This window comes from Drosophila eugracilis, unplaced genomic scaffold (assembly GCF_018153835.1).
Source record: "Drosophila eugracilis isolate 14026-0451.02 unplaced genomic scaffold, ASM1815383v1 contig_106, whole genome shotgun sequence".
NCBI lineage: Eukaryota > Metazoa > Arthropoda > Insecta > Diptera > Drosophilidae > Drosophila > Drosophila eugracilis.
Genome location: NW_024571831.1, coordinates 70,907 through 142,995, shown reverse-complemented (window position 1 = coordinate 142,995; position 72,089 = coordinate 70,907). Strand labels below are relative to the sequence as shown.

Below are 72,089 nucleotides of genomic sequence, written 5' to 3'. Positions count from 1 at the left end.
ATAACTAAATGATATATGAAAAAAAAGTCCTACAACTGATAATGTTGCAAATTTTTTAAAATGAATTGTATGGCTTACTTCTTGGATGAAATCAACTAGGAAAAAAATTTATGCGAAATTGATAGAAATCGATTTTTCGGTATGACAACTACTCTTAAAAATTGCTTATCACTTGATGACTTTTCTACTGTCCCATTAAAAAAATTATTGGGGTTTGCTGAAGACTATAAAAAGGTTTTATTGAATTGTAAACATGAACTTGTGCTTAGGATAACTAAGTAAGTGCTTATGATAACTAAATGATATTTGAAAAAAAAAGATTAGAACAATTATTAGAAAAGATACAACAGTCGGTCCTACAACTGATAATGTTGAAAATTTTTTAAAATGAATTGTATGACTTATTTCTTGGATGAAATCAAGTAGGAAAAAAATTGATGCAAAATTGATAGAAATCGATTTTTCGGTATGGCAATTACTCTTAAAAATTTGTTATCACTTGATGACTTTTCTACTGTCCCATTAAAAAAATTATTGGGGTTTGCTGAAGACTATAAAAAGGTTTTATTGAATTGTAAACATGAACTTGTGCTTATGATAACTAAGTAAGTGCTTATGATAACTAAATGATATTTAAAAAAAAGATTGGAACAATTATTAGAAAAGATACAACAGTCGGTCCTACAACTGATAATGTTGCAAATTTTTTAAAATGAATTGTATGGCTTACTTCTTGGATGAAATCAAGTAGGAAAAAAATTGATGCGAAATTGATAGAAATCGATTTTTCGGTATGACAACTACTCTTAAAAATTTCTTATCACTTGATGACTTTTCTACTGTCCCATTAAAAAAATTATTGCGGTTTGCTGAAGACTATAAAAAGGTTTTATTGAATTGTAAACATGAACTTATGCTTATGATAACTAAGTAAGTGCTTATGATAACTAAATGATATTTGAAAAAAAAAGATTGGAACAATTATTAGAAAAGATATAACAGTCGGTCCTACAACTGATAATGTTACAAATTTTTTAAAATGAATTGTATGGCTTACTTCTTGGATGAAATCAAGTAGAAAAAAAATTGATGCGAAATTGATAGAAATCGATTTTTCGGTATGACCTAGATGAAGTCGTTGAAAAAAAAGATTGGAACAAACATTTAAATTAGAAATGGCTAATATAAGTTGGAAAAATTCAACATGCGACACCCTCACTAGGTTGCAAAAATTAAGAGGTGTAAACCTACCTATTGCATTTCGTAGTTGGGCCACGTACGTTAACCCAAAATTAGTTAGCCCAAAATTAGGACAAGGAACCCACCACTGTTGAATGTTAAACTTTCAGCAAATCAGGAGAGACCAAGGTCTGAAATAATCGGATTTACTCTGAACGGAAGACTGTTACAAATAATTTATCAAACTTGAAGGTTCTTTTAAATTCTAAGTCATACCCATATGATAATTTAAATGTCGACTTTAATAAGAATCAGATTGCTTACCTATGTGAAATGTATTCAAGATTCAATCTAGTTACTACAATCGTGAGTCACAACCATTTTTAACACCATCGGAATTTAAAATTAAAGCTCCAATTATCGTAATTGATCTATCATATCAAAATGAAACAGTAAAATCTGGTCCTCCTATTGATTTGAGAATTTCAACTGAACTGAAGACAACAAGAAAAGTTTTCTACAGTCATTTTTTGGAAACCACCATTTGATTAATGTCGAGGGCAGAGAACGTCAAGGGTGTCTTTTTTCGGCACCCGAATCACACTCATACATTTCGAGTGTGTGTCGCACTCATGAACAGCAAGAAAAGAGCACACACCCGGAGTGCACAGATCGCTTTGTGCGTTTTGGGTGTTTGCGTTTTTGACACCCGCTCAATTCTATGCACATGATCCTAATGCACAGACACCCGACACACTCATAGCAAATGAAGCGAGTGTCTGAGACACCCATGTTTTTCGGAAAAGTGAGTCGGGTGTCTTAAAAATGAGTCGAGTGTCTTGAAATGAGTCGGGTGTCTTCGACTGATCTGAGGGTTTCAGGTGTCTTCAGCTGTATTGCATGAGCAGGTCATTGAGGGTTGACCGAATAATTTTTACATGAAAGGAAGGAAGGAAATCCCAATAATTTAATATTAGAAAAGTATATTTATAATAATACAAATTATTGCCGTCTTCAGTAACTAATATTAAAAAATAAGAGTTTATAATCATTTCAAGTATTCAATGACAAAGTCTTAAAAAACCCAAAAAAAAAACGTACATTGCATCAATATTTTAGGATTTTCCGTGTTGTTTTCAAACCATCAACCTGCAAATGTATTGTCGTTTCTTGCAGATGCGTATAAGAATACAGATCATAAGTCATTTGCACTGCGAATAGCAGGTAGATGACCTGACACAGAAAATCCTAAAATGTTTGGCCCGTTTTAAGGGACCATTATTGGGATTTCCTTCCCTTCCTTCAATGACCTGCTCATGCAATACAGCTGAAGACACCCGAAACCCTCAGATCAGTCGAAGACACCCGACTCATTTCAAGACACTCGAATCATTTCAAGACACTCGACTCATTTTCAAGACACCCGACTCACTTTTCCCAAAAACATGGGTGTCTCAGACACTCGCTTCACTTGCTATGAGTGTGTCGGGTGTCTGTTGAAAAGAGTACTGGGTGCGCAAGTGCACATTCGAAATGAGCTTGTGCAAGGCACACACCCTTATTTTAGGGTGCCGATCACACTCTGAGTGCCGAAAAGGCACACATGATTCGAGTGCACTCATTGTCTGGGTGTACCCTTGCCGTTCTCTGGTCGAGGGCATACATTGTCTGTCATTAAACCAGTTTAGAGGAAATAGATTTCCTTATTGTAAAAAATCGTGTCAAAGGTGATGTGTGTAGTCTAAACAATACATACAACATTCTAAATTTCTTTAAAAGTAGTTAAAAATAAATAAAAAGTATCTACTACACATCATCTACATTCACATCATTTTTGAAGTTAAGATTACTTGTGGCAAGACCTGTTTCACGAAAACTATTTCAATAAATAATGAAATTTCTTGAAGAATTTGATAATTTTTTCTTCGATTCCATAGGAAGATATTTGATAATCATTTCTAATACCTTCTTAAAACTAGAACTATGTTATTGAATCAAGGTGCACAAGATCTGAAAACAATGAAATATGGTGAACGCCTTACATTCTATAACACTGATTCTATAACGAGATTGGAAACATGCGCATGCCTCTTTTACGTAAATCGAAGGAATGGAGCTAGAAAAATAATTGCATTGTATCAATAATTAATTAATTAACGTTGTGAAATGAAAAAATAATGGCCCAAGCCAAGTATCCAAATGCTGCGAAGGTCATTCAGAAAGATTTTTATGTTGACGGCCCGAGCGCTAACTCCAATTTAAACCCCTTCCGTAAAGCTCAAGGTCTTTACCATATCCAATCCACTCTGTGCTTGAGTGGGGCGAATTTTTTAGCTGGGACCGATGTTCTATTTGATCGGTAAAGTTCTCCCCCCCCTTGCGAGGGCGAGCATAGCAACGGACAAATCCTTAGGCGTGTCTGCATGCTCCAGACACGACCCATCCAAATACCGTGCTCTGGGCGACGGGCAGCCAAACACGAATATTTAGGAACCCGGGCCGGATAACGTCGGGGTATACATCCGAGCCTAACACCAGCGAGGCTGTTGCTGGGCAATGGAACTGCTCATCGGCAAAACGGATGTCATCGAATTGGGTTCACATAGTATCGCTAATCGCGCGGATCGGGGTCCGGATGCGTAGACTTGGGCTGATTTTCAGGAGCACGTCGATTTGCAAATCGCCTGTTCTTGACTGGATGGTCGTCGAACAGACTTCTTCGCCTCTCACTGTCGTGGATAACTTGAACGCAGCTGCCAGGGAGCTGTCGATGTTGCTGACGGAAGTGCACTGGTCGATCAACGCGACCGTCTCGAAGGTGGTGGTTCCAGACTCCAGCAACTTGATGGCCGTCGGGAGAATGTGGAGGCTCTGATGCTGCAGAAGCGCCGCTGATGGGGTTGCTGCTGCAGCTGGTCGTCGTACAAGTGTACCCGCTTGCCATGCCGATGACGAAGGAGACGGGAGACTGCTATTGACAGCCGAGCGGTCGATACGCGATGCTTCGAGGACGACGATTGGCGCCGTTGTGGGGAAGGCGGCTGACGCCGAGGCCGGGAAGGCGGCTGACGACGTCGCTGGATAGGCTGTCGACGAGAAATCTCGGCCATTTCGTGCAGGTGGAGAAGCGTGAGATGGTCCTGCCCGCACTTTTTGCACGTGTCACCTCTGCGACATTTCCCCCCGGAGTGCTGATGAGCCAGGTAATTCGCACAATTATTATTGATGAGAACGGCGCGGAGCCGCTTCTCCGTGGGAAGCCTGAGGAACTGGGTACACTTCCGTAGAGGATGGATTCACCGACAGACTCGGCAGCGGTAGGACCGAGTCCCTCGTGAACGTCTGTCATCAAAAGTTTGGGCGCTACGAGGTCGTGGAGCCATGGTTTTGATGCTTTAATAATACAAAACAAAAAATTATTAACGAAATTAGTATCAATTGTAAACGGATTTTGAAGCATAAGGACAGAAGGCAGTATTTTGGAAAAGTGGATGTTGCTTTGTCCTCCATAGGACGAAGTACTAGAATGAGGACAGAATGCATTATTGTGGAAGTGCGGAGGCTGCCTTGTCCTCCATAGGAAGAAGCACTGGTTTGTGGATGGCACGTGTTATACTCCTTCTAGCAGTAAGGACCTGATTTAGACAGGTTCCCCATTTATTCACGGTGGTCGCCGACCTTGCTGTTACAACTGGTAGCTTAGAACTGACTTAAAGCTTGTAACGGTCCTGCTTTGGGGTGGCTGGGACAGTTCACCGGATACCAGCAGTTCGTTCCAACATTTATTTTGATGTCAGGCGTGGTTGCTGAAAAGAAGATTCCACCTTAAGCTCAGAGTATGACGTGGGTTGTTCTAGTATAGCACAGGTTTGAGTCGTTTATTGCATATCAAGATTTACAAAGTTGACTTACAGGAAGTGACGGGTTTCTGCTGTGGACGATCTTTAGGCCTGGGAGCGATAACTTTTGACGTGGGTTGGGCTCTCGACGCTCTGGAGTGTGCCGTGGGAGCCGCTTGGTGAAAAGGGCGGGCCGGTCGTCTCCGTTATGCGCTAGGTAAGAAAGGGAAAAGAAGAATAGGAACGATGGAGCGTGTGCCGGCTCAGGAGCCTGTCACACGAGCGAGTGCGAATGTGTAGAGAGAGGGTCCGGTATGAGAGAGAATGAATTGGAAACCCATTGGGTATGAGATAGAATTAATTGAAACCCCATTGGGTCTATAGTATGAGAGAGCATGCGTGGCCCGTTGGGTCCGCCGCGAGAGAGATTGCAAAGCCCCTGTGGGTCTTTTGCGAGAGAGAACGCGTGGCCCGTTTTGTCCGCCGCAAGAGAGAGAAGGATGTGCCACTGGCGAGCATCGGCGAACGGCCGATGGCAGTGCTCCCTCGGTATGACCGAGTAAGATGTGTTGGATTCAGAGCTAGGCTAAATCCGACCAATTTGACTATTGCTGGTGACGGTGCCCAACTGCGAGAGAAGGCTTATCTTACCAGATCGAAATCGACCGCAAAAAGTGACATTTCCCAAGGAACCGGTTCTCCTTATATACCCCTTGGCTGGAGTTAGTGTGACCGTTCCCGAACATCCCTTTGTGCGCTGTGCCCGCTTCTCTGGCCCGGCAGTGTTCAAATTCAAAATGAAGTTTTTTTCCTATAACATAAACTAGGAACTTCAGGTATCTCCTTATAACTAAAAAAACGACCTATAACTATGAACTTCATAAATTTCCTTAACGGTATTCCTGACCTATAATATTACTTTTTTTTCCTAATTACTTATTTTTATGCGCCCCCCTGGGCGTCATAAGCTACGGGGGGAAATTGCAAGAGCCCCTCGGAGAGCGGAGTCGTGACCCTTAACAGTGCGAGAGAGCGAAATGTGAGCGAACTGGAAGAACTGCTCTCACGACTGTTAAGGCTCCAGGGCCGGTTGGAAGGGAACTGGAATTGGCCCGCATTGCGCAAAGATAGCATAGCAAAGGACTAATCCATAGGCGGCGGCTGACGCCGAGGCGGGGTAGGTAGCTGACGACGTCGCGTCCCAGCAATTTCGTGCAGGTGGAGCATCGTGTGATGGTCCTGCCCGCACTTTTTGCACGTGAAGCATCTGCGACATTGCCCCCCGGAGTGCTAATGAGCCAGTCAATTCGCACAATATTTATTGGTGAGAACGGCGCGGAGACGCTTCTCCGTAGGAAGCCTGAGGAACCGGGTACACTTCCGTAGAGGATGTATTCACCGACAGACTCGGCAGCGGTAGGACCGAGTCCCTCGTGAACGTTTGTCAAAACAAAAAATTATAAACGAATTTAGTATCAATTGTAAAAGGATTTTGAAGCATAAGGACAGAAGGCAGTATTTTGGAAAAGTCGATGTTGCTTTGTCCATGGGACGAAGTACTAGAATGAGGACAGAATGTACTAGTTTGTGAATGGGACGTGTTATAGTCTTTCGAGCAGTAAGGGCCTCTACGATGCGAATTCTACTATTGGCTCCTGGAAGAACAGATACAACTTCGTTTGATGCCATATTGTCTTCTTTGACGACTACCACATTATCGATTTGGATATCTCTGTAAGGATTCTGCCACTTATTGCGCTTGTGAAGTTCCTTTAAGTATGTTTCTTTCCATCGCGCACTGAACTGCTGATGCAGGGCCTTTAAGTGTTTCCAACGATTTATAATCGACTGAGCTTCGCCCTTAATTTCGGGCTCAGCTGTGGAAAGCAACGGTCCCCCAATCAGAAAGTGGCCTGGCTTCAATGCCAATAAATCAAACGGGTTTTCGGACATGCGAGACAGCGGTCTGAAATTAAGGCATACTTCAACTTTGGCGAGAAGCGTGGCGAACTCTTCGAACGTATACTTCTGACATGTCGTCGACTTGTAGAAGAGTGCCTTGAAACTTTTTACTCCAGCCTCCCACAATGTTCCCATATGCGGAGCTCCTGGTGGAATGAACCGCGATAAAAGTCCCTGATGGCTATAGGTTTCAGTTACAGACTCTTTGATCGTCTGCATGAGATCCCGAGAAAGTAGAGTCGCTGCCCCCACAAAGATTTTGCCATTATCCGAATGGACCCGTTGAGGACAACACCTTATCGCTACGAATCGGGCAAATGCTGTGAATAACTTCTCCATTGTCAGGTCGGACGTAGGCTCTAAATGGATAGCCTTCGTGGAAAAATACACAAACACGCAAACATATCCCTTGGTAATAAGGCATGCTCTGCCAGTAAAATTTTTTATCTCAAACGGGTCTGCATAATCAATGCCCGTATATGTAAATGGCCTGGAAAGGGAAACGCGATCGGTCGGAAGATCGCCCATTAATTGCGGCTGTACTCTCTTCTTGTGCACACCTTACAGGCTGCAAGCACAGCTTTTACCAGATTCTTCAGTTTAGAAATTCAATACTTCGACCGGATGAGGCGCACCACTAGTTGGTTGTGAAAAAAGGACGAGCAGACGAGCCAACCGACAGTTGTATGGCAGTATAATACGATGCCGCTCGTCAATGGAAAATGAAGAAATGGAAACAGGTTGGCTATCTTGCTGGAAACTGGAATCGGACGGTTATTGCTTAGGAATTTGAGCTCTTGGGTATATTCTCCCCGCTGATCATATCGAATAAGGACTCTTTCAGCTTCTCGGACCTCTTCCTTAGCTTCCTTCAGCAGCGTCCATCGGTATCTTGAGACAGCGTTGAATGAACCGTAATACGTACGCAAGGACCAGCAGAGCCTTGTTCAACGTGGATAATCGTTCCAGCACTACAGCCAACCCCTATCCCTAACTACCCATGGGAGGTACTTCATATCGACGTTTTCACATTGTAGAAATAAATGTACCTCAGTTGCATCAACAAATTTTCTAAATTTGCTAAACTTTTCCCCTTACAATCAAAATCAGCAGTCCATCTTCGCGAAACACTATTGGACGCATTCTATTACTTCACGGCGCCTAGAATGATAGTTACTGATTTCACAAGAGGCCTTCTATATCCAACTGTCCTAAGCTACCTTCGAACATTAGAATTTGAGCTCTATCATACTCCAACTCAGAAAAGAGAAGTAAACGGTCAAGTAGAAAGATTCCATTCCATTCCATTTACATTCATGGAAATATATCGATGCTTAAAAGGCGAATATCCCACCTTTAAGCCAAACGAGCTTATCTCAATTGTTGTATACAGATACAATAACACTCGGTGACAAATAAAAACCCGTTGACATTTTTTTCAACCGAACTTCCAGAATAAACTACCTGCGACTATCTAATTTTAAACAGCAAACTCTTGAGGACATTCGAGGCCTCATTGAACACAAACAAATCTTAACCAATAATGGGCGCAATAAAAATATAGTCGACCCAATTTCCTATGAACAAGGTGACACCGTGTATTTCACCAATAAACAGATTAAACCCAAAGAAAAGCCACGATTCAGGGCAGACGAGGTTGAAGATAACCGAAGGGTCACTATCAAAACAAGGTCGGGAAAAATCTTTCATAAGTCCCATCTAAGAAAAATAACACATGTAGTTTTTATTTTTCTGGACAGGGAAGACTGACAACAGAATATCATAACTCCACAAAATATTGAAATTTATCTCAACAAAAGTGCGTACCGAATGTTTCACTGACCTATAACCTGACATAACAAAAATAATTCAACCCAAATATAAGTTAAACATTTAAAAAACAAAAACCGCCCATAACGGGGGAACATTTAATCAGGATAACATTGAACCACACCAAATAAATTTTTTTTGTAATAAGAACATACGAGTAGTAATAACAAAATACAAAGAACACCAACACAAACATTAGGGTTAAGACAAAAAAACTATTTTATTATAAGAATCTACAATTTCATGTGCATGTAATCCCCTGCCGACGTTACAAGTGCGTCTACAATCTAGGTGGCGACAACTTTCATATTTTCAAATATGATGCAGCGCTTGTTACTTAACAACAAGGTACCGTCTGGAGGACCAATGGCGTTTTCAAACTGACACACGTCATCAATCTAGGCCACATGCAGCAACTCATCGACCAGGTGGCAAACGAGGCTATGGTGGTAACCGACCAACATATCAACGCACTGGTTAACCACTATCTGCAACACGCTTCAGAGGGAATATCGCGCATGGTTGGCGCACCAGCACGAAGACAACAATCAATCGACTGGGTAGGATCAGCCTGGAAGGGGATCGCGGGATCACCGGACAAATCGAAATGGAACACCATATTGAAAGAGAAGGAAAGCTTGGCGAGAAACAACAATCAGCAGACTCGCATCAATACTAAAATATTTGATGCAACACACGAGTCGCTCCAGAAGTAGAACGACGTTATCGGGAGAGTCAACGTAATAGATGGGGACTTCAACGTGACAACGGCCGTTATAAAGCAATTATATAAGCGGATCAAGTCAACTGCAGACTGGACTGGAGTGGTCAATACGAATCTCCTGGACCACGACGAGGTTGACACGAAACTGGCGGAGGTGGTCAGCCTCCCTTATCAAAACGTCGTTGAGGTAGTCGAGTTTTCCAAGCCTACAATCCTTACGAAGGGAACTGCTCTTTTGTACATCTTGGCTATGCCCAAGTTAGTGGACAGGAAGTACAGATTGATGAGGATCTACCCAACGATATCCGATGGAAAGCAAGTGGTTTTGAAATACAACACTCTGGCGATGGACCGCCTAGAAACATTCGCCCTCCTCGGAAAGTGTGTATCCATTGGTAACACAACAGTCTGTCGAGGAGAGGATTTGTTGAAATTGAAGGAGGACAGTTACATACCAAGAATGTTGAAAGGAGGCCAAGCCGAATGCGACTTTCTGAGGACCAACCAGGAAACAGTAGATCTAATCGAACACGGCACACTCTTCTTAGCCAACTTTAATGGAATGGTATCCACACCAGCCAAGAAATACCAATTAGAGGGCTCATACGTCATACAATTTCACAGCGTAAACGATCACAATCGGTGACCGGAACTACAGCAGCTACTCATCAACACACCTTATGGCAATGCCAGCCGTGCTAACCCAGCTAAAAATAACGGGTTATGAGCTATCACTGAAGTATGTCCAGGAATTCAGCATGGAGAACCTGAAGAAATTATCTGTCATGTCCGATGAGATTTTGATATCCTTCTCAGTGGAAATAGTCATAGCTCTCTCCATTATGACAACGGTGTACATCGTTTGGAAGAAGATAACGTCAACCAAAGGAATTCCTAAACTTCGGGACCCGCCTACAAGGCCTAATAATCTCCAAGCAACGAAGAAAATACATACAATAGTGAAGTTTTAAAATATTTATTTTTATCATCTGGATCAAGCGGTAAAGGCCAGCGAGTGGAGGGTACCATTCTTCTTCAGGCCCAAACAAATTGACATGCAGATTCATTCTTAGAAATTCTGGAAGACTTGCTGCAGCAGAACAACACTTTGCGAAAAATAATCAAAGACTGTCGTCTGGAGATTTTCGGTTCATCGTATAAAGTTGCGAAACGTAGTTTTTTAAAAGCTCCTCAACCAAGTTGAGAGTGGTATTCGATATCTCAAGACGCAAGTTGAAGCAGGTTGGGTTGAATGACATCTTGATAGTAGGCCCACTATTCAAGAGGAGCTATATTCTACGCTGCTTCGATTCAGAATGCACAAGTTTGCCCTTGCTGCGGACATTAAAAAGATGTACCGCCTAGTGATGGTCGACGGAGCTGAACGAAACTTCCAGCTCATAGTGTGTAGGCGGGATCCTTCTGAGTCTCTAAAGATCTAAATGGTTTGTAAGTCCATTTTCCGAATTGGTTTGATAGAAAGATTTCTTTTTTTTTAACATATTCATTGCTATTCATGCTATATATTATTAAGGTTTGCAAACGTTTGTATAACTTCACTTTAAGGGTCAAGGTAAAAAACTTAAAAAAGCGAAATAGCCTTATTTCTTCCGGTGGTAACGGAATTTGTAAACTGGCGCTCTATCCTTAGTTCCGGGTTTAATTTTCCTCGGCTTGAGAAGACTCGGCTGTTTGAGTACATTCTTCTGCTGAACTATGCCTAGCTCCTTTTCGCGGTTCTCGCTTGCTCAATGCACAATTACTTCACAATAAGAATTTCCCCTTTACCCTAGGAGAGCAAAAGAGACAGAGAGAGAGAGAGAGAGAGAGAGAGAGAGAGAGAGAGCTATCCATAATTTATTAGACCAGACCATCATACACCAAATTTCAATAAGTTATGTGGTTCCTCAGCATCTCAGCTCAACCTGAAACAAAGTTTCTGAATTAGGCAGAATTGCAGATGTTTTGAGGAGGGCATTAAATTATGCCACCGGTTTCTAAATGTTTTGCAACTTAAAATTGCACGAAAAATTGCGGTGCCGTGAACGGTGATAAAGAAAAGGCCGAGAGAGTTATTTTCAATGTTTTTGTTTAGCAGCGCTGCGACAGCGTTTCTACAGCGATAAAGAACGAATGAATGTGGGCAAGCCGAGCGATCGTCGACTCGCGAGCGCTGATCTTGACTTGTCCTAAGTTAAAATGAGATAATTCAGCATACAGTGATGCTGAACCAATAGCAAACCACAAATTTGGTATTTAGCTAGGTGACTAGGGGCAGGACAGCTAATTTCCTTGTTGCCCGCTTGCACAATCCAGAACTAGTGCGGATCACCGCAACTCGATCGACGCCTTCATCTCCGGAGACAGTGCTCTCCACCCTACCGAGGTGCCACCGTAAGGTGCTCCGCTTCTGAAGCAACGAGAGGTTTTTCTCCAGAATATTTGAGGCATTTGGCACACACGCTGACACCGGCTGAGGCGATCGAGGTTGAGATGGGGGACATCCGGTTCGTCCATTGGTATGAATGTGTGCAGGAGTCAGGACATCGATTTCATCTGGGTTTTCTGAAACTCTGCCACTCTGTCGGCCATGAGTTCAATATTGCCGAAATTTCACAAACTAGCGTTCGCAGCTCGTGAAATATGAGAAAGGATTTTCCAACAACGCGAGCAAAGTGGTACTTGGCAGATTCGACAGCAGCTTCCCACAAGCCTCCAAATTGCGGAGAACGAGGAGGGATAAAATTGCACTTGATTTCCATCGACGTAAGGGAACTCCATAACTCGCTGTGCTGAGGATCGCTAAACAGCTGCCGCAGCTCAACGAGCTCGTTCTTAGCTCCCACAAAATTGGTTCCGTTGTCCGACCAAATTGTTTGATGCTTTCCCCTCAGGCTTATGAATCTTTTCAGAGCTGCGACAAACGATTGCGTTGAAAGATCCTCGACGACCTCCAAATGCGTAGCCTTAGTGGAGAAACAAACGAAGATGGCTACGTAGCATTTTATAGGAGGCCTGTTTCTGACCTAGGACTTTGAATAGAATGGTCGTCAAAAGTCCACTCCAGCGATGACAAATGGGCGGTTCGGCTGAACGCCATCCTCTGGGAGTGGTGCCATGATGTGCTCTACTAGTTTGGGCCTTAATTTGAAGCACTGTATGCACTTGCTGATGACAGCAAAGACTGGCGCGTTCTGGCGCGTTGGTACGTGTCACCAGTTCATTTCTTTAGTTCTCTTATCTGTGAAATCCTGTTTGAAACGAAAATGTTAGAGTCAGACGGGGGTTGGCCAAAACTATTGTGGAATCCGACCAACAATGAATGGTACATGCTGAAGGCCTAATTTCCGCTGTTTGAGAGATGAGCTCGGACAATAAAAGAGCAGCAGATAACTTCAGCTTGGGAATGGTGAGGGAGTTCAAGGGTGCGACTCTTGACTTTGAACAAAGAAGTGTTGGTGAAACTACCCCTTCGCACTCCGAGCGAACATAAATGCAAGTACCGTACGCGACCATGCTTGCATCACAAAATCCATGATAAGTGATCCTGTAAAACAAAGCGAGGAAATTTCAAACAAGTAACGGAGGCGATCTGTGACATGTGCTCCAACCAAGACGAGTGCAAAGATTGCGGTAGGGACTCATCCCAGTCAAGCTTATCCTTCCATAGGACCTGCATAAAAATCTTTGGCTTAGTTATGATCGGGGCTATTAATCCAAGTGGATCATAGAATCTAGCTATTGGCGAAAGAATGCTGGGCTTCGTTGCGTTCTGTTCTGTCCACGGGCTTGAGAAGCTGAAAAGTAAACTATCCCATAGAGTGTTCCAAGCTAAACCCAACACTTTTGCAACTTCAGTTCCGTCGTGAAGCTTCAAAGTCTTTTCCTGATCCGACTCATCTTCCTCTTCTAGCTCCGCAGGCTCGTTGGATCACTATTTGCGAATCGGAAAATGTCCCTTATCCAAGAGATTCTTAACTTTTTGACGAGTTTCAACAACCTCTTCGATACTATGTCCTCCGGAAATGAGATCATCCACGTAAAAATTTGTTTGTACGATTTTGGATGCTAAGGGAAAGTTATCTTCTTCATCATAAAATTGCCAAATAAACAGCAGGCTTAGTGCCGTACATGACGGTGTCCAGCGAGTATACTTGAATTTTGTCTTCCGGCCTATCGCGCCATAAAATACATTAAGGGCCCTGCGTACAACAAATCATTCAAAGAATATCCCGAAGTGGATTTCGATGAACCATCGAAAACAATTCGCAGCTTTGTAGTTGTACTATCCAATTTTTGCACGCAATGGTGTGGCAAATAGTATTGATGCGCTGACGCGTTTTTATGTGATAGAGACATGTGGCCAAGGTCGAGGTACCCCTTTATAAAAGCTGTGTACTGCGACTTCAGATCTGAATACCTATTTAATTTGGCCTCAAGTGCTTTAAAACGAAGGAGCGCACGATCATAAGAATTTCCTAAAACATCGAAGCTAGTTTTGGCAGGAAGCAAAACCGAATATTGGCCAGATTTCAGCCGAGTGTATTGCTGTAGAAATAGCTGCTCGTATATATCATCTTCCTTTGACCTGGTTGTTGTAGAATTTGGGCAACTGCCGATTTCCCATAATCTCTTAAGTGCATCAGAAATAGACTCAGCCTCAGCCTGAGTGCTGAGTTCCTGAAGTGAGGAAACTAAGGATAAGCGCGTAGAGGGGCCTACCTTTAGACCCCCTGAGACGATCCAGCCAACTCTGGTTTTCTGCAGGGTGGGCAAGTGGTTTCCTTAACGAATTTGTCCAATACAAAGGAGCTCGAAGAATAAACTTGCTCCAATAAGCAAGTCAATGCGCTGACTTTTGTAGAAGAGAGGGTCGACGAGTTCGAGATTTGACGAAATTTTCCACTCAGATGAGTTGAGGTCGAACTGTGGGTGATACTCGGTGAATGACCGAGTAACACCAGCTACGAGGGACGTGTTGGTCTTGGCATCAGCGGATTGTGCGAAAATGTTGACCGACTCATCTGATGCTAGAGAGTACTCGCCGATCTGATATAGATGTGGTTGAGCGATGGATTTGGAGTTGCAGTTGATTTGTGAAACGAGGGGTGACGAAGTTGATTTAAGATGCCGAGTCCAGTATGGCCCGGCAAGGCACGAAAACGCTAGAGCGTTTTTTGACATATACTATTGTGGTAGCAAGCAACACGTAATCGGCATCATTAGGCGACGAAGCTATAGGTGGTGGTTTGGGCAAGGCTACAGAAACTAAAGATGAGGTAATAGGCGGCATTTCTGGACCAGGCTGAGGAAGGGTTGCTATGGGATTCGATTGCATATCTAGAAGAGTGTGATGCTTCTTGTGGCAGTTCCTACAGCTACCAGATTTGCATTGCTGTAAGCTGTGTCCCTTCCGTAGGCAATTTAAACAAAGGTGCAACCTTTTTGTTTCGTTGTAGCGCTGAGTTGGAGTCAATCCTAGAGGCTCTGGGCATTTCGTCAAATAATGCTCCCTTGACTCACATAGTACACACGATGACAATGTCGAAGACGAAGCAATAAGCGCGGTGTGATGACTTCTACTAGCTTCATTTCGCACCTGTTCGCTAGGTGTACGGTCTACCATAGCGCATTTCAAATTCTCCATCATGGGGCACCGAAGATCCAAAAATGTGGAAAATTTCTCCCAATTCGGCAGCTCCCTTGAAGGCAATCCCTCCTCCCACCTCTCCTGGTTATGATGGTCCAGCTTCGAAGAGATAAGATGGGTCAAAACACTGTCAACAATTTCCTGCGTAACTTCCATAGTACTGAAGGCGCGCAAGTGTGAATATGCCTTCACGCTCAATTGCTTCAAAATACTTACGGATCCCTTCTCCACACCTGGTAGCTTGAATAATGACCGAACGTGAGCCTGGAAATGTAGCAATTTATATTCAAAACGTAAAATCAATAGTTTTAAGGCCCTGTCATAATTTCTCCCAGTGGGTTTCAGGGATCGAATTGTGTCCAACGCTGCGCCCTCCAAGCAGGAAGGAAGATGCTGGAATTTTTCTACGTTTGACAAGTCCTCGTTTGTTCCCACCACCGTGTTGAACATAGCGTAGAAGTCCGGCCAATCGATGTATGATCCTTCAGTCCTCTAAGCCGTTAATATCCACTTATACACTTTGTGGTGTAACCCTAGATAGAATTAAGCTAGTAGACGACTTAGGTGTCCTATTGGATGCCAAACTTACATTTTCCGACCACATATTTTCCATGGTTAACAAAGCCAGAGGTGTGTTAGGTTTTATAAAAAGATGGTCGAAAGAATTTAATGACCCTTACGTAAGCAAAACTTTATTTGTCTCTCTCGTTCGTCCGATCTTAGAGTATGGATCTTGCGCCTGGAACCCCCAGTACGCGATCCACCAAGACCGTATAGAATCAATTCAAAAAAGCTTTCTCTTATTTGCTCTTCGTGACCAAAATTGGGATGCAAACTTACATCTTCACTCCTTTAAAAGCAGACTATTACTAATAAACTTACCGACCCTTGCTAACCGTAGGACAATGCTTGGCGTTGTTTTTATTAACAATCTTATTAGTGGGGATATTGATGGCCAAGCCCAAATAGGTCGCTTAAACATCAATGTGCGTGCTAGGCCCACTAGAAACTATATTCCCCTATCTTTGGGACACTGCAGCTCGAACTTTGCCCTTCATGAACCATTTAGGGTATTATGTTCGAGTTACAATACCCTCTACCACATTACATCCAATACTTTTCCTACTAACGTAAAAATGGTCTTACTAAACCACTTAGCACATATTTAATTTATTTATTTAATTAATTTTCCACCCGGTACTATCCCAGTGCTCCGAGCCGTACGATAGACGGCAGCGCCCCTTGGTCGGTTGGGCGGGAGGTGGGTTGCACGTTAAGCAACGGAAGTCGCGAAAAAAAAAATCGCTGATGATGAAATTCCGGCAGTCTGGTGGTCCTAGAATTGCGCTTGAAGGCGAAACTGATGCCACGCAATTCGGTTGAATTTGCCATGGACTTTCTCCTTTCGTTGTTCAAGTAGCGGCAAATTCTTCCTTTTGTGTCACAGTAGGCGGTCACTAAACGTTCGAGGTTAAGTTGAGAGCAGTCGAAGTCGGAATTCATCCTCCCGACTAACTCTAACCTCACCTGCAATTCACTTTCATCGAACTTGGCCAACTGTTCATCACTCAAAAATGCACTTAGTGCCGCAAGTTGACGCGCCACGGACTTTGCCCGATAATAGTCTTAGTTATCTGGGGCGCCGACATATCCAATTTCACTACGCGAACTTTCCGATGCACTTGACAAACGGCGACGAAAGCGAGAATAGAAGTAGCGGGTAGAAAGGAACCGAAAAACGAAAAAACCTCCGTTTAGAACCGAAATTATGTAACGCTCGGCGTTGCGTATAATTTTTTTTTTTAATGTACAGCAGCCGATGCTGACTGCAGCTTTGGTTTGCAGGTATAGGCGAATACCGTACAAACGATTCGAGCGCTAATATCAGCTTGTCTTAAGATAAAATGAGATTATTCAGCATACAGTGATGCTGAACCAATTGCAAACCATAATTTTGGTATTTAGCTAGCTGACTGCTCCCGACAGCATAGGTCTAACTAGTTCTCCTGAAGCTTTACGGCTAGTACCGGCCCGTCCTTGCCTGGATAGATAGATTATGAGCGCCAAAGTCCAAAAAGAGGGGGTTGTGTTTGTATCCTTGATGATCGCCACGTCCCCAGTAGCAATGTTCTTCCCCTCCGTATTTCACTTAGGGCGCTGTTGGAGTTTAGTAAGGTACCTGAAGCCATCTCTTCCAAAAGCCTCGTAACATTGCCTGAACATTTTACCAGTAATCCAGTTGATTAACTGCTATGTGGCCAAGATCGCCCTCTGGGACTCATGTCTAATCAACAGGTGTCCGGGTGACAAGTAGGAAACCTCGATGTTTGACGTAGCGAAGAAAGAGCGTGAATTGACGACGGACTCAATTTGAGTCAGAAGGGTGTTTTTTTGTTATTGTGGTGGTTTAAAGCCTCGAAAGCCAAGTCGTAGTTTGGTTAGCTTGCCGAAGTCTGGGACCGTAACGCACTAAAAACTCCACCCCATCCCCGCTTCCCCAGCGGTACTGCCTTTAGGTATTAGTTCGCTGGTGGGGGAAGTGGGAATGCCCTTAGGGCTCTCTAGGATTCTATCCCATTGGAATTTCGCGGTCTTTCTGCGATGCGCAGTTTTTTGAGTACTATTGTGGCCATGTTGCTTACAGCGGACCAATTTACTTCTGATTCAAGCATAATTTCAACCAGGTTACAAGCGGCTGGTGTTAAGTAGAAGTCCACATGTCCATGCTTACGTCCCAGCCATCTGTGCAGATCTGAGATGAGCTTATCCGTCGTCCTTTGCTGCTATTTACCCACCTGTCATGCCACTTAGAAATGGTGAATTCTCTGCATCTTTTGCGTAGGGATTTAAAGGTGGCGCACCCTTTGCTACCTGCGCGGATATTAGCAGATTCTACTGCTAACAAGTCAATCGGTATGATTCCTGCTATTACCATTGCCGCGTCATAGGATACCGTGCGGTACGCACAGCATATCCGCAGGGCATAAAATCTCTGTACAGAGTCGCCATCCAGCCTAAAGTTTTCATTTTTTGTGACTCGGGCCCATATGGGAGCAGCGTACATCTGCGTCGATGTGACAACGCTAACCAGTAATCTACGCCAGGATTCGCGAAATAGCGTATGCTAAATGTTCTTTAAAGGAAAGCCGGTGGTCGATCTTGACATCTAGGTATTTTAGACTTGGGCGGGATTTAATTATGGCTTCTCCGATTCGTATGGTAACCGCCTCCACTTTTTGCCTGCTACTTATTAGGACTGCCTCGGTCTTTTGCGCTGCCAGGGCAAGACCCTTATCGTCGAGCCATGCGCTTGCTCGTTTCCCAGCTTCGTTGCAGATTTTCTCCGCGTCTGGGAGTCTTTTGGCCGTTGCTACTATGGCTATCCGCAAAGCCAATCAGTCTTGCCCCTTCCCTAGACCTTGCTTAGGAGGATTAGTAGTTCCCCTTTAGCTGTGCGCCTGATAGCCTGTACTGCTTGTCCAAGTTCCTTCAGTTGAGGCTCTGTCTTAACTGTTTTCAAGATATCTGCATAGTCAATTTCATCGACTATCTCCCCCATTGGGTTTGTGATGGACCGCTTTCCGTCCCTTCGCTTCTTCAACTCCCTGTTCTTCGGTCCCAGGCTAGTCAGCTTTATCAACACATCCCCTTGCTCCTCATCAGCTTTTGGGATGTCTTTTCCTGCTGCTGGGGGGTACTAGGCTGCTTGCCACTGCCCTCCACCCTAAGTTCTGGCGATCTCGCCATTACACTCCTTTTTTCGTGCGAAGGGCCTCGTTGTGTATGCTCAGTGTTATCCTCGATCTCACAAAAGCGTAGAAGAGAGGCGTTTATGTCAATAGTAGCTATGAGCGTGTTGGCGGTTAATGGATGCGGCATTGCGACGGAGGTAATTATTTATCCAAAGATCGAGCTGACGGCAATAATATTTCCATCTGTGTCATATTTTTTATCACTTGACAAACCGGACCAAATGTTCATTTTCCAGAAAAATGTATACAATTGAAGATGTGTTAAACTAAGTTTTGGACATACACTAAAGTTGTGGGCAATGTGCTTCCTGGGAGTCCCAGAGACTGTGTTATTGAAGTGCTTTACTGCGTCTGAGCGACCAATGTTGATATACATCCGAAGATTGCCATGGAATATATGTATTCAGGATGAACCAGAGAATGACGACGGCCATTGCAGTGTTTGCACCAATGTTTCGATTGGCATTGTGAAGATCGGTGGCCAGTTTCATCGGTCACAGGTTCATCGGTGACAGGCTCATCGGTGACAGATTCATTGGTTACAGTGGCAGGATTCTCAGTGGTTGCAGGAGCATCGTTGGCAGGCTTTTGAACATACACCAAAGTTGTGGGCAATGTGCTACCTTGGAGTCCCGGAGACTGTGTTATTGAAGTGCTGTACTGCGCCTGAGCGACCAAAGTTGATAAACAACCGAAGATTGAGGACTGGCCTGTGCAGTGTCCGCAGGAGCAATTGTCATGGAATCCATGTTTTCAGGATGAACCAGAGAACGACGACGGCCATTGCAGCGTTTGCACGAATGTTTCGATTGACATTGTGAAGATCGGTGGCCAGTTTCACCGGTCACAGGTTCATCGGTGACAGGCTCATCGGTGACAGATTCATTGGTTACAGTGGCAGGATTCTCAGTGGTTGCAGGAGCATCGTTGGCAGGCTTCTCCGTTGTTCAAGGAGCATCAGTGGCAGTGTTCTCCGTAGTTGCAGGAGCATCCGTGGCAGGCTTCTCCGTGGTTGGAGAAGCATCAGTGGCAGGTTTCTCCGTGGTTGTAGGAGCATCGGGGGCAGGCTTCTCCGATGTTTCAGGTGCATCAGTGGTAGCATTATCCATGGTTGCAGGAGCGTCGTTGGCAGGCTTCTCTTTGTAGTCGCCACCAAAGGGTTTAATCTGGATTTTCGGCAACGGATTTTCAGTTAAAACATACTGCAGCAGGCGGCGGCGTATCCAAGGTAGGTGCTTCGTTCTTCGAAAGTCGCTGAAAGAAGACACCTTGCTGTTGCAGCAATGTGACCATGTTTTGATCCGCTTGGGGTATGGCGCTTGGCTGACGGTCGGTCTTTAAGGAATATGGTAAGCGCGCGCAGGTGATTCTCCTCATACGCTTGGAAGTCTTCGGTAGGATCCTCGAAACTCTTAACCTTATCGTAAAAGTGCATTTCGGCGGTGGTCTCCTCAAGGCATCTAAAGGCTTGATAAAGCCGTGCCAGCATTGCATCGGCTCCGGAGGAAGTGCTCTTTGGAGATGGATTCTCGCTGTAATTGACCAGGCGAGTTACGGTCGTCTTTAGCCGATCACGTGCTTGGGTAAGACGTTTAAGCGTCTGTTGTTCCATGGCGTGTAGATTTACTTAAACAGTTTGCAGATGTAGAAGTCATCCGGCTCGAAGAACCAGACAATGATGATGAATAGATCACGCTAAACGGTTTGTAAGACCAAACAATGATGGTGAATAGATCACGCTAAATGGTTTGTAAGACCAAACAATGATGGTGAATAGATCACGCTAAATGGTTTGTAGGACGATTTTCCGAATTTGTTTGATAGAAAGATTAATTACTTCACAATAAGAATTTGCGATTTGTTCATGTCGACTGCACGTAGTCAGAAGGAGAGAGAGAGAGACAGTAAGCCAAAATTCGTGAGACCAGACCATCTCAAGAAGAAATATCTTATACGCTCATAAATATACCAACTTATAATTAGTTATGTGGTTCCTCAACAACTCATATTGAAATATTCAATTCGATTTAACGCAACACTAAAAATTTCATACCACTTTTTATTTTAGAAATATTAATATTGAATTTTAAGCCAATTTATGTAAAAACCAAAAAGAAAAACCAAAAACCAGATTGTAAAACCAAAACACAAGCACCCAAACTTTTAAGTAACTGAGAGAAAATGTAATATGTTGGTATTACACATATACAAGCAAGAGCTTGATCAACAGAGTGCAACAACCAAAATATTTTATTTATATCATTTTTAAATGTAAATATAACAAGAAGAAAAGTCGAATGCCGCGACTATAAGATACCCGCTACTTTCTTACAGAATTTAATAATATTCATTTTGCTAGTGAAAATTCCCCAAAGCGCCACCTATTGTCAGAGAAAGCATGTTGAGTAACTGATAGTGACGTCTCCGCCCATGTGAGGCCTTATAACCTAGATTTCTTCATAAATAGCGAAATAATGTTCAAATTTGAAAACTAGTTGGTAAATCGATAGATATTGACAAAAATATGTTATACAAGGACAAACGAAGACATCCACTATAATATTATGGACGCCATAGTTTTCCGCGGGTTGTGGGCGTTAGAGTAGGCGTGGTCGGATGCTGAAATAAACTTGCGTTGCGTAGGGACCTCAAGAATCTGTATGCTTAATCTCAACTTTTTATCTCGTATAGTTCCTGAACTCTCAGCGTTCAATCGGCTCAATCGTCATCGCTATTGATCCTGATCAAGAATATATAGCATCGGAAACGCTTCCTTCCTTTACTCAAAGCATATTAACATAAGTAAATGGAGAGAAATGTAGAGAGTGCCGCGACTATAAAATACTAAATACTAAATAATACTAAAATCAATTAAAATCAATTAATTAAATAAACTCCACAGTTTTCCGCGGTTTGTGTGTGCGTTAGAGTGGGCGTAAGCGTGGGCGTGGCCCAATAATACGTGTTATTAAGCGCCACTTTCTAGCTTTTATAGTCCCCGAGATTTTCGCAGGATGCGGAAATAAACTTTCGCTGCGTATGGACCTCAAGAATCTTCATGCTAAATCTCAACTTCCTATCTCTTATAGTTCCTGAGATCTCAGCGTTCGTACGGAAAGACAAACGGACATGGCCCAATCGTCTTGGCTATTGCTACTGATAAAGAATATATACACTTTATAGGGTCGGAAACGCTTCTGTTGGAGCAGTAGATTAAGTTTTATTGTTAGTTTTAAGGATAGATGAAAAGAAAGAATTAATTGAATACACGCAGTCAAAATGTAAACAAATCACGTTAAACCAATGTACAAAAGCTTATCAGTTGCACTCAAGCTTGAGCATAGCCGAGTTGTTGTGATCTAACTGATAAGCTTTTCTGTTCGTGGCTATGCGAAATGGTATGCTGCTCTCGGGAGAACATTAACCGATCGAACCTCGAAGCAGCTGGCAGCAATAAACTTTAGAATCAACTTCGTTTCGTTTGTTTCGCTTCTTGGAAATTCCCCAGCCGCTAGTCGCAAGTCTTTTTTTTGCTTAAATTTTTTAAAAGTAATTTTTCCGGGAAAACTCTCCCGGATTTTCATGGCGCCCGAACAGGGACTACGGCTAGTTTTGTTATTAATTTTCGCGTCGGAAAAACAATCAAAAAACAGTGCACCTCAGTCGTCTCGGCATCTGTTTAGTTTTTTTTTTAATTAGTTGGCGAAAATTCTAGCTGGTGGAATTCGGCGAAGCAGTGAAGTGTTGGCGAAAGCAGTTGGATACGGAAGGAAAGTGCTTGGAAAATTATGCCTAACAACAACCAGGTATTCAGTGCCAAGAGTTAAAATTTGTGAGCACTCCACTTTATGTGTGTATGCGTGCATTTTACATGGTATTAATTCTTGGCACCTTTATATTAGAAATATTATTACACCCCAAATATACCGAAACTTCCGAATAATAAAATAAAAAAGTGAACTGCCTTTGACAAAACTTACGGTGTTTTAAATTTTGCGAGAATTTGAAAATTTTATGTGCGTTATATACATACGGTGCAACTGCAAAAGTACAGCTATATCTACATACATACGTACAAACATACCAGCGTTTCGCCGCCAATTTCGATTCGCTTTTGTGCATTTGCAGAGCAGTTATTCTATGCTGTGGCTTCTATGCTCTACATATGTATGTACATATGTAAAACAACACATCGGTTAATTTTTAGCGCCAATTGCAGCGGCAGTGGTTTTCAAACTGTATATAGCCAACAGTTCCTACAAAACTCGGCAGTGAATTTAAGCCCTGCTCACAGTCTTATGTTTATATGTACATATTTGCCTGGATATTAATTCGGTGTATATTCAAAGATTCGGCCTGAAGAAAAAGTTTAATACATTTGTTGGTTTTTTTTTGTCGGTGTTTGTGGGCATCTTTAACCCGTATGGGATCCACTTAAATAGTTTGGACAATTTATTTGTTAAATGAAATTCAACATTTATGCATTTTTCGGCTTTGGTTAAACGGCACACACACATACAAACGTATTTTGTGCATTTTTGTGGTGCTTCTGTGCACATTTAACCCTTATCCAACCCAATAAATTTTTTTTTTGGAGAAATTAAATATTTTAATTTTTAAAATTTAAAATTTAGATATTGTTGGAAATTTATTAAGGAAGCATTTTAAGCATTTTAGAAATAAATTTATTTAACCCTTGTGTCCGACTGGTTTTACTTGGAGTATTTTATTTTTTTTATATTAACCTAAAATGTCTGAGAAAGAAAAGGAATCATCGTCAAAGCCTAGTGCTAAACTAATAGTGGCTATGCAAAAACACGGCAGGGTAATGAGTGACATTCAACGTATGAGAACGTCATTCGAGGAAAAAACCATTTCATTCGATAGGTTTCAAATGGAATACCGAATGCAACTTCTCGAAACATATTGCGAGAAATTGATGGATATTCAAGGAGATATCGATGTGCTAAATCCAGTGAATGATTTAAGAGCGTCTGTTGAGGAGATGTGCATAATTACAAAAGCGTTATATCGGTCCGCAAGGAGAGAATGCGAGCCTCAGAGACTTAGTCAAAGTGATATAGGTGGTTATCGTCATTCGTCTCAGTTACCAAAAATGAATCTACCGAAATTTAGTTGAAAAGATTCCGACTACAAAAATTTTATAAGTCTTTTTGAGAGTTTAGTTCACAACGACCCATCTCTAACAAACATAGAGAAATTTCACCATTTGCTAACATGACTAACAGATGATGCATTATGTACTGTGAAAGCTTTTCAAATTTCGGATTTAAATTATGAGAAGGAATTGGCTAGTCTAAAAAACGTGCACGATAATAATTGTTTAATCTTTTTTGATACGATTTCCCAGCTGTTTGACCTCCCGCAAGTATCAAAACCCTCTGCATCAGGCTTGAGGTATCTTATAGATGAAATATCGGCCCTCTACGCATCGTTACAGTCCTTGTTCACATAGCAATGTCCAAAGTAGATCACACAACAAAATCCAGATTTGAGGAACAGCTAGATTATAATACGCTGCCTACATGGTCTGATTGTGCGACTCTGTTGAATCGGCGATATCAACATTTAGCTGCTGAAGAGTCAACCAAAAGTAAAGGGAAGCCTAACCAAGGTTCCAATAGAGGATATTCCAAATCTTCCTTCTCATGCACACAAACAGATCGCAGACCTGAATCAAAATGTCGATATTGCTCAGCGACAAACCAAAGTTTAGGCAGTTGTCAACCTTTCATGGCTTTATCAGTGATCCAACGGTTCGATTTTACGAAACACAATCGGTTGTGTATTAATTGTCTGAATCCAGGTCATCCAGTCAAGAAGTGCATAGCAGTAAAGTGTCGCGGTTGCTCCAAACCTCATAACACACTTCTTTACAGATACGGGGTAGAGCAGCAACCAACTTCTTCGGGATCACTTCCTCAAGCGCAAGTCCAAGCTCCTTCAGTAGCATTTGATCATCCCAATCAAGCCCATTCTTGTCATGTTGCAAGTAGTGACCAAGTTATTCTTGCTACGGCTGTCGTTAAGGTACGGGATAGATTTGGACAGTTTCAATTAGCTCTGTTAGACTCAGGGTCTCAAATAATCTTTACGGCCGAGGACTAGGCACAGCGTTTTCGGTTACGTAGGAAAGAACCCTATTTGAATATACCTACTGTAGGGAAGAACGATTCGGTAGTACGGCACAAAGTCCACTAGTCGATTCATTCTCGCGTCAATGCTCACAGTTTCGCTACTTATTTTTGGGTATTAAGCTCCATTTCATCATATCAACCAGATAACGAAGTCAATTGTGCACAGTGGAAAATTCCAGCAAATATTGAATTAGCAGACCCTCTTTTTCACAAGCCTGCAAAAGTAGACTTACTAATTGGGGCAGAATTCTTTTTCGAACTTCTCAGCGTAGGCCAAATAAAGAAAACTTTATTAGGATGGATTGTTTCGGGAAAGTACACTCAACGCGTATCGAATAATGCTCAAGTATGCAGCGTCACTGGTAGTGAAAATATAAGTTCTCTTGACTCTCTTGTAGAACGTTTTTGGGAATTGGAACACGTCCCGGAGAGATCGAAGGCTGTGTATACAGCTGAACAAGTTGCTTGCGAGCAGCACTTTGAGAAAACAGTACACAGGCTTTCGTCAGGTCGTTTGAGGTAAGGTTGCCATTTAAGACAAATCCAAGTGTTTTAGGCTTATCCTTCGAAACGGCAAGGCGCAGATTTCTTGTGTTGGAGCGCAAGCTTGCAAATAATCGCGAGTTACGTGACATGTATCAAGAGTTTATGATAGAGTATCTTAACCTTGGGCATATGTCGCTGCTTACAACACCTCCTCCAGGACAACACTATTACATTCCACATCAATGTGTCCTGAGACCTGATAGTAGCAGTTGTTTTTGACGCTTCAAGTAAAACGTCAACCTCGATCTCATTAAATGAGACTATAATGGTGGGTGCAACGATTCAGAGGGAGCTTTACGCTATTTTGGCAAGATTTCGATTACACAAATATGGCTTGACTGCTGATATCTCGAAGATGTATAGGCAAGTTAACATTGCCAATGTAGACAGAAATTTCCAACTTATCGTGTGGAGGGAAAAGTCGACGCAAGCTCTCCAAACCTATCGCCTCAACACTGTCACTTATGGAACAGCCTCTGCTCCATTTTTGTCCATTCGTTGCCTCTTTGAACTGGCAAAAATTTACTCTGAGGCACATCCTGTCGCATCAGAGGTAATTTCAAGTGACTTCTATGTAGACGATATGCTCACAGGAGCAAACAGTTTAGAAGAGTTGGAAGTCATTCGCAAAGAAGTGACCAAGATGTTAGACTTCGGGGGTTTCCAGCTGGCCGAATGGGCAACAAATCACCCAAGTTTGATGACTAACCAGGGATCAGAAAAATCGCTTATGTTCAACACTTCCAAGTCTGTGAAAACGCTTGGGATGAGATGGAACCCTCAGAGTGATGCCTTTCATTATAGTTTGGAGGATTCGTTTCAGTCCCTACCACCAACTAAACGCAACATTTTATCCGTCACAGCCCGTTTGTTTGATCCCTTGGGATTGTTGTGCCCGCTGATCACGAGAGCTAAAATCTTGCTTCAGGAACTGTGGCGACAAAAACTGGATTGGGACGAATCGGTTCCCATGAATTTACATACCAGTTGGGATGAATTCAAACAGAATTTACTAGAAATTGACCGGATATCCATTCCTCGATACATTTGTTTGTCTTCCTATGACAGTGTTCAAATCCACGGATTTGCTAATGCATCGAGCCACGCCTATGGCTGTTGCATTTATATTCGTACCGTGGCTGAGACAAATAGTTTGTCAACACTGCTGACCGCCAAGTCAAAAGTGTCCCCCCTCAAAACGAAATCGCATCTGCTTGCCAAATTATGGGCTCAAGTATTTCCCTTGCTTAACAAATTAGAGTTTGAAAGCATCAACTTCTGGTCGGATTCCCAAGTCACTTTATACTGGCTAAAGAGGGATCCGTCCACTCTAGCTACATTTGTTGCGAATATAGTTTCTGAAATTCAAGAGCTCTCAGAAAATGTTGTCTGGCAGCAAGTGCCCAAGGTAGACGTGGAAAAGATATAGAGGGTTTAAAATGTACGCTATGGGAAAATGGACCAGAATTTTTACTCCGACATCCTAACGAGTGGCCTCGTTCTCATCAGATTGAAGTTTCCCCGGAGTTACAGTTGTCCGAGAACAAGAAAAGTGTGGCAGTATGTTCCGTCACAACAAATCAACCGAATGTCTTCATTGAGCTTGTTGGAAGATGTTCGTCATTCAATAAACTCCTGCGGATTATGGCATATGTAAATCGGTTTATTCAAGGGAAGAAAAATAATCGCGATACGAACTTAAGTTATCGTTTCTAAGAACGGTCTAAGTATATCAAAGAGCTGATTTTGGTTTAGAATTTGTCAAGCTAGAGAAATCTGAAACTTTAAGCCCACATCTTCAACGTCTAAATCCCTTCTTACACACTAGCGAACTGGAAGGCGTAACACTTCAATTAATCCGAGTTGGGGGAAGGTTGTTAAATGCACAAATTCCGTATGATGCCAACTTTCCAATATTACTGTCCTCAAATTCAGAATTCGTTTCGCTATTTCTTCGAGGCCTGCATCGTACTCATTACCATGCTGGCGCCAAAGTGATGGTGTCACTTTCGAGACAGCAGATATGGCTAATCAATGCGCGAGAAGCGTGCACGAAAGTTGTCCGTAGCTGTGTCCACTGTTTCAAATACAAACCAGTGCTAATGGGTCAGATAATCCGCAATTTGCCAGCCGATAGGGTAGTAGCACGCCCCTTTTTTTTTTTTTTTTTTTTTTGTTGCTTTGCTTTTATTTATTGAATCTACTCTTAATTTTAAGACTAACAATAAGTTGACGAATCTTAACATTAAAATTTAACTAACAGTATACTAAGACTGCATTCTGGTTCCGCGTCCCTCAGATCGGTCGCTGGGTGGGTAGGTCATTGCGACGAAGGCGTGATTGGTTGCTATACCTTGTTAGACCTCTCGCCAGGTGGTTGGGGTGCACCGATAGCTTGGTGAAGCTAAGAGGTGACCGGGCGTTGATAAGCCAATGAAGGCTGCTGGCTTTAGGTGTGTTCTTTTGGCTTCAATGTGCCGGCGCCATGTGCGTCTTCTGTCGAGATGTACTCCTAGGTAACTTACTTCGTTTGCTTGTGGGAGGAGAGTGTTGTTTAACGTAATCGGCAGGCAGTTTTGCCTGTTCAGTGTGAACGTAACGGGTTTGCTTTTTAGTTCTTTCACTTTAATTCGCCAATCTGATAGCCATTTTTCAACATCGACCATAGCTAGCTGCGCAGTTGCTTGAATCGGGCATTTAGAACGGCTAAGAATAGCTGTGTCATCGGCCAACGTAGATGTTGTTAGACGGGATGTCTGCTGTGTAGAGGACATATAGTGTTGGCCCTAGCACGCTACCTTGAGGAACTCTAGCTCCAACAGTGTAATCATCAGATATAGCAGTGTTGCACCTCACAACAAATTTTCTGTCGTGAAGGTAAGACTCTAAAATCTTGTGGGTGCTGTTGTTTGTTGTTGTTGTCAAGATTGTCTTGATCTTGTACATTATACCTTCTAGCCAGACTCTATCAAATGCTTGAGAGACATCTAAAAATATGGCAGTACAGTACTCTCGTTTTTCGAAAGCGTTTCGAATTTCTGATGTTATCCGGTTGACCTGCTCAATTGTTCCATGCTTTTCACGAAACATAAATGCATAACTCATCTTCGGCTATTGTGAAGCGTGGGGGCAGTATACGGCGGCTAGCATTAATTGCTTGCCAGTATTTAGGTGTATATTTATGGATGTGGCCTGTAGGTAGTTTTTAGCAAATTTCGAATGATAATGGTGCTTAATACGGCTCCTGATTAAAATTCCAGTCCCGCCGTGTGCTTTACCATCTGGATCGTTTGTTCCATGGAATGAATATACTCGTAGTTGAAAATTGTATCTGTTTGTAAGATGTGTTTCTGAAAGCAGCATTACGTCGATTTGATTGTCTAGTAGGAATTGCGCTAACTCGAGCTTATGCTGCGAAACGCCGTTAGCGTTCCACGTAGATATTCGTAGGGAAGTCATTATTTGGATTATTGTGAAACCAGCATTTGTATTAATAGATTTTGGTTTCGCATCAGATCTTGCATTTTTGTACGCATAAACGACATAAACTCCGTAAGGCTTTGTTGTAGACTGCATATCATAGCTTCAAAGTTACTTTTTGGCTGCTCTGGCGGTTGATGCTGCTGAGCCGTGTTCGGTTCTTGGTATGCTGATTGCGGCAATGAGCTTTTTGAGGCTGGAGTAGACAGCCCTAATTTTAAAGCACTTGCGTATGTAACATTTTTGGCTGAGTTTATGGGTCCTAGTGAGGATCTGGCTGCAGTCGAGAAGAAGACTTCAGGGTTTGACCTGGAAGCTAGCAACTGTTTATTTTGGGTGCGGGCAGTAATTCCCCTCTGGTGGATTCGACTTTTCAGCTCCTTATAAACTGGGCAACCTCTATAGTTAGCAGTGTGATTTTCACCGCAGTTGCCGCACTTTTTTGAGTTCTTGTCATCTTTGCTCGCTGGGCAGTGTGCGGAGTCATGAAGCTCACCACAAACTACACACACTGGGCGCAGTTTACAGTAAGACCTTGTATGGCCACATTCTTGGCAGTTCGCACATTGTACCGGGCCATTCCCTTAAGTACGTCTTGCAGGCCCTTGCTGCTTTTTAGCTGATAAGTATAAAAGTTATTTTTTTGTCGGTGAGATATTTTGATAATACTCTGTAATTATCTTTAGACTTCGTTTGAACTTTTGTTTCCTGGATGTTGCCCTTTACGAGTGGTATTATGTGAAAATTGTCCTTGCCAATAAGCTCTATAATTTTGTTGACAAGAACGTTGGACCTTTTTTCTCGTATGTAAATTGACGGGGGCTTAGTCTTCCTTTTTTCGACTTCAGTAGATTCGGCATCATCCTCATAGTCTGCCAAGATTTTAAAAAGGTTTGAGTTAGAGGGCGTTTCTATTGCAGCTATGTTAGCATTGCCACGGGTTATTTTGCGTTGCGAGTTTAGGGGGCTTAACTTCCTTTTGATTTGGATGTTGCGATCCATACCAGTCTGCACAGCCGGCTTAATATTTTTTTTGTTATACCCGTTACTCGTAGAGTAAAAGGGTATACTAGATTCGTTGAAAAGTATGTAACAGAAAGAAGGAAGCTTTTGCGACCCTATAAAGAACTATAGCAGATACAAAGCTGAGATAAGCATGAAGATTCTTGAGGTCCCGGGACAGCGCAAGTTTATTACAGCATCCTGCCACGCCCACTCAAACGCCCACAAATCGCAAACAACTAAAATAGCTGAAATCTCAGGAACTATTGCAGATAGAAAGTTGAAATTCAGAAAGTATAATCTTTAGATGACAGCGCATCTTATAGTGCTACTACTATCCGGCCACACCCACCCATACGCCCACAAGGCTCAAAAGACGGTTTTCGAATTTTCTAGAAAAGCTGATATCTCGGTAACTATAAGAGAAAGAAAGTTCGGATTAAGCATGTATGTTTCTATAATGCTCCCAATGCGAATTGTTTTTTTCGGATCACGCCACGCCCACTCTAACGCCCACAAAACCCGAAAAACCAAAAATGCAAAAATCTCGAAAACTATAAAAGCTACACAATTTTGCTTAGGAACACGTATTTAGGAGATGCCTCTGCAACTTGCCACGAAGTTGCATCCGGCCGCGCCCACTCTAACGCTCACAAACCGCGGAAAACTGTGTAGTCTATAATATTATTATGAATGCCTTCGTTTGACCTTGTGTAACTTATTTCTGTTAATATCTATCGATTTACAAAAGATTTTTCAAATCAGAACATTATTTCGCTATTTATGAAGAAATTAAGGTTATAAGGCTCCACATGGGCAGTGACGTCACTATAAGCATACTCAACATACTTCCTCTGACAATAGGTGGTGCCTTGTGAATTTCCACTAGCAAAATTAATATTTTAAAATTGTGTAAAACAGTAACGGGTATCTTATAGTCGCGGCACTCGACTATAGCGTTTCCTCTTGTTTTTGTTGTCTTTTTCGGGCAGCGCAGGGGCAGAAATATTAATGTTTGCGCTGCTAGCTGATGACGTCGTTAATCGCGCTGTCGTTTCAGTTGCGGTTGTTGTTGTTGTTATGGTTGACGTTGTCAAAGAAATTGCGGTGCTGGTTGCTGCGCTCTTTGGCTGCAGAGACATCGATGGTAGCGAGGGGGAGCAAGAACGCGCTCTCTCGCTTTCTACGTTTAGGAATTCGGTCAAGTTTGGGGTAATTGACCGTCTTTGGGAAGAGCTTGCATTACTTTCGGTTGCTTTGAAAGAGAAGTAAGCGTTGTTTCTTTGTACTGAGAGCCGTCTCTCGTCTTGCTCACGTTGACGTTGGGTGCGAACGTCGTTTAAACTCATTGCAGTCGAGGTTGAGTTTGTTAGAATTAGTGTTTTGTTTTATATTAATAAATTAATTAACCAATATAAACATTTTCGCGTTGTTTTGGTTTACGAAACCAGTCACTGAACTTTTTTGGATATTATTGAATACTTTACTTTTTGTTTTCCCAGAGCACAATAAAAATACACGTCTGCATACGGCGACGGTCAATTTCAATTATCCACTGACAGCTTCTTATCTGTTTTTAAAAGGTTCGTCGGGAGGAGGTCCGCCGAGGTCACCACACTTCGGAGGACTGTGGGAGGCAGCAGTCAAGGCCGCCAAACACCGGCTGCTGCGAGGAATCGGCAACGCCAAGCTGACAACGGACGAGCTCAGCATTGAGCGCTGCTCAATTCTCGACCAATCGCGTCGCCAGGCAACGATCCCAACGATGGAGAGGCCCTAACTCCAGGACATCTGCTTATCGGCCAGCCTCTGATCACGCTGCCGCAAAAGTCCGGCACAGGCAGAATCTCCAGCAAGGCCAGTTGCGGATATTTGAGGCGGTGGCGAATGCTGTCCGATCTCAAGCAGCAGTTTTGGGCCAGCTGGTCCAAGGACTACATCGCCAGCCGGCAGCATCGCAACAAGTGGTGCGTCGAGGGTCGCGATTTGGAGGTCGGGTGCCTGGTGCTCGTGCAGGACAACATGCCTCCGCAAAGGTGGCTTACAGGCCGCGTGGTGGCAACAACAGTCGTTGAGGACGGAAGAGTGTGTGTGGCGGAGGTACGGACGTCAGGAGGCGTCATCAAGCGCGCCATCCACAAGCTGGCATTGCTGCCAGTAAGCAACGCTCCTAACGAGGAGGTTAAAGCGCCGGAGGCCTTCAACGGGGCCGGAATGTTGGAGCAGTAGATTTAGTTTTATTGTTAGTTTTAAGGATAGATGAAAAGGAAGAATTAATTGAATACACGCAGCCAAAACCAATGTACAAAAGCTTATCAGTTGCACTCAAGCTTGAGCATAGCCGAGTTGTTGTGATCTAACTGATAAGATTTTCTGTTCGTGGCTATGCGAAATGGTATGCTGCTCTCGGGAGAACATTAACCGATCGAACCTCGAAGCAGCTGGCAGCAATAAACTTTAGAATCAACTTCGTTTCGTTTGTTTCGCTTCTTGAAAATTCCCCAGCCGCTAGTCGCAAACTAATATACCCTTTTATTTTACGAGTAACTGGTATAATACATTATAGGAAATAAAAACTATCGGCCTTTTCTTTTGCAACGTTCACTGTAGCGCTTTTTTCGTGTATTTATATATTGTAAATTATTTATAAAAAGGTTGGATTAATAAAATGCACTACTTAAAACAATATTCATTACTGCTTTACACAATTATAGTAAATTCATTTTTTTAGTGGAAATTAGTGAAATATTGATCCGATTTAAAAAATCTTTGGTAAATCGATAGATATTGACAAAAATATATTATACAAGGTCAAACGAGAATGTGATATTATAGACGAGGAATACCGTGCAGTTAATTTAGCGAAGGTCTGTATCAAAGTTCAAGACGTTTTTAGCTTTATCTATATATATGTAGCTCTGAACCAAAAACCGAACGTCATCCATTGAAAATAGAATCTCTTAGCAGAAAGCGTTGGAATCACCTTATCTTGTCCAAATGTGGATTAAGCGCGGATTCCAATCGAATCCTACGTGGATTCTTCAGGCGTTGAGCTCCACGATGGAAGTGATGTCCCTGCTTGCCGTTTACCTCCGCGATCACTTTATTATGCATTTAAGGGTATATAATTTCTAACTTTATTTATATTATAAACTTTTATATCATTATTTTTAATCGCTGTAATAAAATTGCTATTGTAACTTCGTTCTTGCCTTATCAACCGCTCTGAGACCAGGTCACTCAAACTCCTTAGAGATCGTGGATAAAACATTTACTTGAACTCGTGCAATTAAAATTTAAGCTTGTATCCTCTAGATACAGTATCATAGCTAAGTATCTTTTATCCAAAATATGTCTATTGTTACCTTAACCTTACTATGATGGCATCACGTATAGTGCAGACAAATCACTCTATTTTGAAACGAACAATTTCGATATCATAGCAGTGTTCCATCATTTTTTGAAAGCGGGAGGCCAGACTTTGATGGTGATTGATTGTTCACTTAAAGGCCGAAATTGACAAAGGTAGTTTAGTAACCTATACATCATTAGCAGGCTCAGGTTTAAATCTAAGTTTCGAAATGTGTGCCACCCTGGTGTGCCGGTTCACTGATTTATACACTCACTTAAGTCAAAATATGTCGAGACAAATGTTTTCAATTACTTAAAACGATATGAAGAAGCATTGGGTAACTCGGGTTACATGGTTGGTGACACCACTGATATTAAAATTCGTTCAAAATGTATTTAAAACATTATAATGCAATTCATTTTAAAAATGTTATCTTTAAATTTCAGTCTTAGTATGACGGCAACGTCATTTATTAAACATTCTTGATATTGTTCCTGCAATAAAAAGCTCATTTACCATTTTTGTATTTAGCATTTGTTAAAAATAATAAAAAATCTATTCAGTAAGTATTGAATGCCGTCGTGATCCGAGTGTCTTTACCACAAGATGTTTGGTTTAATGACTGGAAGCATATAAGCTAATGAAACTATGCGATTTACATTTTAAAAGCTATATAATTAACCAATGAATATCCTTTTGTAAATACATTTCCTAGTATTCTTTTTGGGTATCCACATCTTATTTGGTAAGCAGAGAGTAACATATGAAGGCATTTTATTAAGTAAAACAGAACCGGAGCTGTTTCCCCAAAACTGTGCGTTGTGACATGCGGTACCAAAAAGAACATCCAAATATGAATTCCAACAACAGTGATAAAGTGGAAAACGATTTTATATATAAGCGCCTTTCGAAGATAAATGGCGCGTTCTGTGAGAATTGTAATAAACTGCACAATTAACATCAGTAGAAAACTAAATGGAACCTTGTTTCCTTGAATATAAGTTTCCAGTACGCTCGTGCTATATTTATACCGATACTGAAAGAAAAGATTTATTATTAAAATTCGTAACTTAAACTCTCTTTATTTACGCTTATATATTATGAATTTTTAAGATAAGAAAACATAAAACAATCTTAAAATATGTAAGAAACAATTACTTGATATTAAAGAAATAAACTATACATATTGTATATTACAATACGATGAACGATAGTTAAACAAAATACAAACAACTTATCAATCATCTGTATTTATTATTTCCCCTTCAAAATAGGTCCCTTCTGGGGTAATACATTCCTTCCAACGAAGAATTTAATCCGTTTTAAAATTATAATTCCCGATGGCCCTCAGTGCTCCAATCACGAAGTAAAACATGGTTGAATCATTAAATGTTATAATGTTTGTTAAATATTTTTTAAAATCGGAACGCATTCAAAGGATTGACTTGTTTCTAATAACGCCGTTAGCAAACTAAATCACACATAACACACACACAATAAAAATTGACGGATTTTTTTTTTTAATATTCTCAGTGGAAAAATTTTAAATGGGTAAAATGAGAACAAAATTTAAGATTTCTTTAACCCTCTACCGCATACAAAGCCATATATGGCTTCTCACTTTCAATAATTTTTTTTGCAATAAAACGGTACATATACTAAACCGTTTGTCATCACTAATTCTCTTTCAACTATTTTCTGTAAGATGTCTATACTCAGAACTTCTTTGTGTTGCCTTATCTCAAGTTTCAATCAGTTTTGTGCTCGCGCCTCAAGCAGACGAACGAAAGTGAATTGCGGTGAAATTAAAATAAAAATTACTACACTAAAAATCAGTTTTATCACTGAAAAGTATTTTTTTCTAAGAGAATATAAAGTTTTCGTTCATAAAAAATAGAATTTGACTATAGGTGAGCATCACATATACTATTCTATGCAAATAACTGTGGACGCCATATATGGCTCTATATGCAGTAACGTATCAGGTTTTAGCTACGACTTTGATATTTTTGCGGGAGCCCAAAGTGATACCTATCCGGAGGGAGCGCCTAATTTGGGAGTAAGCGGCGGTATGGGTGGCGTTGACTTACTGGATTCTTTACTTGGACTTTATAGAATTCCATTGCGCTCAAGAAAATGGTATAAGAAAATATTTTTTCACATGATTGATATGTGAGTAGTGAATTCATGGATTCTATGTTGTCGTAAGTCAGATCAATATATGCCACTCTTCGATTTCAAGCTTTTTATAGCTGAGCACCTGTGCAAGGCAGGAAAAGTAAAGAAGCGCGGACGACCTGCGATGACTCCAACTTCATCCCCGTGTACAAGTAGGGAAGGTACTCCTACTATCAACAAAAGACGAAAGCACCAGGAAATTCCATTGAATTCTGTTCGGGAGGACCATATTGGCCATTTTCCCACCTGGAAAAAGCAAAGGCAACTCTGCAAAAATGATTGCTCTTTCCGCTCATACACCTTTTGTGAGAAATGCAATGTATTTCTATGCTACAACGACAAAAGAAACTGTTTCACCAACTTTCACATGCAGTAATGTATACATGCATACAAAGCCATATATGGCAAACTATAGAATAAGCTGAATGCCATATATGGCCCCATATCCCCCACCCCAAACTATGCCACCCCCCACAAAAAAAAGTCCAAAAATATATTATTTTGGCCTTAATAAACACATAATTACATTCAAAAAATTTTTTCCTTATTATTTCTATGCTCATGCAGTAGAGGGTTAAATTAATGAAAAACTCTGTTTTCGGAAAATTTATGGAAAACCAGAAAGTTGTGTATGTAGTTCTCTACATAAACTCGGCAAAAAAAACACTTTGTCAAAAGTATAATTTCAAGGTTACTCTTATGCGATTATACTGAAGAATACCGTTAACAATTAAAAGACCACCACTTGGTTGACGGTAACGAGGATGGTGTCGTTTTATCATACTGCAGTTTCCCATACCATTCTATTGGAAAACGTAATAGAAGTTATCCGATGCGTTAAACTATGGCATAACATTGGTCTGTCTTTGACTGAATTACAACGACTTCAGATATTCCGCACAATAATAAAATCTGGCGCTGCTTTATTCAAATTTATCTGACTATCGATAGCCAGTTTTCCGATCCACGAAATCCGTATTAGTTATAGTTGAGATTAAGCTATGCAGCGCAAATTTGTTTCAGCATCCTGACTCCCACCAATCAAAAATTAAAATAAATAAAAATAAATAAAGCTATATTTTTAATTCACGGAGTAAATTATATAATGAATTTATTATAATTTATAATTTATTGCTACTTCAATGAGATATCCATTACAGTTTTATTTCATTTTAAAGTATTCATTATGCAACCTTTTGTCAGAAAAATCATTTTTAATAACTGATAATGACGTTATTGCTTATAGTATTATAACCTACCTACCTCATAAATAGCGAAATAATGTTCCGATTTGACAAATCTTTAGTAAATCAATAAATATAAACAGAAATAAGCTATACAAGGTTAAACGAAGGTATTCATAATAATATTATAGACGCTACAGTTTTTCGCAATTTGTGGGCGTTAGAGTGAGCATGGCGGGATGAAAACTTGTGACAAGTTGCAGACTCATCTCTTTAATACGTGTTCTTAAGCCTAATTTTCTAGCTCTTATAGGTCCCGAGATTTTTGCATTTTTGGTTTTCCGGGCTTAGTGGGCGTAAGCGTGGGCGTGGCTAATAATGGGGCATCATAAAAACCAACATGCTGAAACCGAAATTTCTATCTCTTATAGTTACCGAGATATCAGCATTTCTAGAAAATGCGAATGCGAATTTCTAATAGGCATCACGGTTTCTTTCGGTGAGCTCAGAGTTGGGTGAGCTCTCCATAGTGAGTGTTTTGTACAATTAGTTGACAATTGCTCAATGTAGCGGCGGTGGACATATGTTTCTTCTTGCTGTAGAGCTTGAGCAAGTTGACGTGAGGCATGTCTTAAGCAATGCTTAGCAGATGGCGATCTGTGAATTTGCCATGCTCGACGTAAGCGTCGCTTTTCGAGGACGAGCTGTTCGATTTGTAGATTTGACTTCTTTTGATTGCATTGTGTGTTTATAGTATGAGGTGTTGAAACTCTAGTTGGCGGGATGAAAACTTGTGACAAGTTGCAGACTCATCTCTTTAATGCGTGTTCTTAAGCCTAATTTTCTAGCTCTTATAGGTCCCGAGATTTTTGCATTTTTGGTTTTCCGGGTTTTGTGGGCGTAAGCGTGGGCGTGGCTAGATACAATTTGCATTTGGGGCATCATAAAAACCAACATGCTGAAACCGAAATTTCTATCTCTTATAGTTACCGAGATATCAGCATTTCTAGAAAATGCGAAAACCGTCTTTTGAGCCTTGTGGGCGTATGGGTAGGTGTGACCGGATGGATTACTACTAAAAGATGCGCGGGAATCTGAAGATAATACATTCTGAATTTCGACTTTCTAGCTCTAATAGTTCTTGAGATTTCAGCGATTTAAGTTTTTCGCGATTTGTGGGCGTTAGAGTGGGCGTGGCAGGATGCTGTAATAAACTCAAGAATATTCATGGTTAATCTCATCTTTCTAGATCTTATAGTTCTTGAGATCTCAGCGTTCATACGGAGAGACGGACAGAAGGACAGACGGACATGTTATATATATACTTTATAGGGTCGGAAACGCTCCTTTCTACCTGTTACATACTTTTCAACTTATCTTGTATACCCTTTTACTCTACGAGTAACGGATCATCATCATAAAGGGCACAAAAGAGTCTGTTTTTCAGGATGTATTTTGAGTTGAGGGTTAGGTTCATGTCTCTGCACCCAAAAAGCGCAGTATCTAGCACTGCAATTTTTTTGACGACGTCAACCGTAACAATAACAGCAACCGGAACTGTATAAGCAAACCGACATCATCAGCTACCAGCGCAAATATTAAAATACTAGATCCTCACTAGGACCCATAAACTCTGACAAAAATGTAACATATGCAAGCGCATTAAAATCAGCACTGGCTACCCCTGCCTCAAAAAGTTCATTTTTTCAATCAGCATACCAAGAACCGAACACGGCTCAGCAGCATCAGTCACCAGTGCAGCCAAAAATCCACTTTGAAACTATGACAACAAAGCCTTACGTAAATTATTTCGTTTATGTGCACAACTATGCAGGATTTAATGCGTAACCAAAATCTATTGATTCAAATGGTGGTTTCACAACAATCCAAATATTGACTTCCCTACGGATATCTACGTGGAACGCCAACGGCGTCTCGCAGTATAAGCTTCAGTTAGCTCAATTCCTACTCGACAATCATATCGACGTAATGCTGCTTTCAGAAACACACTTTACTGGAATTCTAATCACAAGTTCTAATAAAAATTTGCTAAAAACAACCTACAGGCCACCTCTATAAATATACAACTAAATACTAGCAACCAACTTACACTAGACGCCGTATACTGCCCCTCTCACTACACTATAGCTGAGGATTAGTTTATGGAGTTTTTCAATCACTTCATAGCAGTAGGAGACTACAATGCAAAACACACAAACTGGGGATCTCGTCTCCTGATTCCAAAAGGAAAGCAGCTCTATAATGCAATTATCAAAGCCAAGAACAAGCTCGACTATGTTTTTTCTGGCACACTAACATACTGGCCGGCAGACCCAAGGAAACTTCCCAAATTAATAGATTTTGCTTATAATGTATGTATAAATACAAAATTCAATCAGAAAACGACGTACATATATGTCCACCGCCGCTACATAGAGCAAATTGTCATCTTTTAGTACAAAACACTCACCATGGAGAGCTCACCCAACTCTGAGCTCACCGAAAGAAACCGTGATGCCTATTAGAAATGCCACAGGCGGCTGGGAACGCAGCGACGCAGGCAGAGCCAGCACGTTTGCCAACCACCTTAAAAATGTCTTCCAACCAAATCCAACGACTCTATCATATGAGCCCCGGCCTCAACATGAGCCAATTGAGTTTCGCCCAAACGAAATCGTTAGCATCATCAAAAGACAACTGAACCCGAAAAAATCTCCGGGCTGCGACTTCATAATTCCCAAAATGATCATTGAGCTCCCATACTGCGCCGTTTGCACTCTCACCCAGGGGTTTAATGACATCGCAAAAATTGGCCACTTTCCAGTGAGATGGAAAAAGTCAATTATAATAATGATAGCAAAGCCGGGGAAAGACCACACTATCCCCATGTCATATAGACCTGTAAGCCTACTCTCTTGCCTATCTAAACTCCTTGAAAAATGCCTAATGACTCGGATAAACACATACCTGAGAATCCAAGAAGGAATCCCGTCACCCCAATTTGGGTTTCGTGAAAAGCATGAAACAATTGAGCAGGTCAACCGGATATCATCAGAAATTCGGATCGCGTTCGGAAAAGAGAGTACTGTACTGCCATATTGTTAGAAGTCTCTCAATCATTTGATATAGTATGGCTAGAAAGTGTAAAGTACAAGATCATGTTGATAAATAGCGATCAGATTGGCAAATTAATGAATTAATGAATTAACTAATTAATTAATTTCTTCACCCTGGACAGGCAACGAAGGCACAAACAAACGAAGTGACATATATAAGATTACACCTCGACAGAAGTCTCATATAGAGCCGGCACATTGAAGCCAAAAGAACACACCTAAAGCTGAAAGCCAGTTGCTTTAATTGGCTTATCAACGCGCAACTAGAATGTCTTAGTATACTGATAGTTAAATTTTAATGATAAGATTCGTAAACTTATTGTTAGTCTCAAAATTAGGAGACGATTCAATAAATAAAAGCAAATCTCAAAAAAATATTTAAGCAACCTTTTTGGAGGACATACATATACGAGGTGTGTTCAAAAAGTAAGGTGATTCTTCAAATTTCGCGAATTTCAAATTTTTCGATTATCGAAACCTTTTAGAAGTTATACGAGGTGTGTTCAAAAAGTAAGGTGACTTTTCAAATTTCAAATTTTTTAAATTTTTCGATTATCTTCAGTTTTGGGAACAAGAAAAAGTCACATGGGGCCAAATCCGGTGAATATGGTGGCTGAGGCATTATTGTGGTGTTGTTTTTGGCCAAAAAATCCAAATCCTTTGATCCATATTTTTCGATAGCAAAAAATCGCCGAGCTCGCAAAACAACTTGTAACTTTACGCCTCTCACAACCAAACAAAAGAGGATGTTCCATTGAAACTTGGTACAGATGTTAGGGAAGAGTGTACCAATATAACAAAACAAAAAAATCGATAATCGAAAAATTTGAAATTCGCGAAATTTGAAGAGTCACCTTACTTTTTGAACACACCTCGTATCTAAGGAGAAGAGAAGTAAATAGGTCAAGTAACCCCTTTAACTCTGAAAACTACTACAGACAACAATATTAGGAATATAATAAATATAATAATACAATAATTATTGCTCAAGAGGTAATACTGGCTTTAACGAACATTATAGGCAACAAGGAATTTTGGGTGCTAATAAGCGAGAAAATTACAAAAGAAATAGGAACGAGACAAGTGCAAATACGCGTCATGATGACTGTTGAGCAACTAAGATTTAAATAAAGTTCAATTCCCAAATTTTTATTACGAGTTCAAATCAAAACCAAATTAACTCCGCAACAAAACTATGTCGAAAGAAAGAAGTACAGCTTATCAACATTGCTTCAAGTTACAACAGTTTTACAAACAGTTCCCAAAAGCGCATGCGCTACAAAGTAACAGTAAAGCGCATCCGAAACTGGAAGAACCGAAACAAAATAGAAGCTGCTGATAAGTCCGTCGCTGCTCATCAGTGTTTTTCTTTGGCTGCTTGGCCCAACAATGACCAGTCGACTGAAAGTAGTTCGAACTTCAATAGCTCGTCTATAATAATTCTGAAACATGAGGAAGCTAAATGCTCCTCATCAACTTCGAGAAATACACAACAATAGCAGTCTGTACATTCCAGGAGGGGACAAATTAATACATTCAACGGGAAACAGTTAACATTTACCATCGCGGTTACGAATTGAATTTCAACGACGGATGAAATTCTGATATATAAGGAATCCTCAAGATATATATAAAAAGGCGGATTGATGACACATTTTAAGTAATGAGACGTGTATCTATTTTCTATTTATGAAAAATAGGATTACTCAAGTCATAAACATAAGTCAGACTTGACAGACACTAAAATATAAGAGGCTCCTGCCTATTTCAAAAGACAGTGACCCCATGAAACCACTGAACATCGTACATTATGTACAATTTCTAAGACAATAACCAGGACAATTTTATATAAATTCTTTATGTATGCAACCGGGTACACAATACCATTTAGTGATGGAAAAAAATATCGTTAAGACGATGAAAAAATTTGTAGGCCAACACGGTGTTTCAAAAAAAATTTCTTGCGATCAAGGCGTCGAGTTTATTTAAAGATTTTTGCTCGCAGTATGGGATCGAGAAAGATTATATTCGACATGGACAGAAATAGTCTTGAAGACCAGAAAAGGTTTAAAATTTTAAGTGACCATGAAGATACTTTGGACGAGGTGTTTCTTACCTATATGAATTTATTTATTCAGACACAAAATTACCTCCGACTATTACACCTACTACCTCTTTTCGTGTAGGATCAGTGCTTAAAAAAGTTTAATGAATATGGAGAGGAAATTTATAAGAGAGTTCGAGAGCAGATGAGGCAAAGCAAAGGAGAACGGATAAGTTAAACAAAGAACGAGAGTTGCAGGATTGGGATATCGTTTATAGGAAGGAAAATAGGAGAAATAAGTAAAGACCTAGCTAAGACATGGAAGTTACTTGTAGGATAAAAAGGAGACAACAAATACCCAAGTCAAAATTATGGAAATAATTCGAAAGGAAGGCCAAGACTGCGATGCGGACCAAGGAATCGACCATTATGACACTCGAGACAATGGCGAAGCTTCTGCGTGACCGATTGCCACGCTTCAGGAAGAATTGGAGGAGCTGAATTATAGTGATATCGCAAGTAATTTGTATTGGAAATTCTCTTAGCTAGCCACGGACGTGCACGTCGATATCCAGAAGGAAGTTGCCAAGCGCTCCAGTACAGTTGCCGCCCACTCTACGCTATTGGATGGAACCAGTGGTGCTGGTATTTCAAACGCTAAATACAAGCCTGCACCCTCATTACCCCCGTTGCCGATGCCAACACTCAGCGGTGGCTATGCCGTGTGGCCGGATTTCTGCGACCTGTTCAAGACGACGATTGACAGCCATCCTAACTTGACCAATATGGAGAAGCTCGGGTGGCTCATTTGATGTCTGCGAGATTCAGCCTTCGAGACTTTGTGGGCGCTATAGTGGTTGAGACCAGAAAAAATATTACGCATTGGAGACATCGTTAATATGCTTTCAGTGTTTCTACAAAAATCGAAAACCGTCTTTGGAGCGTGATGGGCATAGGAGTGGGCGTGGTACTACATTAAGATGCGCTGGCATCTTAAGATTATTCGTGCTCAACCCCAACTTTCTAGCTATTATAGTTACCGAGATTTCCGCGATTGGCGTTACAGTGTGCGTAGCGGGATAAACTAAACATAGGGAGCTCAAGAATCTGAATACTTAATATCAACTTTGTGTATCCTATACTTCCTGAGATCGCAGCGTTTATACGGCAGGCGAACATGAATTAATCGACTAGGCTATTGTTCATGATCAAGAATAAAACATTATATAACATACTCGTACGTATAACAATTTTCCACACATGGACAGTCTTAAGGGAGAAATTCTTCAAAGCCACTTGTTGGGCCAAGCAACAAAAGACGAATGAGCAGCGGCGGGCTTATCAGCAGTTTCTATTTTAATTTGGTTCTCCCAGCTTCGCATTCGCTTACCTGTTACTTTGTAGCACATGCGCTTTTGGGAGCTGTTTGTCAAACTGCTGTAGCTTGAAGCTTTTTGAAGCTGTACTTCTTGCTTTCGGCATGGTTTTGTTGCGGAGTTAATTTGGTTTTGATTTGAACTCGTATTACAAATTTGGGAACTGAACTGCCCCGATTTATTCTTTATTCTAAAGCAATTAAAAACTCTTAGTTGCCTAACATTTTCGTGACCCCGACGTGATCGCACTCCATAGTGATTATTGTGATCAGTTTAAAACTGCCACGGAAACTTGTTGTTTTTGTTGTAATAACCGGAAGTTGCCAAGCGCTCCAGTAAAGTTACTGCCCATTCTACGATTTTGGATGGTACCAGTGGTGCTGGTATTTCACCAACTCCATACACGCCTGCTTCCTCATTGCCCCCCGTTGCCGATGCCAACATTCAGCGGTTGCTATGCCGAGAGGCCACATAACTACACCCTATTTAAGACGACGATTAATAGCCATCATTTCCTTTCTGCAAGAATCAGCCTTGGAGATTTTGAGGGCGTTGGAGATTACTAACGCGAATTATGATATTGCCCTTGATCTTTTCCGCAACCGTTTTAGTAATCGACGATTAATATTCCAGGCTCCCATCAAAGAGATCTTTGGAACAAAGGTGCCGTACCCTTGAGACGACGGATTTGACCTTAGCTCCGCGTCTGCCAGCGGATCAAGTGAGCCGACGTAGGCCATTTAATATTTGATCGTGCATGCTCCTTAATGCTCCGCCAGCTCCCTGTTCCCCCTGCGGTATCCTGGAACATGCTGGGCCTTCTTGCCCAAGGTTCCTCGTCTTGTCAGTTAAGGAACCATACGATGAAGTCCGACGTTTTGCCCTCTGCTTCATTTGCCTTAAGTCTGGACACTTCTCCCGCGGATGCTCATCCTCCCGCTCCCCAACGTGTGAACGCTGACATTCGTTTCCGGCGTGATTCCTACCAATGAGGCTGGCGTTGCGACCGCTCAGGCTCAGCCAGCTAACGCGTTCTTGACCCAGGATCAACACGCTGAAGCAGTGTTCTTACCAACCGCCAACATTCTCGTTCGTGGCCGAACAGGAGACTTCCTTCCCTGCCGAGCGCAGATTGTGGATTTGCTGATTGGAGCCAGCCTGTCACCATCGAGTCGTCCAATATCAAGAACTTGTTCGATGCTGAGCTGCTGGAAACGCGTCATATTCTGAATGAAACGGCCAGGGATCGTGCCCGTCGCGAAATGTCCGCATGTAGGAGTTGCGTGACAACGTGCTGAACAAATTCAACCTGTCTAATGCCGATCGTCAGAAGATTACTGATGAACTGAACAATATGAACAAGAAGCTGGATCGTCTGCGCCAGCAGTTTAAGGATATACGCAAGGCTTTAGAGCCTAGAGACACTATCGTGCTTCGACTTGGAAAATTCCATTCAGAGCCTGCGTGAGGAACTGACATTCAAGGATCAGATCCACTCAAAGAAGATCAATGAGTCGCGCCACATCCGCCAGACAGAGAAAAGCGAAATCGACGGATGTGTCAGATTTAAGTATGATGCCAAGTTGAAGCAGTCTTTACGAGTCGCTTAGCGAGGATAAAGTCTGTCGTCTGTAAGAGGCCGCGGCACGCACATCCAACTCTAAGCACAAGTCCATCGGAGGGTTCCGCTCGACTCGTGTTCGTATTGACAGTCTAAATGACAAGATTCACGATCTTTAGCACAATAAAGCCGCTCTCAATGTTCTCGTACGTGAATTGAAACTCGAAACTCGAGAGCGTCACGGCCAGGAGGTAGGTCAGCTCGAGATGGAGCATATTCGACTGCTCGAAGAGATGACCGATCAACTGCAGGAATACCAGGCCCTCAGGGACATAAAGGATTAAATTTGGAAATCGCTGCCTTCGACAAGCTGGTCGGCGAAAAGGCCCTCCTGAAGACGTTACGGTACAGTCCTTCAGCCAATGACTGCGTACCTCACCCCGTGCCACGCTCTCACAAGGCACTTCCTCTGGCGACATGAGTCGCAAGCGTGCAAGGTGGAGAACAAGGAGATTGATACCGAGGACAAGTTCATGAAGCTGTACAATAAGAGCAACGATGAGGTGGCCATTGCATTCTGGCAGCTGCAGCTTTAAGAAACGAGGGCGGTCTTTCGACCACCTACAAGTTCCATCGTTACCGCACTAAGGACAGCTGTTAGAGCTGTTGTATCTGCTGCCACTCAAGGATTCTGTTTAAGGGCCAGCCTTCGATGTTGGACCAAGCAGCCAAAGAAAAAGACGGATGAGCACTGGCTGGTTTATCAGCCGTATATTTTTTATTTTGGTTCTCCCAGGCTCGTAAGCGCTTTACTGTTATTTTGAACCGCATGCGTTTTTTGGAGCTTTTGGTAGAACTGTTGTAGCTAGAAGTTTCTGTTGTTAAGCTTGTACTTCGTGCATTCGGCGTGGTTTGATTTCAACTCGGAATAAAATTTGAAAATTGAACTGCCCCGGCTTATTTATTCTACAGCAATTAAAAACTCTTAGTTGCTAAACACCACTTTTAACTAGCGGTATAACTCTAGTAATTGTTGTGGTCTGAATTTTCGTCACCTACTGGATAGTAGTGTGTTTTCGGTGGTTCTGGCACAGATTTATGGGCTATTAACCTGTCACATTAGTGATTAAAACATGGTTTCCTCCACCCCGAAACCCATTATCCGTCGTCTCCTTTGATTAGGGATTTCCCTCACCACCCCGCAGGGTGGTGATAAATTATAGTTTTTGATGATGTGACGATTGTGTCATGATTAGTTTTCCGACCCCCCTATCCGTTATTTGAAAATATTAAAATGTATTTCTGACCCTAATAAGGAGGATTGGGAACGTCTTAAGGAGATGAATTTTCTCAAAACACACTGCCAATTTCTATATATGTAAGCATCTGTCTACGTGTGTGCGTGTGTATGGTTGAGTGGGAACCCCAGATGTGTGTGGAAACATGACATGAAGAGCCGATGAGGAAGATCCATGCTCGCATCGTAATAAAATGTGTGTTTTAGTATTTCTCTCTCTATTCCACACATAGATAAAAACGATACAAGAGGTTGTGGTTTTGTGTGAAGTCATTGTTTTCCAGCGCTAAATAATTTCACCCATAATAAAAGGTCTCTTCATACGCGTGCATCTGATTTGTAAACATCTTGTAAAAGCATGTTATGGCACACGTTGCGCACGCGCTGAATGCGTTTGAGTTCCAGGGGAAGTGTACTTCATAATAGATGAGTGTATATGTGTACGTGTGCATGTGAGTCTATTTATATGTATTTCCCTTCCCTTATTCATAAAAAGTAAGCAAACAAACTAATATAATATTAACATTAATATTTTATACAATGAAATTATTTTTCTAGCTCCATTCCTTCGATTTGCGTAAAAGAGGCATGCGCATGTTTCCAATCTCGAATCGGTGTTACAGAATGTAAAGTGTTCACCATATTTCATTGTTTTCAGATCTGGTGCACCTTGATTCATGAACATAATTTTTGTTTTAAGAAGGTATTGGAAATGATTTTCAAATATCTTCCCATTGATTGTAGAAAAAATGTATCAATTTCTTTAAGAAATTTCATTATTTATAGAAATATTTTTTGTGAAACAGGTCTTGTCACAAGTGGTCTCAACTTAAAAATGAAGTGAATGCAAATAGATATGTTTACTTTTAAAAAAATTAAGAATGTTGTATGCATTATTTAAAGCACACACACAATCTGTTTCCTCAAAACCGGTTTAATGACGGACACCTCGACATTAATGAAATGGTGGTTTCCAAAAAATTATTGTAAAAAATGTTTCTTTTCCATTCCCTTGCAGATAATTTGTTTTCCAATAGTTTTTACCTTAAGATATCGTCGCGTTTGTGCAAAACTTTCGCCCATCGTTCCAACAAATTGTATGATGCTTTTTTGTTAACCAGTTTGCAGTGCACTGCAATGACAAAACGCACACCAATACAAACGGAAGTAACAAAACAGACATTGAATTCTGACAAGCGGAAGTAAAAAATGTGCGTGTATAGGTGTTCCAAGGGGGTTATCTAAAAAAATACAAAAAAACCAAACATTTGCCGGAGTAATAAAAAAGGGATAACAAAAAGAAGAAAGCTTAAAACACAAATGCCAGAAATGTTTGCTACCGGAGTGTAACAGCTCACACACACACACAGAGACTATGGAGCACACACACTAACATTGAAAACAAAATGAAACTCAAATAACAATTATTAAGGCGTTGCACTATAGGAAATTTAGCCACTTTTTCTGGCCACTGCAGTGGTTCGAGATTTTGTATTTAATAAAGTGAAACCATATGGTGGTTCTATAATAAAACTATTATTCAGGTTTGGTTTCTTTTCAACTACTATTCCATTTTCTTTAAGAATAAGTTGTTATTGTCAAAGAAACCTTGAAAATCAATTAATCATCATAATAATCAATAAAAAAATATCAAACAACTCTTTGTACTAATCCCTTTAAGGGATTATATTCGACTAATCGACTATTTATGAGTAGGCAATAAGCTTGGGTATTTTCATCACTTGGTGTCTTCAATTCAGTTGAAATTCTGACGTCGATAGGACCAGATTTTACTGTTTCATTTTGATATGATAGTGATTTAATATGATGCACATATTATCGTATCGAATACACACCGTACCAGTGCCAACATTGTGCTACTGTGTTTTGCGTAAACACAAATTGGCCAGGCAGCGCAGTGCGAGCTCTTAGACTTAAGAATAATTCATATCGAACATTCAACAAGAGGAAACGCTATAGTCGAGTGCCGCTACTATAAGATACCCGTTACTGTTTTACACAATTTTAAAATATTCATTTTGCTAGTGGAAATTCACAAGGCGCCACCCATTGTCAGAGGAAGCATGTTGAGTAACTGATAGTGACGTCACTGCCCATGTGAGGCCTTACAACCTTAATTTCTTCATAAATAGCGAAATAATGTTCCGATTTGAAAAATCTTTGGCAAGTCGATAGATATTAACAAAAATAAGTTATACAAGGTCAAACGAAAGCATGAATAGAAATATTATAGACACCACAGTTTTCCGCGGTTTGTAGGCGTTAAATGCAACTTCGTGGCAAGTTGCAGAGGCATCTCTTAAATAAGTATTCTTAAGCAAAACATTGTAGCTTTTACAGTTTTTAAGATTTTTGCATTTGTGGTATTTTTGGTTTTGTGGGTGGTAGAGTGGGCGTGGTTTGATCGGAAAAAAACATTTCGCATTGGGAGCCTCATAAAAACCTACATGCTTAATCTGAACTTTCTATCTTTTATAGTTACCGAGATATCAGCTTTTCTTGAAAATCCGAAAACCGTCTTTTGAGCCTTGTGGGCGTATGAGTGGGTGTGGCTGGATAGTATTACTACAAAAAGATGCCCCGGCACTAAAGATTATACCTACTGAATTTCAACTTTCTAGTTCTAATAGTTCCTGAGATTTCAGCGCTTTTAGTTTTTCGCGATTTGTGGGCGTGGCAGGATGCTGTAACAAATTTGCGCTGCGTAGGGACCTCAAGAATCTTTATGGTTAATCTGAACTTTGTATCTCTTATAGTTCCTGAGATCTCAGCGTTCATACGAACAGTCAGACGGACATGGCTCAGGTGATCAAGGAATAAATAAACTGGATGAGGCTTGTAAAGAACATGATATAGCATATTCCCATAAAAAGGATTTACATGAGCGTCACATTGCAGATTCTGTATTAATTGACAACGCTTGGTCACGTGTAAAAGCACCAGACAGTACTCTTGGTGAAAACGCAGCAGCATATTTGGTGACCAACATTATTGAAGCAAAAAAAAATTTGGAATGGGAATATCAAAAACTAAAAATAAATGTAAAGGGAAGATGATGTGGAACGCTGCTACTAGAACATTAAAAAAACAAAAGCCATTGTACATTATGAGTGCAATTAAAATTACACGAAAATAAGTTTAATCGACAATGGGTTCAAAGAAAAACGTGAAAGTACCAAGAATAATTAATGTACCCAAAACTGGTGGTTTTTTACCAATCGTACCAATTTTGACTGCCCTAAGTGCCCTCGGTAGTTTAGCTAGTGGAAGTGCCGCAATTGCAAAAAATATAAACAACGCTAGAATGGCGAAAGAGGATATGGAGGAGAAGAAACGACATAAAAGTTGAAAGTGTTGCTGTAGGAGAAGGGTTATATCTCAAACCGTATAGAACAGGTTATGGATTCTACCTAAAACCATATAGTAAGTGATATGGTATTAAGAAGCGAAAAAACTAATATGTCAGCTACCCAATAGACCACTTTCAAATATAGACATTACAACTTTTGCTCAAAAATATGTACCAAATTTTCGAGGTGTATATATGAGGGATTTACTTCCACGCTCTCCAAAAATTCGAGAATGTGGTAAAGTAAACCTAGATGATTCACAATCAAGTGGTACACATTGGGTCGCATATATCAAAAATAAAAATGATATACATTATTTTGATAGTTTCGGAAATCTACAACCACCTATAGAAGTTGTCAAGTATTTGGGAAAACGAATACAATACAACTACGAGAGAGTTCAACATTTTGATACATACAACTGTGGTAATTTATGTCTCTCATTTCTATTTTCCTTTGTCAATGGAGTGAGTCAATAATCCATCGTTTTGATTGGCTTACACTTAGGACGGGGAGGGAGACTAAAACAAATGTGTGACTTCTGGATGGTATGAAAATCGGGGCTGCCTACTTCAAAATTCACAGTCCAAGTTTCGACTTTACATTCAACAGACGTTGTACAAGTGAACAAAAAAATCTGCTAAATAAAAAAAAAACAACTGCTAAACAACAAAAATCAACTGCCAAACGATAAAAAAACTGCTAAACAACAAAAAAACACCTGCTAAACAACTGCCAAACAAGAAAAAACAACTACGACTGCTAACAACAAAAAGCAATATATATATTATATAATAAAATAAACATGGAGAACAACAACTATAAGAACGATAAGTCGAATTCGATCCTACTGACGAGGATAATACGAAGACACCTGTTAATCCGACAAGTTTGGTTTGTTACTTCAAAGAGAAGAACGATGGAAAAGATGATGCCACAGAAACAGCGTTCATACCAATTGGTGTTGAAAATAATGCCAGACGATTAAAGCATGAGTCGGTAACTCAAGAATTCACTAGATGTAATAAGAAATCTATTTTTTCAATGGCAATGATGCCTGAAAATGTAAAGTTCCCCATCTTCAAGGCGGAGTGTAAAAGGACGAAGATTGGAAAATCCCTTGTTCTGGAGTCGGAGGATTACCCTCTAAACACCCCGGAAAGGTATACACATCTTCGGGAGGAATTTATTGAGAAAATGGTTGATGGGAAATTTAATATTCATAAAAAGAATGATAATTTATATTTAGAAATAAATAAACAAAATATTAAAAAAAAAATAAATGAAAAACAAATTTTTTATATTACGTTTAATAATTACAATTTAAAATCTATATAAACAATACATTTTTTTAAAATTCATGTGATGGATGGTGTGGATATAAATATTAGAAGTTATAGTTTCCAGTTAACAGTATAGATCCAGTAACTGAAGAGTGATTACATAAATATTATAAATTTTTAAAATTTACTTTATCTAAATTTATGCAGGTTACAATAATGAATGTGTTAGCTCAGTTAACAAAAGCGAGATCTGCCTTGAAGAGAAAGTTTGATGATCTAAAACATGTAAAGGATCAAAGTGTTATAGAATTGGAGGAAACATTTAAACCTATTACAGAAGCTTTACATGAAATTGTTAACGAAAACAAAAATCCGACATTTTTAAAAACAAATGTGGGAGCCAAGGTTAAACATGAATTATACGAAAATGAAAAGTATAAGAATGATATGACAGATTTCGATGACCTGTACTATACAACCAATGGGACACAAAATCAGACAAAACGAAACTTATCTCAGTATCGATCTATGAATGATAGTGATTCGTACAATGATTTCTTTTCACAAACAAATGTTTTTGAAAAAGGAAAGAAAGACGATGATGTGGACAAAGGGAGGGAGCCGGAAGCTATATCAATGCCTACAAAAGAAAATAAAATGAGGGAAGATATAAATATAGAAGACAAGATAGATAATAAAAATTATGATTTTAATATCAGTCATTTGATACGGGAAAATTTATTACAGAAGGCATACGGGCCTAAAAAAAGTTCAGATAATGTATTAACATTAGGGAATAGTGAACTAAAAATTATTGATAATAAGATTCATTTGTCTAGTGGAATGAGTTGCGAGTTACCTCCTTGTCTGCACTCTCTTATATTTCAAAAACACCCCCAAAATTATAATGATCTTGATTAGAAAACATATAAGAATATAATTTTAGAAACATATGTTCACATATTAGGTTATAACGTGAATAATCGAATTAAAGGTTCACTCGCATTTAAATATACTAAAATTATTAAAAAAATAATAAACGATAATGAAAGTCCTACAACATCCACTCCACTTCGTCCGAAAACTGGTTTCGGTTATATGACTCTGGAGGAATCAAAACCAAATTATTATATTGGAATGATGTGAATGAACTAGTCGAACAGTTGGAAATTTTATTGGCGTCAAAATCACAATCACAATAATGAGATTTTCTCAATAATAGAAGAACTGCGAGAGGAGTGATTTTTGTTTAATTAGAGTATATATATTAAACACAAAAAAAAATTTATTTATAATCATCATGTCTGTTGACAAGTTTGGATATTTTTCTAATGATAGGGAGCGATCAGATCATTTAAAAAGAGGTGTTCAATTAATTGGGACACTTTCTTATATACCCTATTTGTTGATATTTTGTGTGCCCTTGATCTAAACATTGTCCTTCTACCATATAGCGCTTCTTCACGAGGTGCAGCAGCGAGTGGTGAACCTGACCATACGTTCTACAGCAGTCCCCACGCCGACACGATCCGTCGGAGTGCTCGTGAGCCAGGCAGCTAGAGCAATACCGGTTCACGAGAACCGCCCGGAGCCGCTTCTCGGCACTGAGACGTAGAAAGCGCCGACATTTCTTCAAAGGATGGATCCCACTGCAGACTCGGCATCGGTAGGACTGTGTACCTCGAATACATCTGCTCTCCAGTGACTGGGCGCTGCCTGGACGCGGCGACATCGTGCTGAATATGACTGGCGGAAATATGATGAAGAAACAAAACAGCGTTATCAGAATTGGTGTGAATTTCGACTTGGAACTACGGGCAGAGCTACGAGACAGCACAATGGACAGGAACATTTTCCCGGACAATGAAAGAAGCGAGCCATCCTGCTGGATCGAACAATTTGGCAATTTTGGAGAGGACTTGGCACTTCATGAAGGACGAGCCGGAAGTCCACTCTGGCGGAAGAAAAAAGAACTTATCAGTCGCCGCTTTCCACCGCTCGCCGAGTGTCTTGCCCGTGCTCTCTGCATCGATGTCGAGGGAATCAGCACGAAGGAGGTGGTCGCTCGGAATGTCGGACAGGATCGCCTTGCTATTCGACGTCCATTTCCCAAGTGGAAACCCGCGAGAACGTCATCAACGTACATAAAATGCTGAATAATTTGGCTTGCCTGCGGATACTTCGACTCTTTGTCGTCAGCGAGCAGTTGCAGGACACGGATCGCTAGGAAAGGGGCACAATTGACACCGAAGGTGATCGTTTTTAATTCGTAGTCGCGGATATCCGCGATACATCTTACATCTTCTCGATGTCGGCGTTGAAGACAAACCTAAAGAATCGCCACTTTAGGATTTGAATCGTCAGGTCGGATTTTAAGACCGGGCCCGCGTAAAGAATGTCGTTCAGACTGGTCCCGTTTGCGGACGGGCTCGAAGCATTGAAGACTACCCGCACCTTGGTGGTCGTGCTTTCGGGCTTGAAGACGGCATGATATGGATGATAGTAGGTAGCGGAACTGCTCGTGAGAGAGACCTCGATCATGTGGCCTAGGCCGATGTATTCCTGGATTACCGAGTCATAGCGGGCCTTAAGGGGCGGATCCCTCTTCAGGCGCTGCTCATTACGCAGGAACTGAGCAAGAGCAAAGGACCGTGAAGCCGATAGCTCGGAACCCTTCTGCTCGGGGTCGCGTAAGGGGAGCGTCACAACGTACTTGCCACACTCGTCTCTTCTCGTCGTTTGGACAAAATTGTGCTCGCAAACTGAATCCGATTCCGAACTGATCTGTGTGGCACATCTTCCACCTCCCAAAATTTGGTGAGGAGCTAATCCAGTGAGTCACCGAGGCTACGGGCAACTCGTTTGGAAAAAACGGACACGCTGCGGGGGTTGGCTGGAGATAATTCCTACGATCTTGCGGAGGCGGATATGATGGCAGATTTCCTGCCAACTGCGGAAGATCGTAAGCCGCAGTCTCTAATTGTAGCCCGGGTCTAGACGGCGACCAAATGGAGAAATGGCACAATTTAGTAGACTGCGCGGAAATGGTCCGATTAAGACCGGACACTTGGACTTGAATCGTCTTGAAGGGAAGCTTGACAAGGTTGAACATTCGTTCCGTTATGAAAGTCACTTCGGACCCTGAGTCTATCAGTGCTCGTGCCTGGAAGCTGTTTGTGCTTCTGGCAGTTTGTGCGGGTCGAGCCCTTGCTGGAGTAGGCGGACTTGGAGCGGTAGCCAATGGATTGCCGCGGTGCAGGAGGGTGTGGTGTCGGCTGTGGCATGTGAAGCAGGTGTGGGCGCTCGTGCAGTCTCGCTGCTGGTGCCCTCGGGCAAAACAGTTCAAACATAGCTGCTTCCTCTTAATGTAGTCAGAGCGCCCATTTAAGTGCATTTCTAGGAAACGCGGACATAAGTGAATAGGGTGGTTCTCTCCCGAACAGATATCGCAGCCCTTTTGGCCCGGAACCACTCGAGTCTCGTATGAATTGAGCCTTCGAGCAGGGGCAGTAGGAAGTCCCGACCTTGGCAGAAATTGCCCGCAGCCACTAGGGCTGACGTCGTCGATGCCTCCAGAGTGTGATGTCGCTCTGTCAGGAAGTTATCTAATTCCTTCCATGTTGGAATTTCGGCCTTATTATGTACGGATTGCTCCCACTTAGAAAGTGTGAGTTTGGGGAGCTTTGAGGAAATCATAAATACCAGGAGACAGTCCCAAGCCTCAACAATGATGGCGGACATTTCTAGGGCTGTCAGACAACTCTGAATGGTGGCTTGCAGCTCCCTCAGCGCGACCCCGGACTCTTGAGAAATAGCCTGAAAGTTAAAAAGGATCTTCAACTGGCTATTGACCAATAGCCGCCGATTCTCAAAACGGTCTGTGAGGCTTTGCCACGCTGCGACAAACCCCTCTTGGGTAAGCGGAGCCTTAGCAACAATGGCGTGTGCGTCACCACTTGTTTTGGACAGCAAGTGGAACAACTTCTCTACCGGGGTGAGCCGCGAGTTTTGGATGTTAATGGTCGCAAACAAGTCGCTGAAGGTGGGCCACCGAAGATAATCACCCGTAAAGACCTCGGTATCCACTGGAGGCAACCGGCAGCATGTAGACGTGGGCGTGTGGACATTGACGGAAGCCTGAGTAGATTGGGAGGCAATTTTATCCCGAAGCTGGGCAATACACCTCGATTAGATGGAGTAACAGTAACTGTACTTCGATTCCAGCACTGTTGAGGTGGCCGCATTATTGTCGGACACGGCTAGCAAATCGGAGCAGCTCTCAAAGCACTTCTCCACCTTCTCCCAGGGTACCCTCATTTGGTCCCGGTGGACTTCGCACATGTATTGGGAGCCTATTTCCGTTTCTGGGGCGCCCGGGGTATTTATGTTAGCCTCAAATTGGCTAATTCGATCTGTTGTGGCGATTAACTTTTTCAGCGCCACTTCGACCTCACTTTGAGCCATTTTCACAACGGAGCGAGTCTGCCTCTGTGAAGGATCGGGGATTGTATTGACGGATTCGTCACTCTTTGCCCTTGGGATGGTCCTGATCGCCTTAGGCTTCAAAAGAGGCGTCCGCAGAGATGCGGATGGAGATCTGTCCAAACGGATGGCTGGGATCGGACGCGGCTTTTGGTTGTCTCCCGTCGGCATTCTCAGAATCCAATTCGCTGGTCAGCGCTTGTCGACTGACTTGCGCAATAGAGGCCTCGTTCGAAGCGGTGCCTGGTCACACTAAAGTGATGAGAACGGTGAGATCGCGGATGTATTGAGATCACAAGGAACTAGTGGGCACTAGCGGCGCCGATGTCGAAAGGAAGATCGTGTGCGGCACAAATCGAATGTGAAAACAAAACTTCAGGCACCAAAAAAAAAAACAACCCAGAAGTAGATGAGGTTTGTTGAGATTGTAGGCGAATGTTGCCTGATGCGGAGTAGAAGCTGCGCTAAAGGCACCGAGAATCGACAAGTACCGTTAGTAATTCACCCCAAAGGAAAAAAAACACAACACGGCTACTGAGGCGGCGAGGTTGCGAACTTAGGCGACACAATCACGGATTTGTAGTGAAATGGCGGTTTTTTTTTTTAAAACACATATTTTATTTCAGTTAAATTTTGTCACGTATTTATTTCCTGAAATTGGAGGCAGAAAATATATGGCATGCATGCAAGTATGTATATATGTAGGTATATGTATGCTCGTGAGGCCTAGGTTGGCACAGTGGACTGTGGACTGTATAAATGGAGGAACTGAAAGCTGTGTGGTGTAAAAAAAACACTGATTGGAAAAAAAATATTACGCCAGCGGCGGACTGTTAAATGAATTTAGGAATTTTTGGAAATAAATCACACCGGCTGGCCAATATTAATTATGCTTTATGTATGCTTTTTTAAGTATGTATATATCAGAGAACGTCAAGGGTGTATTTTTTCGGCCCCGAATCACACTCATACATTTCGAGTGTTTGTCGCACTCATGAACAGCAAGAAAAGAGCACACACCCGGAGTGCACAGATCGCTTTGTGCGTTTTGGATGTTTGCGTTTTTGACACCCGCTCAATTCTATGCACATGATCCTAATGCACAGACACCCGACACACTCATAGCAAATGAAGCGAGTGTCTGGGACACCCATGTTTTATATTGAAAAAACAGAATGCCAAGAATAGATTTGAAAAAGATTTTTTTTAATTAATGAACAACTCGGTCTATGGGAAAACTATGGAAAATCCTGAAAAACGTGTAGAGGTTAAATTGGTAACTACATGGGAGTCTGCAGATGTTCATAAACTCGGTCGGAAAAAACAATGTGCTAAAAATTTAATTTCAAAATTCAATTTTCATAGTGCAACTAAAATAAATGACGAGTTCTATGCCATCCAAATGAAAAAACTTTCTGTGATATTTGATAAGCCAATGTGTTTGGGTTTTGCTGTATTGGACTTATCAAAGTGGAAAATGTATGATTTTCATTACCAATACATGAAACCCAAATTTCAAGAAAATTTGGTTTTAAACTACATGGATACAGACTCATTTATCTATACTATAAAAACTGAGGATTTTTATAAGGATATTCGTGGTGATATTGAATCAAAATTTGATACATCCGATTATTCAGATATAAGAATCGATTTATATAATTTTAAAAAAGTTAATAAAAAGAGGTTAAAATATTTTAAAGATGAGTTGAATGGAAAACCAATGAGTGAATTTATAGGTATATGCTCCAAAGTTTATAGTTATAAAATAGATGAAGCTGAAAACTCTGTTAATAAAGCAAAAGGTGTGAGTTCCAGAAATTTAACTATGGATCATTATAAAAATGTATTACTTACTGGAACTCCACTATATTGTAGTAGGACAATGTTAAGATCGATTGTGTGCCCTTGCACACAAAATATCAACAAATAGGATATTTAAGAATGTGCTTTGTGCTAATGATAGTAAAAGAAAACTAAAACATAACGAAAACGAGTTTGCAATGTTAAATCACAATGATCTTGGTACTCTATCAATAAAACATAAAAGGTTAATGGAAAAGGACATTGTGGATAGTATCAATTTCTTAGAACTTGAAAATATATCCTTAAGAGATATAATGAATGGGAGAAATACAGATTTAAATACATTAAATGAACTTATAGATAAGCAAGTAAACATAGAACAAGAATTATTTTATAAGTCAATTGAATTGGAAATGTTTTATTTTGATCAAGATTGCGGTAAATATAAGTAAAACAAAAATTAATTGTAAAAACATATAATATTTTATTAAAATTGTTAGCATACACATTATAAAATTGTACCTTTATACATATGTAAATATATTTATTAAATTTAATTATATGTTATAATAAGAAAAAAGAAAAAAAAATAATAAAACAAAAATAAAAATTAAATATTACATTGTCTTTTAATTTGGTATTTGTACTATAAAATTTCATCTTTATTTACTCAGCTGGCTTCGTCCATTGGAAAGCCAAGCCATTTTACCAAAACTTTATCACCTCTTCGCTTTATAATTTTCTCAACTAGAAATATGTTCGGGAATTCAGTCTTTTTGAGTTCTTCTTTATAAAACCCACCCTGAATCGGATTACGTCTCTTCTCGTCGTCTGGACAAAATTGTGCTCGCAAACTGAATCCGATTCCGAACACACATCCTCCACCTCCCAAAATTTGGTGAGGAGCTGATCCAGCGAGTCACCGAGGCTACGGGCAACTCGTGTGGAAAAAACGGACACGCTGCGAGGGTTGGCTGGAGATAATGGGCCTGTCAGCACCCATCCAAAAATGGTTTCCTGACCGAGAAGTGACCCGCAGATGTTAGCCCTGGTATTACCGAGGAGAATGGACGGAAGAATGTCAGCTCCTATAAAGAAGTTGGGGTCCGCCAGGGGAATGTCGGGCAGCCCCTTGAGACGATCCCGCGGAATCGGATATGATGGCAGATTTCCTGCCAACTGCGGAAGAACGTAAGCCGCAGTCTCTAATTGTAACCCGGGTCTAGACGGCGACCGAATGGAGAAATGGCACAATTTAGTAGACTGCGCGGAAATGGTCTGATTAAGACCGGACTCTTGGGCTTGAATAGTCTTGAAGGGAAGCTTGACAAGGTTGAACAGTTGTTCAGTTATGAACGTCGCTTCGGACCCTGAGTCTATCAGTGCTCGTGCCTGGAAACTGCACCCCAGATGGCACACGTTGATAAGGGCAGTGTCCAGTAGGACGGCTCCAGACCCGGAGGCGAAGCACACCTGCACATCCGACTGATCCTCTGAGCCGTTTGTGCTTCTGGCAGTTTGTGCGGGTCGAGCCCTTGCTGGGAGCGGTAGCGAACGGATTGCCGCGGTGCAGGAGGGTGTGGGGTCGGCTGTGGCATGTGAAGCAGGTGTGGGCGCTCGTGCAGTCTCGCTGCTGGTGCCCTCGGGCAAAACAGTTCAAACATAGCTGCTTCCTCTTAATGTAGTCAGAGCGCCCATTTAAGTGCATTTCTAGAAAACGCGGACATAAGTGAATAGGGTGGTTCTCCCTCGAACAGAGATCGCATCCCTTTGGCCCGGAGCCACTGGAGTCTCGTACGAATTGAACCTCCGTGCAGGGGCAGCAGGAAGTCCCGACGTTGGCGGAGATTGCCCGGAGCCACTAGGCCTGACGTCGTCGATGGCCTCCAGAGTGCGATGGCGCTCTGTCAGGAAGTTATCTAATTCCTTCCATGTTGGAATTTCGGCCTTATTATGTACGGATTGCTCCCACATAGAAAGTTGACCTTGGGGAGCTTCGAGGAAATCATAAAGACCAGGAGACAATCCCAAGCCTCAACATTGATGGCGGACATTACTAGGGCTGTCAGACAACTCTGAATGGTGGCTTGCAGTTCCCTCAGCACGACCCCGGACTCTTGAGAAATAGCCTGGAGGTTGAAAAGGATCTTCAACTGGCTATTGACTAACAGCCGCCGATTCTCAAAACGGTCTGTGAGGCTTTGCCACGCTGCGACAAACCCTTCATGAGTAAACGGAGCCTTACCAACAATGGCGTGTGCGTCACCACTTGTTTTGGACAGCAAGTGAAACAACTTCCGGGGTGAGCCGCGAGTTTTGGATATAAATGGCCGTAAACAAGTCTCTAAAGGTGGGCCACCGAAGGTAATCACCCGCAAAGACCTCGGTATCCACTGGAGGTAACCGACAGCCTGTAGACGCGGGCGTGTGGACATTGACGGAAGCCTGCGTGGATTGGGAGGCAATTTTCTCCCGAAGCTGGGCAATATACCTCGAATATACGGAGTAACAGTAGCTGTACTTGGATTCCAGCACTGCTGAGGTGGCCGAATTGTCGTCGGACACGGCGAGCAAATCGGAGCAGCTCTCATAGCACTTCTCCACCTTCTCCCAAAGTGCCCGAATTTGGTCTCGATGGACTTCGCACATGTATTGGGAGCCTGTTTCTCGTTCGAAGCGGTGCCTGGTCACACTAAAGTGATGAGAACGGTGAGATCGCGGATGTATTGAGATCACAAGGAACTAGTGGGCACTAGCGGCGCCGATGTCGAAAGGAAGATCGTGTGCGGCACAAATCGAATGTGAAAACAAAACTTCAGGCACCAAAAAAAAAAACAACCCAGAAGTAGATGAGGTTTGTTGAGATTGTAGGCGAATGTTGCCTGATGCGGAGTAGAAGCTGCGCTAAAGGCACCGAGAATCGACAAGTACCGTTAGTAATTCACCCCAAAGGAAAAAAAACACAACACGGCTACTGAGGCGGCGAGGTTGCGAACTTAGGCGACACAATCACGGATTTGTAGTGAAATGGCGGTTTTTTTTTTAAAACACATATTTTATTTCAGTTAAATTTTGTCACGTATTTATTTCCTGAAATTGGAGGCAGAAAATATATGGCATGCATGCAAGTATGTATATATGTAGGTATATGTATGCTCGTGAGGCCTAGGTTGGCACAGTGGACTGTGGACTGTATAAATGGAGGAACTGAAAGCTGTGTGGTGTAAAAAAAACACTGATTGGAAAAAAAAATATTACGCCAGCGGCGGACTGTTAAATGAATTTAGGAATTTTTGGAAATAAATCACACCGGCTGGCCAATATTAATTATGCTTTATGTATGCTTTTTTAAGTATGTATATATCAGAGAACGTCAAGGGTGTATTTTTTCGGCACCCGAATCACACTCATACATTTCGAGTGTTTGTCGCACTCATGAACAGCAAGAAAAGAGCACACACCCGGAGTGCACAGATCGCTTTGTGCGTTTTGGATGTTTGCGTTTTTGACACCCGCTCAATTCTATGCACATGATCCTAATGCACAGACACCCGACACACTCATAGCAAATGAAGCGAGTGTCTGGGACACCCATGTTTTATATTGAAAAAACAGAATGCCAAGAATAGATTTGAAAAAGATTTTTTTTAATTAATGAACAACTCGGTCTATGGGAAAACTATGGAAAATCCTGAAAAACGTGTAGAGGTTAAATTGGTAACTACATGGGAGTCTGCAGATGTTCATAAACTCGGTCGGAAAAAACAATGTGCTAAAAATTTAATTTCAAAATTCAATTTTCATAGTGCAACTAAAATAAATGACGAGTTCTATGCCATCCAAATGAAAAAACTTTCTGTGATATTTGATAAGCCAATGTGTTTGGGTTTTGCTGTATTGGACTTATCAAAGTGGAAAATGTATGATTTTCATTACCAATACATGAAACCCAAATTTCAAGAAAATTTGGTTTTAAACTACATGGATACAGACTCATTTATCTATACTATAAAAACTGAGGATTTTTATAAGGATATTCGTGGTGATATTGAATCAAAATTTGATACATCCGATTATTCAGATATAAGAATCGATTTATATAATTTTAAAAAAGTTAATAAAAAGAGGTTAAAATATTTTAAAGATGAGTTGAATGGAAAACCAATGAGTGAATTTATAGGTATATGCTCCAAAGTTTATAGTTATAAAATAGATGAAGCTGAAAACTCTGTTAATAAAGCAAAAGGTGTGAGTTCCAGAAATTTAACTATGGATCATTATAAAAATGTATTACTTACTGGAACTCCACTATATTGTAGTAGGACAATGTTAAGATCAAGGGCACACAAAATATCAACAAATAGGATATTTAAGAATGTGCTTTGTGCTAATGATAGTAAAAGAAAACTAAAACATAACGAAAACGAGTTTGCAATGTTAAATCACAATGATCTTGGTACTCTATCAATAAAACATAAAAGGTTAATGGAAAAGGACATTGTGGATAGTATCAATTTCTTAGAACTTGAAAATATATCCTTAAGAGATATAATGAATGGGAGAAATACAGATTTAAATACATTAAATGAACTTATAGATAAGCAAGTAAACATAGAACAAGAATTATTTTATAAGTCAATTGAATTGGAAATGTTTTATTTTGATCAAGATTGCGGTAAATATAAGTAAAACAAAAATTAATTGTAAAAACATATAATATTTTATTAAAATTGTTAGCATACACATTATAAAATTGTACCTTTATACATATGTAAATATATTTATTAAATAATAAGAAAAAAGAAAAAAATAATAATAAAACAAAAATAAAAATTAAATATTACATTGTCTTTTAATTTGGTATTTGTACTATAAAATTTCATCTTTATTTACTCAGCTGGCTTCGTCCATTGGAAAGCCAAGCCATTTTACCAAAACTTTATCACCTCTTCGCTTTATAATTTTCTCAACTAGAAATATGTTCGGGAATTCAGTCTTTTGAGTTCTTCTTTATAAAAACCCACCCTGAATCGGATTACGTCTCTTCTCGTCGTCTGGACAAAATTGTGCTCGCAAACTGAATCCGATTCCGAACACACATCCTCCACCTCCCAAAATTTGGTGAGGAGCTGATCCAGCGAGTCACCGAGGCTACGGGCAACTCGTGTGGAAAAAACGGACACGCTGCGAGGGTTGGCTGGAGATAATGGGCCTGTCAGCACCCATCCAAAAATGGTTTCCTGACCGAGAAGTGACCCGCAGATGTTAGCCCTGGTATTACCGAGGAGAATGGACGGAAGAATGTCAGCTCCTATAAAGAAGTTGGGGTCCGCCAGGGGAATGTCGGGCAGCCCCTTGAGACGATCCCGCGGAATCGGATATGATGGCAGATTTCCTGCCAACTGCGGAAGAACGTAAGCCGCAGTCTCTAATTGTAACCCGGGTCTAGACGGCGACCGAATGGAGAAATGGCACAATTTAGTAGACTGCGCGGAAATGGTCTGATTAAGACCGGACTCTTGGGCTTGAATAGTCTTGAAGGGAAGCTTGACAAGGTTGAACAGTTGTTCAGTTATGAACGTCGCTTCGGACCCTGAGTCTATCAGTGCTCGTGCCTGGAAACTGCACCCCAGATGGCACACGTTGATAAGGGCAGTGTCCAGTAGGACGGCTCCAGACCCGGAGGCGAAGCACACCTGCACATCCGACTGATCCTCTGAGCCGTTTGTGCTTCTGGCAGTTTGTGCGGGTCGAGCCCTTGCTGGGAGCGGTAGCGAACGGATTGCCGCGGTGCAGGAGGGTGTGGGGTCGGCTGTGGCATGTGAAGCAGGTGTGGGCGCTCGTGCAGTCTCGCTGCTGGTGCCCTCGGGCAAAACAGTTCAAACATAGCTGCTTCCTCTTAATGTAGTCAGAGCGCCCATTTAAGTGCATTTCTAGAAAACGCGGACATAAGTGAATAGGGTGGTTCTCCCTCGAACAGAGATCGCATCCCTTTGGCCCGGAGCCACTGGAGTCTCGTACGAATTGAGCCTCCGTGCAGGGGCAGCAGGAAGTCCCGACGTTGGCGGAGATTGCCCGGAGCCACTAGGCCTGACGTCGTCGATGGCCTCCAGAGTGCGATGGCGCTCTGTCAGGAAGTTATCTAATTCCTTCCATGTTGGAATTTCGGCCTTATTATGTACGGATTGCTCCCACATAGAAAGTGTGACCTTGGGGAGCTTCGAGGAAATCATAAAGACCAGGAGACAATCCCAAGCCTCAACATTGATGGCGGACATTACTAGGGCTGTCAGACAACTCTGAATGGTGGCTTGCAGTTCCCTCAGCACGACCCCGGACTCTTGAGAAATAGCCTGGAGGTTGAAAAGGATCTTCAACTGGCTATTGACTAACAGCCGCCGATTCTCAAAACGGTCTGTGAGGCTTTGCCACGCTGCGACAAACCCTTCATGAGTAAACGGAGCCTTACCAACAATGGCGTGTGCGTCACCACTTGTTTTGGACAGCAAGTGAAACAACTTCCGGGGTGAGCCGCGAGTTTTGGATATAAATGGCCGTAAACAAGTCTCTAAAGGTGGGCCACCGAAGGTAATCACCCGCAAAGACCTCGGTATCCACTGGAGGTAACCGACAGCCTGTAGACGCGGGCGTGTGGACATTGACGGAAGCCTGCGTGGATTGGGAGGCAATTTTCTCCCGAAGCTGGGCAATATACCTCGAATATACGGAGTAACAGTAGCTGTACTTGGATTCCAGCACTGCTGAGGTGGCCGAATTGTCGTCGGACACGGCGAGCAAATCGGAGCAGCTCTCATAGCACTTCTCCACCTTCTCCCAAAGTGCCCGAATTTGGTCTCGATGGACTTCGCACATGTATTGGGAGCCTGTTTCTGGGCCTCCCGGGGTATTGATGTTGGCCTCAAACTGGCTTATTCGATCTGTCGTAGCGATGAACTTTTTCAGCGCCACTTCGACCGCACTTTGAGCCATTTTTACAACGGAGCGAGTCTGCCTCTGTGAAGGATCGGGGATTGTATTGACGTTTTCGTCACTCTTTGCCCTTTGAATGCCCCTGGTCGCCTTAGGCTTCGAAAGAGGTGTCCGCGGAGAGGCTGATTGAGATCTGTCCAAACTGATGGCTGGGATCGGACGCGGATTTTTGTCGTCTCCCGTGGGCATTCTCAAAAGTCAATTAGCTGGTCAGCGCTTGGCGACAAACTTGCGCAATAGGGGCCTCGCTCGAAGCGGTGGCTGGTACACTAAAGTGATGAGAACGGTGAGATCGCGGATGGTTTGCGATCACAAGGAACTAGTGGGCCCTAGCGGCGCCGATGTCGAAAGGAAGATCGTGTGCGGCACAAATCGAATGTGAAAACAAAACTTCAGGCACCAAAAAAAAAACAACCCAGAAGTAGATGAGGTTTGTTGAGATTGTAGGCGAATGTTGCCTGCTGCGGAGTAGAAGCTGCGCTGAAGGCACCGAGAATGGACAAGTACCGTTAGTAATTCACACCAAAGGAAAAAAAAACAGCACCAAAAAAACACAACAAGGCTACTGAGGCGGCGAGGTTAAAAACTTAGGCGACACAATCACGGATTTGTAGTGAAATGGCGTATTTTTTTTTAAACAGATTTTATTTCAGTTTAATTTTGTCATGTATTTATTTCCTGAAATTGGAGGCAGAAAATATATGGCATGCATGCAAGTATGTATATATGTAAGTATATGTATGCACGTGAGGCCTAGGTTGGCACAGTGGACTGTGGACTGTATAAATGAAGGAACAGAAAGCTGTGTGGTGTAAAAAAAAAAACACTGATTGGGAAAAAAATATTACGCCAGCGGCGGACTGTTACATGAATTTAGGAATTTTTGGAAATAAATCACACCGGCTGGCCAATATTAATTATGCCTTATTTTTGTCACCACACAATTTTACTGTTCACTCGGTCAATTTTTCGCGGATTAATTGCACAAAAAATAAAGAAAATGTATGGTTGTATGTGTGTATATTATATGTATGCACATATGCCTCGACCGTTGGCAAGCGAATAGCGGAATAGCAAATAACGGAGAGGCCGAAAACGGCGAGCAATATGGCGAAGCACACAAAACGGAGACGGATGGAAAAATGTGCAGAATTTGCAGACGAAGAAGAGTAGAAAATCTCAAACTGCCGTTGTGTCGGAAAACTCGGACTTGGAGTTGACACGGAAGGAAAAAAAATCTTGCAGCAGTGTGAACGAAATTTAATGTTCGGATCACTGCTGAAGACCGGCAGAGAGACGGAGACGGAAAAAATGTCGTACTTATCTTTTGGCGGAACACTGCCGCGAACTGTTGGTAGAAAAAATATCCAAAATATCCTGCTTGAAGGACCAAATGTGGGGGGCGATGTTGCCGCAAAAAGATTCCAGTGGTTGTAGAAGGCACAAAAGGAACAAAATCCCACGTCGCGAACCCAAATTAACCCGGAGGCTCGACAAGAAGAAGCCGGGGGCGTCGAGGAGTTTTCTTCAAGGGCCGTCAGCTTTATTCTGCTGCATATATGGAACTAAAAATAACCTAGCTTAACATAAGAAAAAGACGCTACCGCCAGAGCGGACGATCGCCGACGGCCGAGAGAGTGCAAGATTGTGCAAAGAGGGGCGAGCGCGGATGCGCTCTTAAGCTCATATGAGCGGCGGCACAACGGCCCCTCACCTAAACAATGTGTATCATGAAGGCGATATAGTAAATTAGATCTACAAAATTAAAAAAATATCCATACTCACTATTAATTGATATGTTATGTATATTAAAATTGTTTAAGTCAGGGGAGAACCATTCATACCCTTCATATGGAAGGAGTTGCGAAATTTCCCAACCATATAAATTGATTACATCCAAATACATTAAAATCAAGACGAAACGCTATATTCGAGCGCCGCGACTATAACATACCCGTTACTGTATTACACAATTTTAAAACATTTATTTTGCTAGTGGAAATTACCCAAGCGCCATCTATTGTCGGAGAAAGCATGTCGAGTAACTGATAGGGACGTCACTACCCATGTGAGGCCTTATAACCTAAATTTCTTCATAAGTAGCGAAATAATGTTCCGTTTTAAAAAATTTTTGGCAAATCGATAGATATTAACAGAAATAAGTTATACAAGGTCAAACGAAGGTATTCATAATATTATTATAGACGCCAAAATTTTCCGCGGTTTGTGGCCGGATGAAACCTCGTGGCAAGTTGCATTAGCATCTCTAAAATACATATTGTTAAGCCCAACTTTCTAGCTCTTTTTGTTTTTTGTGGGCGTTAGGGAGGGCCTGCTTGATAGAAAAAAAACAATTCGCATTTGGGGCAAAACCTACATTTTTAATCCGAACCTTCTATCACTTATAGTTACCGAGATATAAGGTTTTCTTGAAAATGCGAAAACCGTCATTTGAGGTTGGTGGGCGTATGGGTGGGTGTGACCGGATATTAGTACCACTAAAAGATGTGATCGCATCCAAAGGTTATACATACTGAATTTCAACTTTCTAGCTCTTATAGTTCCCGAGATTTTAACGACATTACTTTAAACCAGAGGATGAACCTGAGTCATACCGCTCAATAAGTCTCTTACCCTCCCTCTCCAAACTGTGGGAGAGACTCATTGCAAATCGGATTACAGAAATTGTGTCTCTAAACAATGTCTTGCCAGATCATAAAATTGGATTACGAAGAGATCACAGCACAGTATAACGGTCCACAGATTGGTTCAACATATCTTGCAGGCTTGTGATGACCAGGAGTATTCTAACGCAGTCTTTATTGACATGCGGCAAGCTTTCCATTAGGTGTGGCATCTCCTACCTGCTCCCTACAATGGACTTTTAAGATCTTATCGGGAAGATCGAGAGTTTAAGGTCTAAGGAAGATATATATATAAGAGATAACCACTATACTTCGACCGTTGCTATATTCGTGGTATACTTCTGATATACCAAGCTCTAAAAGACAACATATAATATGTTAGACCCCTCAAAAACACTTATTGCGGCATATGCCGAACACTACATTACAGTCATCTACAACTCAAGATGCCACAGAGAACCAGACAAGGGTATACAGAATTACCTTACCACCATTGCAGCTTGGTGCAAACGGTAGAACCTAAAGATTAATCCGTCAAAAACAATGAACACCTGTTTTACACTAAAAACATTAATAATCAATACCCATGTAATCCAGTTAGAGGGAGTTACTCTGGAGCAGCAGTCTCAAGCAAAATACCTTGGTATTACCCTAGACAAACGCCTCGCATTTTTTCCCGTTAAAAAGTGCAATATAAGGATAAAGCAACTCCTTTGACTTTTGAACAAAAGAAGTAAGTTGTAAGTAAGTTATTTTTTTGATTCACAGCGTCCTGAATGGTTTGTCCCAACATATCTCATATCTCAAAGTTTTATCAATTTCATAAAAGGACACCAATTAGAGCTGGAGAAACATCGATGCGAATATCGATGACATCGATGTATTCAAAACATCGGCAACATCGATGTTTACCGGAGCAACATTGATGTTTTTCCATTTCAAACTCACATTGAGGACGATTGACGAATTGTAAGTACATATATCACTTAATTTAATGGCGACGCTTTTAAAATGTAAGCTAAAAAATTCTTCTGCGTTCCCGCATCTTTGTGCGAATCTGAAAGAGTTTTCAGTAAGGCTGGACAACATATAAGTAAGCGAGTAAGTTATCGAGCGTTGTCGACAAGCTCCTCTTCTTAAACAAAAACAAATATGTAAATAATATGTAAATATATATAGTAGAGTTCGGGATAATAAGTAAGGATAGTAAAGTAGGGGTAGTAAGTAAGGATAGTACAGTAGGGATAGTAAGTAAGGATAGTAAAATAAGAAAAAGAATAGTAGGGATGGCACAATATCCTAAATAACTATTATTCTCTTTGGACCATGTATATATTGAAACATGGATATTAAATCTGTTTTTGTTTTTAGTTTTTATTTACAAACTAAGGATGGGACAATATACCAAAGAAATGGAACATGAATATCATGAACAGTTTTATTTTAATTTGTTTTTGTTTTCGTTTTTATACAATAAGTGATTAATAAAATGGATTTTTTTGCTGAAAATTTGACTTTTAATTTTTAAACATAACAAAAACATCGAAAACAGCGCTGACCTGAACATCGCCAATTTTGATTTAATGGTGTGCAATCAAGTAAAATATTGCATAAGCAAATCGATACCCCGATAACCAATTAAAATGCGATAAATGGCGGTTCTAATTCGAGAATAAAAATGGAAAATGGGAAATCTTCCCGTTTGAGAGATTCCAACTCTTGTGGAATCGTTTGAATAGATGTTGAGGAGGGTGCGAATACTTCCTTCAGATTCCTGTCTATTGTGTCCTCTTCGTCGAGAGCCATTATAAGTTTGGCTCCGAGTCTTCGATGACCACCACATTCGAGTCTTGGTCACCGATTGCGTTGTGCGTCAACCAATTCAAAGCCTGAATCGAATCGACGAATTGCACAGATATTACGCTCATGACGAACTGATGCTGAACAATTTGACTGCTCTCCTTTATATACTTAAAGGGTATACAGATATGTAAAACTCCTATACTCGAAAACAATCCAATTCAGTTTTTCAACTATATGGAAAGTCAGATAACCCAAACACTTTGGAATATGAATAGAAATTTCTTAGAAACATGTTCTCAGAAACAAATACTGCAACGTTACACTCCTTGTATCCCTTTCCTCCTTCAGTTAATTGAGTTGGTACATGCTTACCCAATAAATGTTCGCATATGAATTGACAATTTTATTACGGTGAGATATGAGAGCGTTAAGAAACGAAGACTGGAATGAAAACTATTTAGACTGTGTCCCTTTGTTTTGAAGTCATGAAATCTACAAAATCTGAAATTTGAATAAACAACTTGATACATTGACTTATACTTGACTATGCACTTGACAATTTTATTATGGTGCGTCCATGAACGTATATCGGTTCTTCATACCGTGATAAGTATCCGACCCTCTTCACACACATCTGGGGTTCCCACTCCACCATGCACACGCACACACGTAGAAAGAAGCTTACACATATAGAAATTGACCTTAAGACGTTTCGAATCCTCCTAATTTGGGTCAGGAATACATTCAATATTCTCAAATAACGGATAGGGGTCGGAAAACTAATTATGACACAATCGTCACAATTTATTATTTCTTTGAACACGTACACTGATTTCAAAAACTATAATTTATGGGTTTATGATTTCTGTGCCAGAATCCATACTGACTAAAAGGACCTGCGGGGTGGTGAGGAGAAATCCTAATCACAGGAGACGACGGATAATGGGTTTCGGGGTGGGGGAAACAATGTTTAAATAAACAATGGGACAGGTTAATAGCCCTTAAATCTGTGCCAGAACCACCGAAAACACACCACTCTAGATCCACCGACGTTGCATCCTTAATCAAGTCATCAACTTGATTAAGAATAAATGTTTTAAAATCAATATAATTACCCGCCAATTCAGAGGCGCTAAAACATCATCGATTGTAACGCTTTAAAAGCGAAATTGATTGATTTCTTTCAAGGGCCAAAAGCTAAGCAAAATCTATGATAACCACTGCAGTTACTGACTCGGTATACTAGAACCATTTGGATAAGAAACAACACACGATACGTGAAAACCTTGAAGAATCAGCTTGAAGAAACGGCATAGGAACAGGTATTTAGGATATGCAACGAGTTTTTCCAGGTATGACGTATAAATCCACAAAGCAATATTCCGTAGCCTTTGGCACGATTTCAATCATGCTTTAAGAGATTTAATACTTGTTTGTATTTCGCTGCACTTTTTGCCTTTGAAACGTTCGGTCAAAGTTGAATGGTCTTGAAAAAAGGGAAAAAAAGGATGCTAGATCGCAACATTCTAGCTTTAATACCTGCCGAGATTTTAGTTTTTGTTTTTCCGTATTTTGCGGACGTTAGAGCGGACGTAGATAGGTGGGAAAAAACCGAGATATTAGCCGAGAACTGATTCATAATAGTCATTTTACTCTGAAAACTTTTAATCTCAATTTCTTCCGTTTCATTCTTAAAGAGTATATATTCGGCAAATAACTCGAAATTTACTTTCACCGATATATAACTCTCTAATTATGTTCTGAGATGTGTGAGCAAAAACGATATAAAGTTTTCACTCATAAAGTTTTCAGGTAATTGAATGTCTGATCCATCGTTCTTCCTTAAAATCCTTCCGAAATTTTCTTGATACGTCAATCGAGGGGTTGAATTGCATTCTTTTTAGTCATCTCCGAGCGGACATGGTTTGGCCACTTGTTTTTGATAACAAACAATTGGCACGAATGACAAAACTCGAATTTATTATTCATGTTTTGTCGTTTTGGTTTTCTGTTTTTGTTTTTTCTTTTTTATTATACTCGTTACTCGTAGAGTAAAAGGGTATACTAGATTCATTGAAAAGTATGTAACAGGCAGAAGGTTGAATAGCGAAGACGAATGAGCCATGTCCGTCTGTCCGTCCGTCTGTCCGTCTGTCTGTCCGTCTATCCCTCTGTCCGTATGAACGCTGAGATCTCAGAAACTATAAAAGATACAAAAATAAGATTAACCATGAAGATTTTTGAGGTCCCTACGCAGCGCAAGTTTATTACAGCATCCTGCCACGCCCACTCTAACGCCCACAAATCGCAAAAAACTAAAATTTCTGAAATCTCAGAAACTATTGGAGCTAGAAAGTTGAAATTCAGAAAAATAATCTTTAGATGCCAGCTTATCTTAAGCTCAAAAGACGGTTTTCGCATTTTTTAGAAAACCTGATATCTCGGTATCTATAAATGAAAAAAAGTTCGGCTTAAGCATGTAGGTTTTCATAATGCTCCCAATGAGAATTGTTTTTTTCCGATCAAGCCACGCCTACTCTAACGCCCACAAAATACGGAAAAACAAAAACCAAAAATGCAAAAATCTCGAAAACTATAAGAGCTACTCAAATTTGGAACACGTATTGAAGAGATGCCTCTGCAACTTTCCACAAAGTTGCATCCGGCCACGCCCGCTCTACCGCCCACAAACCGCGGAAAACTGTGGCGTCTATAATATTATTATTCTATCGAATCGGAACATTATTTCGCTATTTATAAAGAAATTAAGGTTATAAAGTCTCACATGGGCAGTGACGTCACTATAAGCATACTCAACATACTTTCTCTGATAATTGGTGGCGCCTTGTGAAGTTCCACTAGCAAAATTAATATTTTAAAATTGTGTAAAAAAGTAACGGGTATTTTATAGTCGCGGCACACGACTATAGCGTTTCCTCTTGTTTATTTTATGATAATTGATAAATATATATATATAGATATATATTTATTTAATACACTTTATTACACTTTTACTTATTTGTTTCTTTCATGTTTTCAAGCTAACAACAATGTTGCACCGGGAATGGAACGACTTGGAAAGAACTAATTAAATTCTCGGATTTTGTACACAATTTAAAAGCGTTCACAAATTTTAGAAGTCTGGTTTCAGAAGATAGCAGCTCAGATAAATTCCTAGATAGTTTAAGATGGTTCGAAACCAAATAGAATCCCAGTTTTAAAAATAAAGTCCTTTGGTTAGAGTACCTGAATAGAATAGAATAGAATACCTGTAGTTAAAAGAGATCAGAAATAGTTTTTCTTCAAGATAAAGATTGTATGAGGAAAAGTACCCAATAAAAGCCAAGTTTAAAAATGGACTTGGAATAAATTCAAATTAATGACTTTTCATTTGCAGGATTTAAGATATCTTCAAGTCATGTTTTTTGTTTTTGTTTTTTGTTTTTGTTTTTTATTGCTTAAGCTTGGGTTTTGCTTTT

The 72,089-nt window shown here is 41.1% G+C and overlaps 1 pseudogene; it reads left to right on the top strand.

Annotated features, from left to right (window-relative positions):
* The first annotated feature begins 33,119 nt into the window (after window positions 1-33,119).
* LOC108105565 lies at window positions 33,120-45,594 on the top strand (annotated as a pseudogene).
* Window positions 45,595-72,089: the final 26,495 nt, after the last annotated feature.